The 72,089-nt window shown below is 43.1% G+C and overlaps 1 protein-coding gene across 1 annotated transcript; it reads right to left on the bottom strand.

Annotated features, from left to right (window-relative positions):
- Positions 1–16,266: 16,266 nt before the first annotated feature.
- On the bottom strand, positions 16,267–66,416 carry LOC138261723 (gap junction gamma-1 protein-like). The gene is made up of 2 exons (XM_069211027.1): positions 66,133–66,416; positions 16,267–27,455 (listed from the first exon to the last, which is right to left on the bottom strand). Exon 2 carries the CDS (start codon positions 27,433–27,435, stop codon positions 26,191–26,193), a length of 1,245 nt encoding a protein of 414 aa, XP_069067128.1. The 5' UTR covers positions 27,436–27,455; positions 66,133–66,416; the 3' UTR covers positions 16,267–26,190.
- Positions 66,417–72,089: the final 5,673 nt, after the last annotated feature.

Genomic DNA, 72,089 nt, shown 5'->3' with positions numbered 1-72,089 from the left:
CGTGATTCCATTTTTTTTTTACCACCGGCCTGTTGCCGATTTTACCGCTGCTTTAACACCAACCGCCAGGGTTGTAATGACCCCCTATGTGTTGTGTATGTCTTGCACAGGCACATGCATTCTGCACATGTTTTTGTCATGGTCGCATTTCCTGAACAACCTGCTGTAGTGCAGGGGTGAGTGTAACACACAGCACCAGACCTTTTGAAGAGGTGTTCGATAATGTAGGGTTCACTGCAGTGAACCAGGGTTGAATGCTAATTTTCACTACTACTATCACTACACAACATGCTACTATCCACACATGAGCTGACTACCTCTGTAACATTTGTCTGCAGGCATTATGATATACATTTTAATTTCATTGATATGGGTATTTTTAAGTTACTGTTGTACATTGCTTCCCACATGTGTGTTGTTATGTTTTGGATTACTTTATCATGTTGAAAAGCATGGAAGGGATACAACACATCAACATGAAAGTTCATGTGTTTAGACAGAAGATTGGCCAGATAAGCTAATTTGACTATTTGTATCTGCTAATCGTGTAAGTTGTGGATTAAGTGTGTGACGTGTCTCCAACTTTAGAAGGAAGTCACTTGTAACCATATTGAGATCTATGGGTTGGAATGGTGACAGTAAGTTTGCCAATCACTAATTTATTTGAAATTATTTTAGCTCTGATGTGCTTGGCTGCGTACATGGTATGACAGGCCCTTACATTGTTTGTTAGACATTTCCATGTGCAGTTGCTTTTTGGAAGATACCATCGTTTGTCATCTAAAGTGGATGTTTTAGTTTTAAATGAACATCATTCAGTGATTATATTTACCATGGCAAGTTGTCTACATGTACTTATACTTACACAGTGGAATTGAAAAGTTGGAGTATTTAGTATGAGGCCTAATTGTATTGTGAACACTGACTTGGTCGAACAGACACTGTGGTACACTTCCATCATCACTATGTGACCTAGGTTTGTTCCTACTGTATGACTTCTGTATGGCATATGTGAGCAATGTTTGTCAATACTTTGATTAGGTGAGATGCTGCAAATGTAGGCAACTTGTGGCATGTATGTACTCATCTATTAAATTGAAGAAGAATGTTGATGTGCCTTATTCTGAGTTAGGATGGTGTGACTTTGAATGTTGTAATAGCATACAGCCATTTGCTCTTTTAGTGTGACTCATGTACCTAGATTACACACTGTTCCTTTTTTGATCCAGCACTTTCAGTGCAAGAATGTTATTGATATTTGAGGGTCCGACAGTATGTGGGGAAGGCTTTTGGAAAGCAAGATGGCGGCCGCGTAATTCGGGCGCGAACGTCTGCTCCGGCCAGAACCCTCCAGTGCGGCGGGAGCTTTTCTGTGAGCCAGAGGCTCTCTTGGCGGCGATGGCGTCCTCGCGCGTCCTCGCGCCAGATACAATGTAGCGGCTTCATTTCTGGCGGTCGTACTGGATACTTTACTACGGCGGTTTGTTACTTTTGGAAAAAACTAAATTGTGGATACTGTTGCTAATACTAAGGATTACATACCACCTTCATGGGAAGTGCTCTAGCTCGTTCTGCTCTTGGTCCTGCTCGAGGGCAATAAAACAGCGTGGATATTGCTGTTGGAGTCAAAGGACTATACACTGTCTTCGAGGAATGCGTTCTGGTTCGCTCCTGTTTCTGCCTGAGGGCGACGGCTGGTTTGCGCTCCCGAACGCTAATTGGGGAAAGCTTCAGACGTGGCTCCAGAAAACGGTCGGAATCTTTTTTTATTACAGACGCTTGGCATTGGGTATATACTACAATAACGCATCTGTGCTTCAGAAAGCGAAGAAAGTAAAAATGCCGCCAAAGGGGGCGAAAAATATGACTTTGTCTGGATGGGGTAAACCGTTAAGGGTCAGTTTGTCAACTCGGCAGGGGGCAACTATGGATACAAAGCATGGCTCGGGTGAAAAGATTGTCTCTAAAATTAAGAACACCTCGTTGGACAGGTTTCTTGAGAGAGGGAAGGATATACCGGCGGGGGGTATAGATACCCCCTCCGTTGCGGTGGTGGCTGATCAATTAGCAACCATTGAGATGGTGGATGCGGAAGGACCCCCCACCGGAAGAAGGGGGTAGGCAGAGTGGTGTTTTAGACGTGGCGGCCTTAGAAAAGCAGGTTGCTGGGAGTCAGGTGGAGCAGAGGAAGAACTTTCAAGATGATATGATACTGCCACAGGTAGATGTGGGAGGTCAACAACAACCACAACAAAAATTTCTTGGCAGTAACGGAGAGTCGTCACATCTTGCCGGAATAAGTTTGTTAAAGCAGGGGCCTATGGTGTTACGTGATAATGAGACAATGCAAGGAGATACGTTTTTTTCATTATGGGATCATTCAAGCTGGTCAAGCAATGAGCAGCTGGACTTAGAGGCGGATAAGACTTCTTCAGAGTTTGATTCCGAGGTATCCTCCTTGGCACTGGGGAAGGAAACAAATGAAAGTAGGAAGAATGCCACGGTTAGGAAAAAACAGAGGAAGAGAAGCGAGCAAGTAGGACCTAACAAGCACTCTATTAACTCGCTGGATACTAAGGGTCTTCAGGGTCTTCAGTGGTAGTATTCTAAGGATGACTTAGCTCTATATGACAATGTCGAAAAACAGCCTAATCCTGTGTCGCTGGAAACCATATATCAAAGTATTATGGAACATCGAGAAGAATCTAAATCTGAGAGCCGTAGGACTCAATTAGCTTGCCGAAAGATGCAAATCCAAATTCGTCGGGTGGTGAAGACATGTTCGGAGTTTGCTACACGGATGGAAGAAGTGGAGACTCGTATCTCTCATCTGGAGGATGAGGCCGGATCTCACCAAGTGACTCGAGAATCTATGGAGAAACAACTTGAGGATACTCAGTGGAAATTGACAGATTTGGAGGACAGATTAAGGAGGAATAATTTGCGCGTACTGGGTATACCAGAGGGACTTGAAGGATCAGATACACATAGCTTTATGGTCGCACTTTTTAAGGAGGCCTTTCCGGACTTACATCAGTGGGATTGGGATAGAGAGATTCAAAGAGCCCACCGATTTCCCTTTAGTAGAACAGGGTCAAACTCAGTAGGAGGAAGTGGGAGACCCAGAGCAATGTTAATCTCTCTGCTTAATTTTCAGGCAAGACAGGCCGTATATGACCGTGCCCGACCCAATTCTAGAAGTAAGGCTAAGGGACGCAAGTTTTTTGTGAGGCCAGATTTTTGCCACACTACTGTTGAAAAAAGATGGAGGCTCTGTCAGTTAATTCAACCACTCCAAAATAAGGGGGCACAGGCTTTTTTATTAAACCCAGCTAAATTGAAAGTAGTAATGGATAATAGGACCCAGTACTTCACATCAGAGGTGAAAGCAAGAGCTTTTATGGGTGGACTCAGTGGTCTGGGTTCTTAAGGTAGAGTTCTGTGATTAAGGTAGGGTGTGGGGAAAGCAGAAAGGGTAAGGAGTTGAGAGTTGAGAAGATGAGGTGGTGGTAAATAACCCCTTTGTGCTCCCCCCTCACGATTATAGATAGAGATAGAGATAAAGAAAAGGAAAAAAGAGAGAAAAATTCTAAAAACAGGCACTGGGTGGGACGGTCGGAGCGGATGTTCTACCATCATTAGGGATAGTGGGATCCAATACTTTCCATAAACTGGGTGTAAGGGTAAGGTAATGGGGGGGTGTAGGTGGGCAGGGGGTGCGATTGGTAGTAGGGTTGGGTAGTAAGGGGTGGGTGGGTGGGAGAGGGGTTGTGGGGAGCGGGGGGTGCTAATATAGGTAGGAATGTTCGGAATAAGGTAATGAAGACATGTCAGAAGAGGAGGATTAATATGGCTCAAAGTCAACAAGTAGGTGGGCTCAGAGGAAGAAGTAGTGATGCAAGATTCGTACCACAAATTGAGCGATATGGCAAATAGATTAAGGATATGTACGGTGAATATTTGCGGTCTTAATAGCCCTCAAAAAAGGAAAAGAGTGGCAGCTGGGCTTAAACTTATTAAATCGGATTTATACTGCTTACAAGAAACACACATTCCGTGGAGCAAGCGTGAGCTCTTGCGAGAGCTTGGGCTAACGCCTTTGGTTTGTACCCGGCAGGAGGTGGCGACACGTGGTGTGGCAATATTCGCTAGAATGAGTAATGTTCATGTTTGTTGATCTCGAGCAAGCAGCGATGGGTGCTGGGCTCTCGCAGAGCTCTCTGTGAACACATTTAAATTGACTCTTTGCACTATATATGGATCAGTTTTTGACGAGGTTGAGCCTCTGGACACATTGAATGTAGAATTAGCCAGATGGCCCTTACCAATAATTGTATGTGGTGATTTAAATATTCACTTAGAGGTAGGTAGTAATAGTGTGGGTGCTCAGAGCTTATATCAGGGCCGAAAGCCCAAAGTATGGAAAGCTTTAAGGAGGTTAGTGATGGATCATGGGTTGACGGACGTTTGGGAAAATACTAAAACTCCAAATCCAGGGTATACCTATTACTCTTTCCCACACGCAAAATTAGTAAGGTTGGATTACTTTTTTATCTCACAAAGTTTAATTCGAGGGGTTGGAATAGAATGTAAGCCCAGATTTTTATCAGATCATAATCCGTTAATCTTGTCTATAGTAGTAAGGGGGCCATCTAGTCCACGGCGCGTGTGGACATTTGATAGGAAATTGTTGGTTTACCCAGGATATATATCCTACATGAGAGTGTGGATTCACCAATTTTTTTAAATTAACAGGAATACGGCAGATCCTGGGATGGTATGGGACTCATTTAAAGCTGCTGTAAGGGGTGAAACCCTCAGTTATAGTTTGGGAGTGCAGACAGCTAGGGGGAAGGAAATCGCAGAGCTTCAGCAGAGATTAATAACAAAAGAAAAGGGAATTAGCCCTTAAAATTGTTAGTAAGGAAGATGTTACTTTCACACAGACCCAGACAATGATTCTTAAGGCTAAAATAAATGCTCACCTGAACAAAACAGTTGCAGCTGACTATCAAAGTCATCGATCTGAACATTATGAATATGGCGAAACAACAGGAAAAGTTCTAGCTAGGCGGGTTAGACAAAAGGCTGTTAAACAGAATATTTTGAACATAACTGATAGTAACGGGCAAAAACATGCAGAGTTAGAAGGAATTCTAGAGGTTTTCAAGGGCTATTATCAGGATTTGTATAGAGAGGATATAATTTACTCTGAACAGCTTCATAAAAGAGGTCAGCGGATTTTTGGGGGAATTAAAAAGCACAAGGCTCTCTCCTGAGGAACAAATTATATTAGATGCACCAAATTCAGATTGAAGAGATAATTGGGGCAGTGAGTTCCCTGGCAACAGGGAAAGCCGCTGGGCCGGATGCTATACCACTCGAGTTCTATAAGTTTTTTTTTAGCAGATATAAAAAGGGACATGCATAGTATTTTTTGTATAGCGCAGACAGGTCATGCCCCCCCATCGTGGGAATGCGCAAGTATTATAGTGTTAAAAAAAAGGATAAATCAGCAGAGCTCCCCAGTTCATATAGATCTATCTCCTTGTTGAATGTAGACGGAAAGATTTATGCAAAGGTTTTGGCTAGTAGATTGGCAAATGTAATAGTCAGTTTGGTAAGGAAACAACAACATGGATTTATGCCTGGAAGAGATACAATTGATCATATAAGAAGAAGAATATCCATATTTGATCTTGCAGATTTGCATCAAACAACTCTTGGGCTACTACTTTTAGACGCCGAGAAGGCATTTGACCGTGTATCATGGAAGTTTTTATGGGAAACTATGCGGTGGAAGGGCATTGGGAGTGGGTATATCACAGCCATAAAAGCCTTATATGCAGCTCCAAAAGCTGGAATATGCATTGCAGGTTTGGAATCAGGTATTATTTCAATTTCAAGGGGGACCAGACAGGGATGTCCCTGCTCCCCCTTGCTCTTTGCTTTATACATTGATTCTTTCTTGCTAAGATTAGAAGAATGCAAAAATATAAAACCTTTAATATTTCATGGAGAAGCATATAAGGTGTTCGCATATGATGATGATGTAGCTATAGTGACAAGCAACCCGGAGGAAGCTATTAAGGCAGTAGAAATGGAGGCAAGAGAGTTTGGAAGATACTCTGGATATAAGCTGAATTCTGATAAGACACAGTATTTTCTGAACATGTTTCGTTAATAGACAGGTGGCTGGTATCTGAAGCGGTGTATCTGGGGGTTAAAATCACTCCTGTGGTTATTCGTCTGGTGGAAATTAATTTTGTTCCACTGTTAAGCAGAATAAAGAAGGATTTAGATAGAATGCATAATTTGCACTTATCATTAGAGGGTCGCTGCAATGTATTGAAAATGATGGTTCTTCCGAAAATTCTATACTTATTTCGGGCTATTCCCCTCGAGGTTACCAAAAAGTGGCTTAAGAGATTGGAAAAAATGGGGAATAACTTCTTGTGGGGTTATGCTAAAACGAGAAGGGCAATGAAGTATATGACACTTCCCAAGGACCGAGATGGCTGATCAGTCCCTAACTTCACACTGTACTATTATGCTTGTTGTCTTCAACATATGGATGAACTTATAAGGGGAAGCTCCAGAGGAGATGTAGAAGTAAATCAAACCCCTAGCTATGTTATGATGGCGGGTGGGATGGCAAGAGGATGGTTATCGAAATTTGAGGAACCAAGCTATTTAAAAAAAGTAAGATTTAAGCCTTTCTTAGCCGCCTTCAAGGTTTGGGCTCAGGTAAAACGGAGTATGGGATTGGGAAAGATTACGTCTTACACACCAATGAATTTTTCGGCTATTCCGAATTATATCTTTAGGGAACCCATACTAGTGTTTTGGCGTTCTAGGGGAATAAATAAAGTTGGAGACTTGAATTGTAAATCTGGATGTAAATCTTTTATGGAGTGCAGTCCCAATACGGTTTACCTAGGACCCATTTTTTAAAGTTTTTGCAAATACGAAACTTTCTTCATTCTCAGAAGTACGATAGGTCAGGAATGACGGAGATTACAATAGTTGAGGCTGTTAAACGTGGCGCAAAGATTGGCAAGATATATACTTTACTAACTGAGTTACAATCAGATGATATGGTACATTAGAATGGACTGTACGGTTTGGTTTGGCTGGGGAATGGATGGACCAATCTTTATTTATGGCTGATACAACACTTCTCTCAGCTAATCTGAAAACCCAGCACTACCAGACATTGATGGACCTATATTACACACCTGCATAGTTGAAAAAGTGGGGGAAATCCTCTGGAATTTGTACTCGTTGCGGGGAAGCTGAAGCTGAGATAACGCATATGTTTTATGCATGTCCAATGCTGCAGGGAATTTTGAATGAGATAGAGGTATTCCTCAAGAAGATTACGGGTTGCAATGTTCAGGTAACTGTTATGCTGGTAGTACTTGGGGTTACGGATTCATCTGAAAGAATGGAGCCTGCACTGTATAAAATAAGGCGATTTTTATTTTTAACAATGGCAATATATCGTCTTTGTATTGCTACAGACTGGATTAAAAAATAACCCCCTACGTTTGAGGGATGGCGTTCTAGATTGCTTGCCATCTATAATATTGAATTAAGTCTTTACGAACTAAAGGGTCATAAGAAGAGGCATAGGGGGAACGAATTTGGGCACCTCTGACTAAATGGCTGGAAAATCAAGACACATTGTAGAGGATGTTAACTGCTTTGATATGCAATGTATATAACTGTCCTCTTCCAGGCCCTCTTTCTCTTCCTTGTTTCTTTTTTTTGTGGATATATTATGTCTTTTTTTTTTGTATAGTCCTCCCCCTCTGACATATTAAATAAAAAATAATAATAATAAATACATTAAAAATATATATATATATATATATATATATTTGAGGGTCCATTCATATTTGAGGTCCTAGGAAAAGAATCAGGCAACAGATATACTGTCATGCGTGAAATAGATACCTTGCATGTGAACATTTAGCCAAGACAATTTTCGTATCCAAAGTTTTACATAAAGCCATTGTTAATACACAACCACACACACACATCCCATAAAAATTAGAGGTTGTTCCTTTCATGTTTGTTTCTGAAGAAGTGTGAAGCCCATGTTTATTTTATTGCTGTTACTTCAATTACACTACCTTGGATCCTGGCAGTGCACACAGTCTGACAGGCTACAACACCTAGCACTGTGTATTTTAACATCCTTCTATTTCTGAATCTGTGAAGTAATCACACATTGAGACACTATTGGCTACATGTTGGTGTGACATACTACCGCTAGGTGCACAACACACAGAATCCAAACATGAACACACAGATTGGTGTTCAGTCATTCATTTAAATTTAGGTGAAGTAAGGATTAATCTGCTTTCCTTACCATTTAGCAGTCCATTCCTTAATGGCCATTCTCCAACTACTCATTGATAAGACTGTGGTGGAATATGTAGGCATCATGGGCGACACTTCCAGGGTATTTTTCCAGAATATTTTTGCATAGTCCCTGATGGTCTACTATTGCCTGGACATTGATTGAATCCTGATGTTTGCAGTTCCTGTAGAGGTGTGCTGCGTGCAGTAGGCACACATTGCCCTTGTGTGCAATCTATGGCACCAAACACATGAGGGAATCCTGCTATGTTGTAAATCCCTTGCTTGATCTCCAGTTGCTGTTCATTAGTTTTAAGGAAGAGTAAGTACAGTGAGGTCAGTTTGATTATGGCATACAAGGCAGATGGGAGAAAGGCAGATAATGCTCCCTGTGGTATACCTACTAATCTTGCTGCTGTGATTTGGAATGATCCAGAGGACAAGATGTGTAGCACAGTCATCAATTTGACATATGCAGGAATAGTATGCCTCTTTGTAGCTGCTGTCTGAAGATTGTCCCTATCTTCTGCAGCAAGTCCATGATGGACTCCCTCTTCAAACTGTAAAACTAGATGACCTCCTTCTCCCTGAGGTCAATGAGGGATATGTGCTTCTGGAACACGGGCTCCCTTCTCCTTCACTGCCCATGTGGTGGTGGTCTTTTTGCTACTCCAAGTTGTAGATTGATGACCTACATGGCATAGTTGAGCTTGCCAAGTGTGTTGTGATGTTCAGGTCTATATACCACAGCCACTGCGTCATTTGTACACCTGGTTTGCAGATGCACAGCAATTATGGTGCATTTCATGCTTTGTGTTGTGTTCCCTGGAGATGTGTGACACAGTGGTAAACCCATAAATACGACTGCGTTACAGTTGAGTCGGATTTTGCGGGGAGCAACTACACTGCATATATTAAATGTTGTGTAACGAAGCTGCTTTTGGCACAACTTTTGCCCCATGCAACATCTGAAAAATGAAACATTTTTGTTAAAGTGTTATTTTATAAATTTGACTAAAGACTTTCACATCTGTTGTGTTACAATTCGTGGCAGTGCAAGCCTCTCATAAATATGCTCCATAGTACATGCTAACATTAAGGTATGATATAGATGCCAACTTCCCATCATTGGTGACACCCTCAGGGAGTACTTGTTTTCATGTCTAACAAAGGCAAACCCTTGTTTGTTATACACAGAGAGTAAGCTTTAGATTGGTTGAGCCTCCTTCACCCATTGTTCTGAGACAGTGTGAGTTACATCTATGATCAGCCTAGAGGGGTATGTCTCTTTAACCATCATGCTGTTGACTATTAGATGTTATATTCAACCTCCTGTGGAGTGTTGCCATTGCAAAGCATGAATTGCATTGTATTGAGCGTATGATGGGGACTATTCATTGAGCACAGAAACCATCTTGGAAAAGATTACTTTCTCCTATAAAAAAGCAGCACATTCTACATTGCAAATCATGCCTACCTGAACAATCGTGTGAATAAGTAAATAAATGCTCTGTAATATTTATCAGGTGTTGCGTCTGAAGAAAATCTTTTTGTTTGCAAACAAGCTACACAAAAATAAAGGAAAATAATTTTCCTTCAATGTAACGCTAAACAAATATCCTAAAGCGTTTAGATACTTTTCTTGTTCATGGTTCAAGTGAGCTATTTTTGATGTTAGTGGTTTTCCTGGGATTGCCTGCTTTGTTAACAAAAACCTAAAAGAGGCAGCACTTACTGCCTCAAGGAAAGGAACAGGTCAGTTTCAGTTCCTTCTAATATAAATTTTGGGATGTTAGCATGTTGCTCAAAGGCTTCGTAAGAGTGATAGATATTTGCATACATAGTACCTTCAGATAGAGAAGCAAGGCTCTGAAGTGGTGGCAAATATTTGTTAACATAGCATTTTAGAAGATACTTCACATATATTGTTAAAGGAAAGCAATTAAGTTTAATTTTGTTCGTCAAAACATATTTGGAAAGAGCCATGGGAGAAAGGTTTTGCACAGGAAATACCATTCAGCTGGGGAGTTACCATCATATCCATGTTAGCCTTACATTAGTTGCCGGTTTACAGGCTGTTAAAATTGTTATGCCTGATGACATTTTCGACCCTCCTTGTTTAGCTTAAAAACAAGAAACAATGAAAAGGGAAAAATAGTGCCATATTGGAGCATCTTCGCCTCCCTACCTATAACTATCCTTTGTTCCACGTAAGCCTCCTTCCTAAGACCTTTGACCTTTTAGTATTGTTGCTGGGTCAAAGAACTACAGGCAGTCTTTTTACAATCGTACTTGATCATACCCATTCCACTGTCCCTCTAAAGTTCATGGCCTACCAGACTTCTTTCCAGCCTATGTATCCATGCCTTATCAATCCCTTTTCCTAGTTGCCCATCATAGGCATCCAGTTAAACCGAGGAAAGGTTAAGACATATTGCTGCTGCAGCTTTCCAGTTTATGTCCACCTGGCTTGTCAGGGCTCACTACCGCACCTCATTCTGAGAAACCCTCTCCCAGAGGATGTTCAACTCATCCTCCCAGGTTACACAGTTTTCAAATAATATGCTCCTTAGCGTTTGCTGAGGTTCCTACAGATCATGAACTAACTAGATCCAATGGGTAGCTGTATCTTTCAGTAGATGGCAATTGAGATATTATTAGGTGGACCCAATGGAATTGTAATTAATATGTGGCACTCAGAGCCTGTTTCGCCTTGCCACTGCAAGTTGGCAGTGCTTAATTTGTAAATAAAAGCATGCCTGTGCCCAAAGCTCTCCTCTGAAACAAGTGTCTGCTGCAATTAAATGTGCGAGCACGGAATACTGAGGCAACTTAATTTTGAAGCTATCTCGGGCCTCTTGAATCCATTTAGGGTCACTCCATGCCCCTTTAGCTCACTATTGCTGCTTTCTCTCCCTTTGTGATGCCTTTTCTTTGTTTCTCTTCCTCCGTCTTTCCATATGAATCTTTCATCCGCAGTAAATGCTTGAGGCAGAAAAATAAGTGCCTGGTGGTACGCACCGGAAGCCACCAGCACAAATTAAACACTGTAGATTAAACTCATAACTCACTAGTTAACTATTGGTTTTAGGAAGCTGCACTTTCCGGCAGTTTGCATCGGTGCTTCTCCCAGGAGGACCCCATACATTCTTATTTACAGGTGATAATGGAATGCTGCATCTTCCAGATTTTTCACCTCCACCCCTCCTAAGTGGATCCCATAGACAGTTTGCTGTTCGTTTTGGGAAATGTACAAACTCTATATTGATTGCATTATGCTGAATGATAGATATGTTTCCAGTGCCTAGCACATATATCTTAACACTGTCACTTTGATAGTCTACCATACGGTGGTGCTGTCTGAATATTTTTAGAATGAGCACATCAAGAGAGTACTTAGCAATTTAATACATTAAAAAATAATAATACCAGCACATCCAGGTAATTTTTACAGATTTGGGTAAACCCCCAATTTGAAAGAGTGTGATGGTTAGTGGATTGCACTGATAGCGGCATTGACCAGCACTGGCAGGGGCAGAAGCCTTCTGAGAAATGCCTAGGGCCCTGGCACTTCCTTTCTTTTTATATATTAAGCACTGATATTTGCAGCGTTCGTGAAAATGTGCAAATCGATCTTGAAGTGTGCAGTGTTGAAATTGTATGATGATACCTGAAAGCGTTTTTTGTTAGTGAAATAGTTCAAAGCCATCCCAAAAAGTACACTATTGAAGCAGTATGGAGATACCACAAAACATAAGGTATTGAAATGGCTTGAAACTTCTCAGATGTTAGTGAAATTACCTAATGTTGTCCCGTAGTGTGCAGTACTTTGAAATAATTTTAAAGGAACAGCAAAGCATGTAGTGTAGAAAGTGTATGAAGATACATTAAAGCATGGGGTGTTGGGGAAAAGACGTACAGCTTTCCTAAATCATGCTGTGTTGAAGTTATCCGAAGATACTGTGGACTGTCAAATGTTTTTGAAGAAATATGAAGATACTTCAAGCATGCAGTTTTGGTCAAATTTACATCGCTATCTTAAAGCAAGCAGAATGTTACACTGAATTGTGCTGTTTTAAAATTGTACAAAATTACCCTAAGTGTTTCCTACTACACGCATTATTTGTCCTGGTAATTAATGACTGGTGGTACTGACCCCCGAGTGACCCCTCTTATGCGCTGGAGAGGTGGTCGATGAACGCTATGTCCTTACTCACCTATCTTTACAATGGGGGTGGTGTGGGATCCCTTCCACCTGCTACCTGGGTAGTTCTTGGTCTCCGGAGAAGTTATTTATAGGACATGAAGTGGTGAGGGAAGCTGACATAGCAGACACCACACTGGCAGGGACGGCTGTTGCATCAGGTGTCTCGCTGAAAGGTGTTTGGTCTTTGGACATCATTGGGATCTCCATACTGGATGAATACCAACTGCATCACAGCCAATTCCATCACTATCTTCAGCTTCGGCATGCCCTCCATCCGTACATATGGCACATCACCGCCCTCCCAAACTTTAAACCCCTTGAGGGCAGACTCCTTTTGGGTGACCTTGAGTCTTATAAAATTACCAAATCTACCAAACCCTGGTTATCCACACCACCAATAAACTGCACACCCTCCGGGCAGCCTGGGAGCAGGAATTAGACACATTAGACAATGATGATTGGACAGGGGCCCTGGGAGCACCCAGGGAGGCTGCAGTTTTGGCCCACCTCCGACTCATTCAATTTAAATACCTACACAGGGCTTACTATATGCATAACTGATTGTGGCATTCGGGGTTGGTGGCTTCCCCTCCATTGTCTCCGCTGCCAGGTAGTGTCACGACTTACGCGCTGCTTTAACCTGGAGTCCACAGAATGAGTGGCGAGGATCTTGGTCCTGAATGTTCGGCTTTGGCCCAGGTTGGGGCGATTCTTTCTGGTAGCCACGGTGCTGCAGACAATGGAAACACCAAGAAGTAGTGCCAGAGGGAAAAAACCCGGGTAAGGGGAAAAAACCTCCAGAAAGGAAAAATTCCTGAAACAGGAGCAAAAAAGAAAGGTAAATACAAGAGTAAAAAGAACAGGAAACAACATTGGAACGGACGTGAACCAGTATCGAATACGAGGGAACAGGAGCGAAGACACCATCCAAACAGAGAGTGTTGCAGCGCAAGGAGAGAAAGAAGCACAGTCCTTATATACCAAAAAACAGGAAGCGACCCACAGGAAGTTCAAGGATGCCATCTTAGGGAAAAACACATAGAACATAATGGACTAGGAGCCATATAGAGTAGGGAACTAAAGCATGCTGTGAAGAGAGGGGTAATATGGGAAAAAGCAAAAACATAAAGGAAGGCACAATGAAAAAAGGAAGAAAAGAAGAAGAAGACAAGAACAGGTGAGTCGGGGAGGGTTAGACCTGCCTGTGAGAGCGTTGCGCTATGTAGGAACGAGGCCCCATGCCCAATTTGGGCCTTGTAGAGTGCAGAGCAGGATGGGGGTGCGTCGCATCTCCATGCTGCGCGCCGCGGCACGAGCCGAATATTTGGCTCGCGCCTCGCGCCGTGGCATGACAGGTAGTGGAGGGTACATTCTTCCATTTGGTGTGAGATTGTATGTGCTGGATAGTTTCTGCAAAATGTTCCCTCCTGTCTGAGTGAGATCCTCTCCTGGGTTATACCCAGAGATTCCACAATTATTCTCCTTCATATCACAGTGGGCATTAGGGTAAATTATACCAAGCTAGTCTGAAGTGCACAGTGTTGAAGAAACAATACCAAGATAACCTTAAGTATGTATTGTTGGTGAAGTAGTTTGAGGATTCACTTAAGCGTGCAACTTTCAGTGGTCTAAAGAAAACCTGGAGCGTACAATGTTATTAAATTATACAACGATATCCTTAAGTGTGCCATCTCAGTGAAGTGATACAAAGATACTTTGAAGAGGAAAGTGTCATCAAATGATGCAGTAATACCCCACAGGATGCAATAGTAACAAACGGTACAAAGATTCCAAGAACTCCACTGTGATACTGAAGTGATATGAAGATAAGCCAGGTCATCTAAATGATTTGAAGATACTCTGAAATGCGTACAGAGTTAAAAGATAGGACTATACCACACAGCACGAGTGTTAATGAAACGATACTAAGATAATCCAATCCAATCCAATCCAATCATGGAATGTTAATAAAATGATGCAAATGTATATCAGGCTTACGGTGTTAACAGAAAATACAGAGATGCCCAAAGCAGGCATAGTTAATACAAAGGATATGAAAATACAAGCGTGCAGTGTTAATTAAAAGATACAAAGCTACCCAAAGTGTGCAGTGTTCACAAAAGAATGTGAAGGTACCCCAAGTGTGTAATGTATACGGCGATACCCCAGGTGTGCTGGGGTAATAGGAGCATACAAAGATACCCTGAGCCTGCAATGTTTGCTAATGGGTCACAGATATTGCGATGTGTGTAATGTTATTAAACAGCCGCAGATAAATTGAAACGTGGGCCGTTATTAAATGGCACAAAGCTAACCAACGTGTTATTAAGTGGTAAGGAGATGCCATGAGGCTAGAAACTTTGTTAAATGGTTAGCTGATACCACGAAGAGTGCCAAGTCATTGTATTGACTTAAAGGTGCTCTGAAGTGCACAGTCTCATTGAAGTACAGACAACCTGTCACATACAGAGGATGTGACAAGAAAAGGCTTGACAAGGACTGCAACAATCACAATACTTCAAAAATGTTGGCCAACCCTCATTTTCTGTATAATTTAGGAGAAACTTTTTTAAAGAAAGTAATATTTAAAATACAAAAACTGATTTTTGGAAAATGCATCTTGAGCCAGAGTGGGTCATTTTTGGCCTCCTTTGGGTGAGGGAGGAAATGACAAGTGTTCATGGTATAATGAATTCTCACCACACGACTGGAGAGTGTGAGGTTGGAATCAGTGCTCGTGAAGTGTGCTGAGTTGAAAAATATTCTTGCCTAGTATGTAACATATGACCAAATGTGTTGCTCTCTCTACACACATGCAGAGACGTGCAGTGCTAACCCTGCATGCAGCATACTGATTCCCAGCTCCCTCTGGTAATCAAAACAATCACTGCAAGAGACAAAGTTAGAAGTCAGTGTTGTGTAACAAGCCACGCCCACCAGAGACCATGATGAAGACAGTCAACATGTATCAAGATGAGTAACTGCGATTTACTAATATATGAACATTTTAAATTTAAATTAGCGATTCCTAGTGGGTCTCACATCAACCTACCCAATGCGTTTTAATGAGATCATCAAGAATCAGAGCCATCAGGGGGATGCGGCCCGTTTGGGTTAGCAGAACAACTTGTGTGCGATTGCTGTTTATTAAAGCAATCTTTTCTTTTTAAATGCAGCTCGTTTCCCTTAATGGAACCAGGACTGTGTTTAAGAAGAACATTTTCTTTCTTTGTTTTTCTTTGTTTAAGAAGACGAAGTGATCTGGTGGGGCACTCCCTTCACTTAAAAATTTTTTTGGACATAGATGTATTTTTATTTCTTGGCAGGGTTTAGGCCCGGTGATGATCTTTTAGCTTGTGTATGACTTCAGTTAATAAGGACTGTAGAGAGAAATACCGAGTTACTTACGTGTAATCTTCATTTTAGAGCCTGCTCAGAAAAACACACTTGGCCTGAGCAGATGTTCCTCACACTTATGCACAAAAATTCTCATGTTGGTGTCAGCATCCCTGAAAAAACACACAGGAAGCATGAAGTTATCTGAAGGACTAACTTTTTGTAGATTTTGGCAGTGAAATAAATGTCACCATAAAACGAAAAGTACATCATTCTGATAAAAAAGGGGGTGAAAAACGTTCTTAGCCCTAGGACATAACATCAACTCTTCTGCAAAGTCATTTTAAATCCACTTTATTGTTATCAGCAGAAATGTAAACACAAAGTTTTCTGGCAAACATTAAAAGTTCTCATTCACATGTTGGATTTAGCATATGCATGTAAAAATATTTACGTATTTTCAGATATGTGGCACGTTATCTTTCTTAATACAAAAGTGGGTTAGTATAAATACATTCCACCCCTAAAACATCGCAGGCAGGCTTTCCAGCCTTTAATTAGAAGTTCAAGTCTTTCCAGTCAAGTGGAATGTGGGCGACAACGAAGTGGGCCTTTACACTTAAATAGGAAACGTCCCGTTGTAAGAGGAAAGCGGGCACACCTTGTTAAATTGCTTAGTTTTGATATTTGTTCAGCTTATATTAAGTGTATACACATACTTAAGTCTCAAATTCTGGAATATAACGAGAATCGCAGAGGTATTGTTAGAATGCAAACGACCCATGGCAGAGATCTAAACCATACAAAATCCCACTGGTATTGATCCCTTTCTTTCAAATGAACACATTTCAAGTCATCGGTAATAAATATTAGCCTTATTTAGAAGTGACTGGGCATAAAACATCTTGCGAAAAAACGCAGATTCACCATTACCAGTGAAAGCCATGATTTACGTGGGCTGATTGATGGGACTTCCGATGAGGCGATTCTGCTGTGGAGCAGGTGAGGTGTGTGAAACCTGACAATTTTCCTCTCTCTGCAAGTTCATTTCCTGCGCCTGCATATACTGGTGGGAGCTCTGGTTGCCTCTCCGGACATTGCAGGAATATCTGAGGCGGATTCATAGCCATTGCTTGTTTGGCGCCCTTAAATCTTTTTTTTTTTGGCAACATGTCTGCTAAAAGATTTAGCACACATAGTGGTACTGCTGTACAACTAGGTGAATTATTGCCCTCGCCAGTGGCACAGGCGGCACATCTGCCAGTGGTTTGAAAAGATCCTCTGCCTGCCAAATGCTGTATCAGGCTGTGCCTGTGGGCAAGAGACTGCATACTTGAAGGAGATAGATACGTGCATTAGGTTACGTGATAGTGAACGTCAGGAATGTAGCTTGGTCAATAGGATTGGGGTGGTGTGAGCTTCAGATTTTCTGACAATCAGACTGGTATATAATGTTTAAGTACTTTATACAACAAGCAGGATGTATGAGAGGGGCCTATAAGGATAGTGGAAAGGGAGAGAAACGCCAACTGGTTTGAGTACTAAAAGAAAAAACACAATATTTTGTAAAATAACCAATATGTTTTAGGACTTACAGAACAGAGAGTAAGAGAGTGTGTGTGTGTATGTAAAAATGCCAGCTGAAATCCAATGCCTGGTGAAATCTGACTAACATCTCACAATGCCCGACTCAAAGCACCTGTACCCAACTATTTATCAGAAAATACATTTATTAAGGGGAATGGGGGTGTAACACCCCAAACACCCCCCATGAAGCTACGCCGCAGGGGTACTTACTTATAACTCCCAACATGAGTGCAAAAAAGGAGGGGCACATGACTCAGAAGAAGAGGCTGAATCTACCACCCTACTGGCTTACGTTGAGCAGTATGGATTTGCAGGGATATAGCACAACAATAGTAGGAAACAAATAGTCTTTGTCTTTACGAGTTCTTTTAATGAACACAGTGAGTACAAAGTTATCTAGAACTACCAGATTACGGGCACACTAAAGACTGCAGTATTTTATCATGTACGTTTTGTAGGCAGGCAACAGGATGGAGTGAAACATCTGAGGACTTCCTCTTACTTAAAATCGTATTTTTTAGGACTGACTTTCAAGTGGCATAGCATCTCCCCTGTGTTGCCCAACTTAATACCTTACCATCAAGCTGTCTGCGGGAGCTAAACTAAAATGCCTTCTAGTCAGGCGCAGAAATAAATTAAAAAACAAGGAGAAAATCCAGGTTTCAAATTCAGGGCTATTGTTTTCCTAAGAAGAGAAAGTTTGTGGTATGGTTACCTACATTTCTTTTCTGTGTTTCAAACTTTTACACAATACTTTAAATACTTCATGGATGTTAGGTAGATATATGCATATAAATGGAGAAATTACATTAAACACCTTATGTCGACCACCATGGCGTTTAAGTAAGTGGCATTCTATGACCTTTGACACTTTTAATATCATAAGGCATGACACCAAACAGACTCAAAAGCACAAGAAGTAACTCAAAATTCTAAAACAAATGGACAACTAATAAATAAACTAAACATTATACAGAAGCAAATAAAAACAGATGTGAAAGTAGCAAAGAAGAGTGCAATATCATGTGATCTATAACAACAGCTTTGCTCATTCTCTTTGTCACCCACAGAGTACCTGATGATCAGCTCTGTGGGAGTGGGGGGCACAAAGTGTGTGGCTCTCAGGAGCACAGGCCTCATGAAGGAACCCTACAGATTAAAACTGCTCCTGCTGGCAAGCCCTAACCGACGTTGGTAAGTTAAGTCCATGTGTTCATTGAGAAATATTATCAGTGGAATCCTCCACTCTAGGAATGGGCAGGCCAGATGGGACAGGAGTCTAATGACTGAGATGCAGTCCTTGGAAAAGGGTTCTGAAGCCAGCCTCAGCACCTGACAAAAACAAGCAATTTTTGATATATTGCTTCATCTAAGCACACAAAAAAGTGATGGATGAAATGCTTGAATTACTCTCAGCCACTGGTAATCAATCGGCCCACATGCCAGTCCATCATTGTTTTGCACACTATGCCACCTCGGTTTGGACACAGTCACATGCAAATCAATCTTGACCCTGCTTCAATAGGAGCAATCCATCCCGAACTGTAAGGTCAGGTCCCACCTGAATTGGAATACAAGCAACCCAGGAATGTTTTCACTCTAGTTAGAGCTCATAAGCCAGACATAGGTGGTCATTACATACATGGCAGTCTGGACTGCCATGCTGGCGGTGGTGGTAACTTCCGCCAACGACATGGCGGTCCAGACCGCCATAAAATGAACGTGGCAGAACCGCCACAGATAAAATTTCGCCACTCCCAGGCTCTTGCCACCAGGCAGCTTGGCGATGGTGGAGTTTCTGATCCGACAGGGTGGCGCTGCAAGCCGGATAATGAGTCTGATTCCACCAGCCTTTCACTGGCGGTTTACACCGCCAGGGAAAGACTCGCGGAATGAGTGACTCAGGCCCCCATGCACAGCCCTGTCACGCATTTCACTGCCCAATTTATGGACAGAGAAATGCACGACAGGTGCTGCTGCATCCGCCGCGCTGCCACATTGCCGAAACACTGTTTCTGCCCGCTTGCCCAGCTGAATGTTCGTAATGTGGCCGGCGGGGAGTCCTGTGCACTGGCGGTCTTCTGTCGACCCATCAGCGCCAATCTCAGCAGGGAAACCCACCGAGATCGTAATGAGGGGAATAGCTTGGTTCCATTGACACAGTGTGCATGGGGCCTACTTCTGGGCATACCCATCACACTTAGGGTGACATACGAAAGCACACAAAAAAGTGACGGAATGCTTGAATTTAATCTCAGCCACTGGTAATCACTCGGGCCACATCCTAGTCCATTGATATTTTGCACACCAATGCACCTCAGTTTGAACCCACCCAAAAGTGGGACGGGGATTCCCAGATGTGGGTTCTGTGCACACTGTCATATTTTTACATTTTTATTATCAATTTCTTGGAAGAAAATGAGGCTGGAAAATCAGCTTAAGCTATCTCTTGGCCATCCCTAATAAGCATTGGCAATACATTTAGCCTTTTGGACCTATTAGGTTTGCCAATAGTGTTCAGCCATGCTTTACGGCATCCTCAGTGCTGTACAGCATTGCTAAAGAAAACAAAGGAAAAGGTACTATGATGTGGTGGCTGCATCATTTTGTAAGCATGCACACCACATATGCAAAATGACACAAGCAAGTGTTTCTTTTTATTTATCAAGTTGAATAGATAAGTAAAAAAGTAAGTAGCACAAGAGTGTTTTATTTTTAAGTGTGGTAGGGAAGCAACATGGAGGGCACTGGTGTGAAGGGGCAATAGAGTGGGCCTGGGTGTAGGAAGCAAAATAGAGGATGTGGGTAGGGCCAAGAAACGTGGGTGGGGGAATGCGGGGTGGGCAGAAGTAGCAATGGGCAAGAGAGAAGGTGGACATAGGTGGGGAAACCAACACAGAGGGTGGACAAAGGAGAAGCAATCGTGTGAAAGAAGGAGGGCATGGGTAGGATGAAGCACTACAGATGGAGAGGAGGCAACGCAAAGTTTGAGAGAGGAACATGACATATGTGAGGAAGAAACACATGGGCAAGAAAGCAATGTGGGATGTAGATAAGGGTCAGTGCAACATGGAAGGTGGTGGGAGAAGCGCACTTCTGACAGAGAGCAATATGGAGTGGAAGTGAAGAGACATACACTAAGGAGACAGTTGGAAAACACATACACTCTGATAGAGTGTGTAACCCAAAAAACGTAGTGCTTGAAAGGCAAGGAGTGGAAGCATAGAAGCCAGACAATGGAAAGAGTTGGTAAAGAGGCCATGCTGCATGGAAGGGACAAACACAAGACTGGCAAGCTGGGGCCCAAATAAAAAGCAGGCAAATGAGAGAGACAGGTAATCCAACCAATGGCAAGCAATGGATGGATTCCAAGCCACAATATGTTCTTGGTAAGCCCACATTATGTTTTAGACTGACATCCTTAGGGTGGTCTTCCCCCAACGTTTTGCCTGCCTCCCTCCATTTTTCTGACCTTGTTTTTGCTATTTTTAGGACTCTGTGCACTTTAACACTGCTGACCAGTGCTAATGTACTTGAGCTCTCTCCCCTAAACATGGTACTAGTGGCTTATACTCAATAGGCATATTTAATTAATTTGTAAGTCACTTGTAAAGTGGTACATCATATACTCAGGGCCTGTAAATTAAATGCTGCTAGTGGGCTGCAGCGGTGATTGTGCTCTCCACACAAGTAGCCTCTTAGACCTGTCCCAGACCTGCCATTGCAAGGCCTGTGTGTGCAGTTTACTGCCACTTTGACCTGGCATTTAAAACCCCTTGCCAAGCCTTAAACTCCCCTCCCCTTTTGTTGCATGTACGTAATTCCTAAGGTAGGCCTTAGGTAGCCCATAGGGCAGGGTGCTGTGAAAGTGAAAGGTAGGGCATGTACTTTTAAGTTTTACATGTCCTGGTAGTGAAAAACTCCCAAAGTAAATTTTCACTACTGTAAGGCCTACTCCTCTCATAGGCTAATATTGGGAATTCCTTCCTTAATACACTTTTAAGCTGTAATTCTTGATCAGAAAGGAGTAGTTGAATCATGTTTTATATCTTTGGAATGGTAGTGATAAATCCTCTCTAAAGGCAAAGTCAGATTTAACATTACTATTTTAGAAATTATACTTTTAGAAGTGGGCATTTCTCTGCTCTTACAGCTCTGTGTGCCTGCAGCATGTCTCCAGGACATGTCTGGGGTGGGTGACAGCCACACTTTGTGCATTCCCTCTAGACAACCCCAAACACAGGAAAGTTAAATGTGTCTGAGCGCACATCTGCATTCATCTGCATTCTGATGGCACTTCCTGGGCAGTAAGGGTGGGGGGGGGGAAGCTGACACACCTGAACAGGGTATAAGTACTGGGTCTCTGACCCCACCAAATAAGACACCCCTGGACCTACAACTGGACTCTGTCAGAAGAACTGCTGTGCTGCAACAAGGACTGTTACTCTGCTGGACAGCTGACCTGGAAGGACTGCTTCTCTGCTGTATTGCCCTGCTGCTTCCTGACCCTGATGAGGGAGAGTTGGACTCTTCCTTGCACCACAAGTGTTCTCCAAGATCTTGTTGGCTCGCCTTCTGTTGCTTGAGACTCTGGGACAGCAAAATCTCATTCCCTGCTCCTGTGCCTGACTCCCTGAAAGTGTACCAAGAGACTTGAAACACAGAAATAGATGCACTGCGATGAGAGTCTAATGCATGGGAATTGTGCTTCACTGCCGCAGCAGTCTATGGAGATCGACTTATCCCTAAACCACATTGGGAAAATATGGTGCATCGTACTTTGGAACCAATGCGTCTTGGCTCCAGCGCTTGTCTTTGGAACCGACACATAGCCATCACTGCGAGGGACAGATTGACGCATCGCCATCCCTGCGAGGACCTGATTGACACATCTCACCACTCATCTTGCTGCTGTGACCAGGAAATGTAATTTTTTCCCCAGGGCCTGTGCGGGTCCTGTAGCTGGCCTGTGCTCCATCGCGATCAGCTCAAACATTGACTTTGCCCCTGTCCAGCGCAACCTAAAGTAACACCTAAGAAAACTATTTGATTCTAAGCACTATTTTGGATTTATTCTTTGAAAGTTCATCTCTCGACTTCTACACAGTGGATTTTTGTCAGTCTGGTCTTAATTTATTGATAAAATCATAATCTACATAACCTGATGTGGAGTCTTTTTGTGGTGTTTTCACTGTGTTACTGTATGAGTTATTGTGCAAACACTTTACACATTGCCTTCTAAGTAAAGCCTGATTGCTCTGTGCCATTCTACCAGAGGGTGAGCACAGGATAATTAGACTTACCCTGATTAGAGTTGTGGTCCCTTCTTGGACAAAATGCATACATCAGCCAACTTGAGTCCGAATTTCTAACAATATGTCTTTCATAACCGGACTTCTGTTTTGTCTGGTAGGCTCTACCTAAAATTGACCATGGAAGTTTCAGTAAATGCAGTCACAGTAGTTTGGAAATAACTAGTCACTCAGCAACTGTTTGAGAAAGTTGTACCTGTTGATGTAGTCATTTAATATAATGCCTTCTTGCTATCCAATTTTCAGTGGTGCAGAACAAACAAAATTCAAGGCACATTTAATTATGTTTAGCTAAATGCTGTAAGGAGGCAATTTAAGAAAAATAAAAATATATCTTTTGGAGCTGTGCATAGCATTAACCATGTAACATAAAATTTGTTTAAGCATTTATCAAATATTTCTGACTGTTGCAATTTAAAAGTATACACAAATAACTGGATGTTCCCAGATATACGAGTCATTCACATACTGAGTTCAGCTTAAAACGTGCCATGTTTTGTAAACAGGAAACTGTGCAACAACAGTGATAATTTGTATACTCAGAACTAAAGGATGCAGCCCTGATATATTTGTTAATTTGTCATTTTCTAAAGCAGGCCCATAATCAAAGCAGATAAGGAGGGTCCTTTGTTAAGTGAAGTTGATTGGCAAATTACACTGGTGCATCCAACTATTCAGTCTGAAAACATGGATTACTATTTGGGATATTGAAATGGCAATGGTGTGAATGGTTCAACTATAACCTCAAGACAGTGAACTACAGTTGAGTGCTTCTTAATGGTGGATTGTGGTGATGTAGTCCTAGATCCACATTGTCAACTGTTAGCAGGGAAGACCTGCTTTGCTAAACCTAGCTTCTTCACTCGTACACCATATGTGACTGCATACTCTGAAATGGAAAGCAATGAATGTCAATGTGACTCTACATGGCTAACTCAGTTTTAGTAGCCAATGCCTCTAGATCATTGCAGGCTATATTAAAAGCCATAGAAGCCTATGACATTGAAAATGAGATGAAAGTGAAGAGGCAAAAAGTCATCTTCTGGAACAGAAAGAATAGACAGAGCTGATCACGAAACATCTCAATGAATGGAACAATCTTTGAAGATGTCACAAATGTCTCGTTCATGGTCATGACAATGAACAGCAGGTCAAGGTGGCTAGCCCATGATGCACAATGTCAGAAAACAGATTACACAGCAGGTGTGAGAGATAATCCCACCAAATTTGGGACACAATTCCGGGTGTGTGCTTAGAATCAAAGATGCCAACAAATGTTACGACAATTTCAAGTCGAAATCACAGGGCTCAACATTGCTTGAGAAAAAAGGGCAAATAGGAAATTACGCCTTGAATGTTCCTATTATACATCCCCCAGAGTCTCACTTTGACTAGATGACTATGAAGTATTGCATTCAAAATGGACCTTTTTTACATTCTCCAGAAACAAATTTCAAGGGCACAATGTATTAACCAAGGAATAATGAAAACCTGATGTCCCAACAAAAAGGAAAAATCATATCGGTGAAACAGTGCAAAGTGGCATCAATGCTTGAATTTGTTCCATTTTTAAACTGTTTTTAAAACTCCAGAAGCCAAAGAATCAACTCTGAGAATCGAGGTGATCTGGTTCTCCTAAACAGTGAGGTTTGAAAAACAGAAGTTGTAATCTAAATGGAACAGGGGAGCTATTAATAAATATAATCAAGAAGAAACAGTAAAACGTTAAACTATTTAAGACAGGCAAACCAGTTCCCTTGATATGTACATACAGTTGAAATTGGCCTTTTTGCAACAAGGGACAATCTTTGAGAATGTTTTAGAGAAACGTTAGGACCTGTGTCAGCCAAAGATGATATTGACACACAAAAGACACACAAAAGAGGGAGCTTTACCAGTATGTTGAGGCAATAGTAGTGCAGGCAATTATCCAGATGAGCTCTAGTTCAGAAAAGTACTTCTTTTCCCAAAGGCATGTACATCACTCTTGTGTGAGTCTCCAAAACTGGGAGCAGTATGCCCAACATGGGTCTCAAGCTCACAGTCCCATATGACTCAAGCTGTGCCTCACTGACAGTGTTCATGATATTCAAAATGACCAAAACATGTCTAGTGCGGCTTTTGTTTTCATTCAGAGGGGACCTGCAATTAGAGTATTCATTGTCTTACGAACTGTAATAATTAATGCTGGGATTTGTCAGGATTAGATTTGCTTCTGGATAGTTTTTCATTACAGGGAAGTTTTTCTTAGTGACCAGTAGTCCCACAGATTTCTTATTGAATGGTGACCGAGCCAAGATGGTGGGTTTTAATGTCTAAACTGATCATGATCCTTCAAAATAGTTTGATGTGCCTCCAGACAGAGATACATGATTAGTAAGGCAGAGGTTAAGACACAAATGTAAATTCCAGTGCCATTCTACATGAATTAAAACTAACTGCACAAGTGCTATTTCGACTGGTGATAATATATCAGCTTTGAAAGTGCTCAGTAACAGATCAGTGAGACAATTTAACCCTACTTCTTCACTAGTAGTCACCCATATTGACACTTGTTGGTTATACATGCATTTTTGCTCTAATGATGTGCAATACCTTCGTGTACAATTCAGTGATCCTGGAAGAGGACAGATGGACAGCACCAGCACTCAATTATTATATTAATGTACAGGGCATTTAGAGCGCTTACAACTGCCTATTCCTCTCTTCTATGGAACCTTAAAATTGCTGATGCATCTCTTAAAGGTGATGGAGATCAGTCAGGGTTCAATGCAACACGCCATCTTGGCTCCCTGACCATACTACTAAAGAGGCCCTCTGGTGGAACATTCTGTGATGTGAGTAAAGGCTCTTTTCAAAATGGGACAAGAGCACCCAGTCTTGTGAATTTGTTTCTTTATTCATTTGTTTTATTTCCAGATTTTTGATTACTTTCTGTCTCTGCAATTGTAAGGCAGATCTGAACCCCCGTCCTTCACCTAGAATGGACAAGCTGCCATAAAACCTGTGGCAAACCATTCGAAAACATTATGAATAACATATCATGCATGCCCCTCGAAATATTACCCCCAATAAGCTCTCTTTGTATGTCCACAGTCTTCTTGGATTTTGGTTACAATGAAAATTCGATGCTTTTTTGGGATATGTAACAACCACTTGAACATCTATCTCACATCAAGTAGTCCCAGCAAAAGTTGTAAAGACAATTTGTGACAGGCTCTCTTGTTACAAAAATGGAAAACTGATTTCTAATCATCGTTCCCATGTTGCCTGGCCAGGAATTAATCTCACTGATGATGATATCCCTGTTCTTCCACAAGAGTCAACAGGGCCTTCTACATCAACAAACATTTTCTGAAAAACAGCACCACAATCGCACGATCATATCCAAACAGATATCTTGCCATCTTTACTGTTGGAACTGTCTTTCTCAGAACTGGCTTTTGGCTTAGCACCTTGTTTTTCATGTGCAGTATTCACCCGATTCTGTTCCACCACCGTCCCCCCAGAAGCGGGACTACTTGTTCGGGATGGAAGTGCATTAACATGACTGTTGTAACTCTGGAATGCAATGTCCAACTGCTCTTGAGCCACCCTTAAATGCTTATGGAGTGTGGACAAATCTTGGGGGATGTTATCATCGGGGCTTGTACACTGTTTTTCATGATCATTGCACTTTAAGCTTTGCTCATTGGCCATTAAGCTAATTGGCATCTTGGTGGGTTTCTCTGATTTTACTACTAAGTTATATTCAGGAGGGCAGGCAATGTTCTTTGGATAGGAATAGTTGTAGGGAGGCTGTCTAAGGATATTCATCTTTCTGTTGTGAACAGCATCTCTAATGGTCCCGAAACCCAAGTGGAACATCTCACACAAATTAAGCAAAAGGCACATACAGCTCACTACATACATCACCAGAAGGAATATTGTCTTCTCTGTGGGTCTCGACACAAAGCAGTCCACATTATGGGGACAGGGGTCTCGGTTGCACACATAGAAGGCTTCAACTTCAAAGCCATATAACAAATATTGTCCAACCAAGAAGCCAACTTCAAAGGCCGCACGAGCAATCAGCTGGAAGACATACATCTTCATAAGTCCTTCAGCCTTGATGTGTCTCCTGCCATCGTGCTTTTGATGCTCTTTACCCTTCTCCTGGTTTCCAGCATTGTCTGTGTCTGCTTTGTCATCATAGATCATGGGCTCCCCTTCTTCTTCTTCTCCGGGGTCCTCCGAGTTCCGATGAGCGCGCCACTTCTGCATAAAATGCTTTTTCTTTCGAAACGCTTTGTGTCTCTTCTCTTCCTCCGAAGACCTGGCTATCCTGTGTATTGCATAACCTAGGTACATGATAGCAGGGGTGCAGATCATAATGATCTGGAAGACCCAAAATCTCACGTGGGAGAGAGGGGCGAAGGCATCATAGCAGACGTTGTCGCAGCCAGGCTGCTTAGTGTTACATGTGAACTTGCTCTGTTCATCAGAGTAGATGGACTCCCCTCCAACAGCAGTCAGTACAATCCGAAAAATTATCAGTACAGTGAGCCAGACTTTCCCCACAAAGGTGGAATGATTGTGGATTTCTTCTAGAAGGCGCGTTAAAAAGCTCCAGCTCATGTTGGTCATAAGTGCTATTCATTTATGATCTAGAAAAAATAGAGAAAAAAAACATTGTTTGTAGAATCTGAAGCTTTTAACAAACTCAGTTTTTTTACACTAATATTGTGAACTCATAAAGAAACGGCTAAATTCCTGTAAAAAGGCAGAGAGACAAATAATTTTGTGGCCTCAGATCAGACGATTTTTGCCACTGTTACTGGCGATGTTTTAAGGTGGGTCTCATTTTTAAACAATGGGAAACAATGAATTGCATTTTTGTAAGGAAACTCATGTTTTATAAGATAATGAAGTACCAAGAGTACTGGAATAAAAATGTTCTGTGGACTGAAAACAAACCCCATCTCTCTGGGCAAGCCCCTAGTCTGTCCTCTTACATAGTCTACATGCAAGCATCAGAAGCAGACCCATCTCATCCATTTCTATACATTACTAGGTTCAGGTAAACCAAAACCATATGATATCCTTAGATTTAAAGGCAATCTAGAAAACCGCTTATAATGCATGACTCGAAAAAATACAATATAAAGCTGGTGTCCACCCATCTCTCTCTCTCACACACATGTGGCGCCCACATACACACAATTAATTTAAGATTAACATTTTTATCATGAGCACAACATATCTGAATTAAGATTAGAAGATAATTGAGCACAGATCAGAAATAAAATGTAAAACATGGCACTCTCTGAACGACAGATTTTCTTTTCTACAAGACAAAATCAAGCCATTGAAAAGGTGGAGACCACATCACTGATTGCTGTCACCACAGACAAGTTAAATAGATGGGAACAGACGCTTGCATAGCCACCGGTAGACAGCATTGAAAAGGCAATGTTCTGGGTCAGCCAGGTTTAGACTAACGAGCTGGTCAGTGCTACAATGACCACTGCTCCCAGAAATTTACCCCACATTCAATACTTCATTAGAGACAATTAAAAGATGATTGACCCATTTTGACCCATTTTGTGTTTTAGAAGAATTAAGGGCCATATGTACGAACACATTTTCCCATTGACACAGAAAGGGAAAAACCCTTTGATACATCTGGCCCTTAATTCCGCAATGCTGTATTCAAAGGCAGTGACACCTAACCCCTTTTCAACATAAAATAAGATTAACATTTTTATCACGAGCACAACATATTTGTATTAAGATTAGTATATAGTTAAGCACACACAGATCAGAAGTAAAGTTAATTATCCCACATTCAATGCTTCATTAAATAAGGCAATCAAGAGATGATTGACCTATTTTAAGTCTTACGATGGTTTAATTGTGTGACGCTGTATTCAAAGGCAGTGACATTTAGCCCCTTTTCAACATAACATAACATAACATAACATAACATAACATAACAATTGTTTGCCTGTTGCATGAACTCAAAGGAAACCATTGAAACAAGAAACTTTTTTCTTTCCTTCTGACTTGTTCTCATTAGGATACACAATGTCACATTTACCATTTTTTCATGCAGTGCAGCTCAGCAACCACATTGCAGTATTGCATTGCTCAAGGGCGAAAAGACCATGCCGCACTATATCTACAAAGATAGGCCTGTTGCCGCTGTCATTCCTTATGCTGGCACACAAACAGACCACCTTTTGCAACGCACGGCCTCGCACCATTGTGCAGAGGTAAGTGTGTGCTATCTAACATAGGATGAGTACTAGAAGAATATCCTGCTAAAGGATCCCACACACGGAATGTTTGTGTGCACTTAAGCACACATGCAATATGTGTTTTTCTTTTTAAGAAAACAGGCACAAGCTCAAGGAGTCATTAGTTTATGACGCAAAGCCCAATGGGGCCTCAGTGGCGACTCGCACAAATAGATATACAGGCTACTCAGAAGAAAAGGAGGAACACGAATGACAAGGTCAGACGGGCCCATTGAGCAACAACCCATGACCTAGTCATAATGCTGGACCATCACAATGGGATGGGAGTTCTGCGCACCTTTAGGGAGAGAGGCCTGGAATGTTGTGGGCATACAAGGAACCATGGTCATGGTACAGCAGGGCCACACGACGGTGGCCAAGCAATGTGTCCTGTTTCATGCGAGTATCATCCCCGGTCGGGGGTCCAGAGGAGAACCAAGAAGGAGAAGATGAAGATATCACTCCTGATACAGCTGGACCTAAGCAATACCCGAAGCCACAGAGGAAGAAAAATGCATGCCTACCGAGCCATTCACACCATCAGAAGGGTGCGTAGGAGAATCCCATGGGGTCAGTTCATCAGCGGTGAGGCGAGATGGAGAAAGTCAAAGCCAGTATGGTCTTTGCTCGAATTCTGCACCAAGTCAGAGACTGAAAGATTATGGGGCTCATCTACAAGCCCCTTGTTCCACCATAGCATCATTTTTCTTGATGCTACAGCGGCTCAGAACAGTCCCCCACCCCGCACCATATTTACAAACTGGTACAATGGGATAATTGCGCCAATTTGTAAACCCTTGCACCACATTATATCTGTGTCAGGTATAATGTATGCAAGGGAGGTGTTCCCCCGCTAGGAGGCCCACAGGAATGGCGCAGTAAAATCTACAAGATTTCAATGCATCATTTTAGCATAAATTTAAGACGCTAGGCTATTTTAAATGGGCCTACCCGAGCTTTGATGGACTAGCCTCACATTTTTTGATGTTAGTCCAGCAAAGAGCCACATCTGCATCAGAAATTCTGACACAGCTGTGCTAACGAGTTCCATGGTGCACTGTATTGTAAATACAGCGCTACAATGGTGTTATTAGGGGGGTGCAGGTCGACCCATGCAAACGGACACATCGTGATCGATGCACCAGATTGTTATAAATGAGACCCTTTGTGTTTACCGAATAAATATTGCATGTTTGTTTTAAGATAATAAAAGTTGGAAGGGATGTACAGTGCCAACTGGCCTGTACTCTACACTGTTGTACATAGCTCACCCTGAGGGCTCAGCGCCACTGGAGGGTTTAAAAAAAGGAGGAGCAACTGCTGGGTCGCTCCTCATAACCGCTAACACAGTATGTGTTTCTCCCCATTATTGTTGACTGCAGTCTGCGACAAAGGTGGCCTCCTTAACCTACTTTACAGTAATGGGACAATTGTTTCATCTCTTTCCTCATTTCTAGTTTGTGCGATGCAGGATTTTGCAACAGCAGCTCAGGTAGTGGTCTAGGTTGGACAGGGCCTAACAAAAAACATAGACACTGAACCAGTGGGCTCCAAAGGGGTTATCCATTCTGTCATTCGTGATAAAAACTACATTTCTGCTTGTCACAAGCTAGTCCTGCAGAGGTGTCACCAGAAGTCCATTTTTCGACACATGGAGTAAGTGACAGATGGCTACTGTTGTTTAGCGCTGGTGTTTCATGCCCTAAAACATTATTTTATTCTAAACGAATAACTAATATATTGCCACTTAGTTTTAAACCTTCCTTGTCTATTTTTTATACTTTTTGGCCATGCATAAAGGTGCCATTTAAACTGTTGAATAAAAAAGTCTCTTGATTCTGAAGTGGTTAGTGCAATGAGACCCTATTTATGAATTTGTCAAATACAGATTGCTGTTTCATAGTCATTAATTACACTGGCCTCACCTCATGTAAAGGCTTCTCGAGCAATGGTCATTTTAGGAAATCATCACTTGTGTCCCACCCTAGCGGGAAATAGGCTACAGCATTGTCTCCGGCTCGTAATCGAGCTGGCGGCAATGCTGTAGCCAGCAGGGTGCACAAGCACCCTCACAATATTCCCTATCAGCAAAGCAGACAGTGAACATTGCGAGGGTGCTGGGAAGGGGGGCCCCTGCACTGCCTATGACAAGTGCACAGGCAGTGCAGGAGCCCCCCTGTGGCCCCCTCCACCTGTTCTCTGCCAGCCGAAATAGCTGGTGTGGAACGAGGGTGTAATCTGCAGGGCAGCACTGCATGCAGAGCTGCCCTGGCGGATTAGGATCTCCGCCACCGCCGGGATCCAAGATCCTGGCAGAGCTGGCAGTTCCAAGGTGATCGGAATGCCAGGATTATGTGGCGGTTGACCGCTGCATAGGCGGCGGTCCAGACCACCACTGCGAGCGGCCCATAATGTTGGAAGGTCTGCCTTACTTAAGGTGGCCTTTCAAATACTACGTCAGCTGTTTTTATTATCCTGTCAGCGATTGCCATACCACGTGCTGTGGTTCTGGACATAAACATGCTAATAATGTCCCTGACTGCCCAGCTGGAAATCTTAAACGTCGTCCTTAACAGTGCTTTTTTACCTTCCAAAAACAAGGCCTACTCCTGCCATGACAAAGAGAGCAGTTCTGGCGAACAAAAACCAACCAGGCCAGTGGTTATGTCAAAATATGGTGGTTTACTGCCTCTGGTCCAGCAGAGGTGATACCTGCACTATCCTAGCCTTTTGAAGGCCAGTGCGCCACAGGCTAATTAAAGAGCTAGGACATGAAGAAGAAATGTAAGATAGCACTCCTTTTTATTTTTTATGAGCCTAATGTTGTTAATAGACTTTTTTAATTTAAAACAAAGATACATTTTAATTATATGATTCTTATTTTATCTGACCCTGTCACTGCCCATTCATATATAATGGCATGTATGTAGGAAAAATCTCACTTGAAGGCACTTCAACGTATGATGCAATGGGAAGTTATAACAAAATGCCTAGTTATGTTCACAAATAGGCAATTAGCGTCAGTTCAAGTGAGTTAACAAAAGGCAACATTCTAGACAATTTAAATAAACTTACGGTGGATTATTACTATTCTACATACCCATTAGGCTAAGTGAACCCCAGGGTATCAGCACCTGTTTGAAATAATTATATCTGTAGCTAGCATCCAAATGAAAGTACCCTTTTGTGCTGGATCTAGACCTCACTGGAGACCCATTGTTGTTGTCAGCTAACCTTGAGGCTGGACAACCTTACATCCAGGAGCACGGAAAACATGCTTGCCCTTTAACTTCATACACTACATTAGGCTAGACAGTTAGCACTTCATTAAATACATTAACTGGTAATACCGCCTGGCATGCTTTTCCAATCTGTTGCACCCAATAAAAAATATACAAGTATTAAAAAAATAACAATGTCCTATTGTCGTTAGATTTGTTTTTGTCCCAGGAATGGGCAGCATTGACTTTGCATTGCTTCCTGTTCCAACGGAATATATAATTGCTGTAATGGAGCAACCAACCTTTTTAAGTAGAAAGATAATGAGGTATGTTGTACATCTTGGACTTCTTCCATATCCTGTATTTTAAATTTCATTATGTTTCAGAAAGCTTTTCCAAAAGGAAAGGATTCCTGGCAAGTGCAGACAAGACCTTTGACAAGTGAAAATATTTTTCTAGGAATGGGAGGCATGCAGCCCTTTGGTCGAACAGGTAACAGCTGTAATGTTTTTCTGTCTTTCAAGCTGTAGGATATCCTCTGCACCTTTGCACAGGGGACCTAATTTATTCTCCACAGTTATTATATGCCTTGGTTCCATTCCAGCTGCAGAATCCTATTTGATTGTTTGGAAGATGGAAATTGTGCAAGATTAAGACATGAGGTAAACTAAGCCACCAAGGAACCTCATCTTCCTAAATTGGTAGAAGGACTTCTTTTGGAAATAACCAGGTACTTTAGGGAAGACCTCAAATAATTTATTTGATCAGGAATAAAAATGTACATTTTATATCAATGTGTGGTAAACACTGACTGCAAATTGGGTCCCAATGAGTTGGTGTTAAGTCTTATGTTTTGCTATGAGGGCGGTGTTCTGGGGTACTGTGATATGTATGGGGGCCACCTTTATACATGAAAGTGGGACAGTTAAGAATGTTGGGGGCAGTAGGGGAAAGAGAAACCTATGCTCACAGGGCATGTTCTACCTTACTGTGGGTTGTTAATAACGATTTGTACCTTCAACAACTATCAACTGTCAACTTGAACACCTGCATGATGAGCATCTGTTATTCCAGCAACAACACTTTCATGAGATTGTTTTCTGTGCTGCACAATCATATTATTGATAAAAAAATAATATTCTTAGATGCACAGGGGAATAAAGAGAAAAGTGAGCCACGTAAAAAATTGTTGGACAACTTCCCTTAACACGCAGCCATTGAAGAGCACATAAGAATCACATATTTGAGATTCCCACATTTTTAATTGGAAACAAGCACTAGCAAAAACAGTATGCAAATAGCCTCTGTTCATGCATGCGTTTTGTACATTAACACATTAAGGGCCAGATGTTGCAAGGCTTTTGCGCCTCACAAACAGCGAAAATCGTCTGTTTGCGAGGCGCAAAAGCCACATCGCAATGCCCATTCCCATTTTGCAAGTCTGTAACCTGGTTATCGACTCGCAAAATGGGAATGCGAGTCGCAAATAGGGAGGGGTATACCCATTCCTATTTGCGAGTCGCATCGCAATGCAGAATTGCTTTGTGACCGCGAACACGGTCGCAAAGCAATTTGCAGTTACCACCAGTGTCACACTGGTGGTAAGCCATTTGCAAAAGGGTAGGGGTCCCCATGGGAACCCTTCCCCTTTGTGATTGGCCCTGAAAACATTTTTTCAGAGCAGGCAGTGGTCTATGGACCACTGCCTGCTCTAACAAAATGAAACTGACATGTTTCATTTTTTCGTGTGTAATGCAACTCGTTTTCCTTTAAGGAAAACGGGCTGCATTACAAAAAAAAAAAAAACTGCTTTATTTAAAAGCAGTCACAGACATTGTGGTCTGCTGTCTCCAGCAGGCCACCATCCCTTTGAGTGCTGCAACTCGCAAGGGGGTCGCAAATTGCGACCAACCTCATTAATATTAGTGAGGTGGGCCTTTGCGATGCCTTGCGACTCGCAGATGGTGTCAGGGACACCACCCTGCATCCGGCATTGCGACTCGCAATTTGCGAGTCGCAATGCCGGAATTTGCTGCATCTGGCCCTAAATTCGGATCTATTAACTTTGCCAATGCTTGTTAATACAAGTGTCATTTCTCTTCCACATCGGTTTGTGAACAGTGAACACTATAGCCTTTTCAACTTGTATTTTGCTTTCTGCAAATGTTCATACTACGGAAATTAACTTTGTGATGTAACAGGAAGGAAAGAAAAAAAACAGACTAATAGAGGAAAAATGTGGGCCTGACTCACCTACTGTCATCTATGTAATAAATGATTAAAAAAAAGATATTACACCAGTTCACATATGGCCATAATATAAACCACAGACGCATATTGTAAATTCCTCATTGTAATTTGGTGTAGCAAACTGCAGGTAATTGTTGTAATGTGACCAAGCACTCCTGACCTGCTGAGGCAGTACAAAGTACATGGTTTCATCCATTTCTCCTTGGAAATTTCAGTAAAATTAGCACATGTCCTGTTTTTGAGAAATGAATGACTAAACATAGAGGGAGGCACATTTTCACGTGTTCCAGTGCAGCTCTTATCTGTAAAAAACTTAATTAAAACAGTTAACACTGTCAGTACAAGTTGCATTTAATTACCCCTAGTGCCTAATTGTTTGAGTTTTTATATTGATCAGCACTGCCAATTAGATCATTCAGAGACCCTGGTTGCTGCGTTCCTTGAATGTCCCGGATTTTAGAGGCTTATTTGTAGATGCATGTGTGTCACTGGAAAATCACTTTTTTGACGCTTCTATGGTGCGCACTGCAGCTCCATATCTACAAGGCCACATAAAGGCACCCTGCGTGGCTTTTCATGGCCTTGTAGGTATGGAAAGAGGCAACACAGCGCAAGTCGCTATGCTGCCTCTTATTGCAATAGGGAGGCGTGCCATGGGTGTTACGGTGGGTGTTCCCACATAATGCCCCTGGCATTTGACACATTCCCAGTTTTACAACATGTGTAAACCTGGGAATGCGTCAAAAGCCCATGCTTGCCCAGGGGATGTGTAAGAGAGGCGCAACGAGGAAAAATAACATTATTTCTCCTCATTTTTCACAGATGCATCACACCCAGAAGATGAAAATGTCTCCTTTGATTGTTTTTGTGCAGGAAGGTGTCCCTTCTGGCACAAAATCAATCATCCCTACAGCGCAGACACCCCTGTACCATGGTACAAGAGTGAGACTGTTGGCGCATGGCAGTCCACTGTGAGCCAGCACAGGGGAAAAGGACAGGAAAGCACTGCATCTCATAGATAAGGCACATTTATGCCCGTTTCTTTTGACGCAGGGCAGCACAGCAGGAATCCTTGCGGCGCTGCCCTGTGCCAAAATCTCGTAAATTAGGTGATTAGTCTTCAGACTCTAGTCACTCTAGTCACTCAACTTGGTGCAACTTTCACGATGCAGTCCTATATCAATTAAGACCTGCAGTACAAAATATCGAACATCTCATCATTCTAAATACATTTTGTCTCAAGTGGCATCCACACACCCACTAAAGTGCATGTGGATCTGAGCTCTGGCCTCATTACCATGTTCACTGCCTGTCCCCCGAAGTAACTCTTGGTAAATTTGTGCTGGGCCGCATCGAATCATTAAATTCATGTTCAGCGGCAATTTTCGAATTTGCATCCAGTGTTCGTTCTTGGCGCTATGAGCTAAAACCCAATTGTCTCTTGACACACAGCACAGCGGTATGAATATAATAAAATAAGCCCCGGCTATTTTGCACACCTCGAACATGTTCTGCATTGGGCTGTAGGAACTGCAGAATAGCCCACTGCAAAAATGTTATCCTACTCACAGCTGTATTAATTGCTAATTTATGTACCACAAAGTAGCCAATCGCAGAGCAGCCTTGTACTTTCCTCCGCTAAATGGAAAGCCCCCTCATCTTGAAATGCAAGCCTTTGTAAACTGAAGCTAACTCACATTTCAAACAACCTTATATTTTTGTGTTTTATGTTATGGTTTTTCCAAAATAGTTTTCCTGATTCAAAAAGTGCTTATGTGTTTTTAAGGAGCAAAGTAGCTAGTGTTCGGAATCACGCGACAGCAATCTGTTTTCTATGGCCTTTACATTTTATCGTAAGACAGTTAAGTCTTTAATGTGAACAAAAGTGGTTCATCTTCGGAGACAATGACCCTGTTGGTTTGGAACAGCAGCAGAGGCATTGAGGCTCTGTGGGCATCAGTAGTCGGCAGCATCTCTCCCAGCTTGGTATTAGTAGTGTATTAAGGAAGCCATGGACCCTGGTGCACATGGGAAATGGAAAGTTTGACTGCAGCTGGGGTACTAAAATACAGCAATTGTCAGGGTTCAGTAGGACCCTCAGGACTCTGGGCCCCGGTGCCATTGCTATGTTTCTGAAAGGGTGGAGCATTTGGCCCTTCCCCAAGCAGACTTCGATACAAAACAGGCAAAATGCTATCACTCTCACAACCACACAGCGCAAACAATGATGTAACTGACACTGGAAGCAAACCAATGGCTGAAGGTGGCTGATCCTTTGCCCTCACATATGCTGGTCTGTCTGCTGATCAAAAATATGTATGGAACCCCAACAGAGCAATGGCTGGAAAGGGGTTGACCCAAGAGCCCTCTGAGTATTAGTTTTTGCATTACTAAAATAGTGTTTGAAAAATATCAGAAACGCTCTGGGCATCTGTTTAGAGACAAGTATTTCCTGTATGATGCTATTATGGCTCTGAAGGCAATGCATAAGACAAATGTCTCACGTCTGATGTAATGAATTATGGGTGCCACAATTTACAAAACTCAATACTCCCAGTATGAAAACGATTATGGCTTTGACATTGTCAAATTAACTCTCTCACATCCAGGGTAGTTTCGAGAGGGGAGGTTTGGATATTCAGTCTCCTCATACTATATTCGATATGAGTGGCATGCTTCCAGAGCTTCATAGTCACAAGCAAATCATGTATGAAGTGCTGGGTGCTAAACGAAGGATCATTTCATTTTAAACCTATGTTTAAACCTCCTGGTAAAAAGACACAGTGTGAGAGAACAGGGCTGTTTGCAGAGGCCCCTTAACTTTTTGCCCCCATTTTCCACTTTTTGCTGGTGTTTTCCTGACTCTGATGGTGCCCTGGGTACTGTTAACCAGTCGCAGGGCCTGTGCTCTGTGTAAAACCAGTATGCAAATTAGGCTAATTATAATTGGCTAAGTCAACCTACCTATAAGTCCCTAGTATATGGTAGGGCATGTAGGTTTAGGGACCCCAGCATAGGTAGTGCACCCATAGGTGCACTGCTGAAGTGCCCAGTGCCATTTTAAAGGCAGGCCTGCCTTGCTGGCTGCTTTTAAATGAAAGTTATATGCAAATTCGACTTTGAAATTAAAAGTAGTTCCAAAGTCTTAAACTACCTTATTTGTACATATAAGCCACCCCTAAGGCGTGCCCTATGTGCCCCTAAGGCTGGGTGCCATGTAACTATGAGCAGGGACCTTATAAAAATAGTTTTATAAGCCCTGGTGAGGTAAAACAGCCACATTCGTTTTTCCCTCATTGTAGTGAATGGCCTCCATAGGCTAGAATGGGGAGACTTTATTTTAATTTTTAAAGTCCCCTTAAGTAACAGATACCAGACATTTGGTATCAAATTAATTGTTATAATAAATCCCACAACTTCCAGTTGTGGGATTTAATATAACTTGTTCAGGTAAAGAGTTTTAAACTTTACCTGAAAAGTTGCCATCTTCAGCCCTGCAGTGTTTTTGCTGCTGTGCTCTGATTGGCCAGCCTCTGGAAGCCTGGTCAGGCTGCCTTGATGAGATGTGAAGTGGCCTGGCTTCACACAAAGAGATGTGCCTGTGGGAGGAGATCTCCCCTCCGCAGATGGTGAGGCAGGAAGTGGGAGGGCTGCCAAATTGGTCTTCAAAGGCAGAGAAGGACATTTGGAGCAACCCAGCAACAACCCCACATCCTGAAAACCCAGACAATTAGGTGCCCCCTTGATTAGATTAGGAGAGGGCAGGAGAGGGGTGTGTTTAGGATTTGTAGCCACACCAGTGGGTGGGCTCAGCCAGATGTAACTTCCAAAAATCACTTTCAGCCATGATGGATTTTTGAGGAATGTTGCTCCCTGGGATTGACTTTTGCCACACTTTCCATGAAGTGGTCATCACAGAGGGAAGGACCCTGCACCTGATTGGAGAACCAGAACCCCCCTGTTTTTCACCCAGGAGCAGGGATAAAACTGGCAGACCTGCACACACACCTCAGTTCCCTACCAGTTCCCTACAAGGAAGAACTACAGAAGAAGAAGGACTGCCCTGCTGGACCCCTGGCCTGCACCTGGACCCTGCACTCTGAAGGACTGCACCAGCTGCACTCTTGGGCTTCACTACAAGAAGGACTTTGCCTGGCTTCAACTGGTTCAAGGAGGGACTCCCTGCTTGCTGCAGGTGAAAAATTGCTAACCAGAGTCCCCTGCATCAACTCCTGAAGAAACCAACCATCTGACCACTGGCCAGTGGCCAAAAAGGAGTTTGTGCCAGGTGCATTCTGGGAGTTGTAGTCCACACCCCCAAGGATCATCTCAGAGCTTCTGGAACCTTGGGGTGAGTTGTGGACCCCCAAAGAACCTTAAAGGAACATCTGGAAGAAGATCCAGAAGTTTGGAGAACTTTTGAAAAAAGCTCCATAGAGGAACCAACCCGCCGCGGTAACTCTAGCCAGCTTGCCTCAACCACGACCCGGCCTGACATGCAGGTTCGTCCCGGTGAAGAAAATCTCCAAAAAAGAGACTAAGGGCCTGATTACAACTTTGGGGGAGGTGTTAATCCGTCCTAAATGTGACGGATATACCACCAGCCGTATTACGAGTTCCATAGGATATAATGGACTCGTAATACGGCTGGTGGTATATCCGTCACTTTACCGTCACTTTTGGGACGGATTAACACCTCCTCCAAAGTTGTAATCAGGCCCTAAGTCCGAACGTGGGAAGTTGACCGGGACCTCCCAGCCAGTGTTTCCGTGGATGGCTCCAAGGACATCGGAACAAGATCCAGGTTTGACCCGGTCGAAGGATTTTCACCTTGAAAAAACTACTAAGTCTGAAGGTAAAAATCTCCACCGAGGGCTCCCGCAACACGTATCCGAAGAAGAGTTCCAGGAGGTCGGATTGGACTGGCAGGTTCGTCCCGCTGAAGAAAATCTTCAGGAAAACGACTAAGTCCTAAGGTAAACTTTTGACCGAGGCCTCCCGTGGCCTGTAGCCGAGCTGGGCTCCATCGCTGTAGGCCTTAAACTTTGACTTTGCCCCGGTCGAGGTTCGACCAGATGACCAGATTGGCGCTTTTTGTTTCTAGGCGCTAGAAAACAATAATTCTTTAAAAATTCATATCTCCGGTTCCCCTTATCCGATTTTATTCATTTTTGTGTAATTTTAAAGATAAAAATATAATCTATTGTTATAGATTGATTTTGGATTTTTAAACTGTTTCCTGTGTTTTATTTAATTACTGTTTTGTGATATTTGAATGCTTTATACTCTGTCTCCTAAGTTAAGCCTTGTTGCTCATTGCCAAGCTACCAAGGGTTGAGCTGGGTTTAATTTACTGAGACCTGACTGGACCTAAGTGGAGGTTAGTGGCCTATTGCTAAGTGTAGGTACTCACCTGCCCTTACCAATAGCCCATTTTCCAACATACAGTTTGAAAATAATGCGGGGTACTGTGTAAAGATTAAAAAAGAAAACTGGTGGGTAGACATCTTTGGAACATGCAAATTGTATGCATTTTATTATCTTTTTAATCATGTGTGCATGAAATTGGGTTACTGGTTGAGGGGGTGAAACCCTATTCAAGCAGCAACCATGGTTCTTGTCAGGGTGGAATCACAAGCAACCTCAAATTAACCTGTGATGCTCTCTCTGGTAGCTTGGCACAAAAATAGACAGGCTTACTTAGAAGCAATGTTTAAAGTATTTATGCAGCACTTCAAACAGTAATAAAGTGAAAACACAAGACGAGAAAAATCTTACAGCAATTTAAATTGAGTAAAATGTCATATATTTTTTGACACTAAAACAACAAAATTCAGTAGAACCAGAGATATACAATTTTAAAGATTTAAGTAAAATTAGTGTTTAGAAGCAGAAAGTATCAACTATAGTTATCTAGACATGCCGGACCAGGATTATGTCACAAGTCCAGGCCATCAAAGATGAAGCTCGGGTTGGATCCAGGGAAGAAGTTAGGCATTCTAAACAAGGAACCATAAAGCCTGGTTGCAGAGCGTTGCGAGATCCTACTTTAAGGATGCGTCACACAGCAGCGGTTCCAAAGAAGCTGCGGGCTGCGATGCACTGGAAGTTTGTAACACAATGGTAGTTCAAAAGAAGCCATCGATCAGGCATGCGTTGCGAGGTTTTGTGTTGTCGAGGATGCTATAGATGAAGGCTTGTGATGCGAAGTCCTGCATTGGGGATGCATCGCACAGCTTTCAGGAGAGGCGCCCTGCTGCATCAGTTCTGTCTAAGATATCGCAGGTGAGCTATTAGAGCACCTTCAGGCCCACATCAAAGGGTCCAGGACTGTGGTGGCAGCACTTAGGGGGCAAGCCGCACAATAGGCAGAATCCAGGTGCTGGGTTCAAGGTAGTTCGAGCCTTTTCTGTCCCTGAGGCTAGGCCAGTCTGCCAGTCAACAAGCCCTTGGATGCACTCTAGTCGCATTGGGTTCAAGATGGAGGTCCAGTCATTTTTTCTCAGGCAGCATGGCAGTAGGCAGGAGGGCAGCAGAGTAGCAGTCCTTCTTCCAGCAGAGAAGCACAGCAGTACCTCTGAGTCTTCAATTGCTCCAGAGGTGCACTGAAGAGTTAAGTTGGAAGGTCCAAAAGTTATATGTTTTGCCATCTTTGAAGTCGGAGAAGGTTTTGGAAGTTTCAACCCCAGAGGTGTTTGGAATGTCCTGCCTCCCTGCCCTGGGTCAAGCTTGCCTTTGGACACAAAAGACTAGTGTGAAAACCTTTGTGAGCCAGCTGAGGCAGAACCTTGTGATGTGCAAGTGTGATAGGTGATAGGTGATACCTTCACCCCTACTATCAAGTCAAAGATGAGTTATCTTGCCAGCATATATTCCCCCTTTGTTTCACTGTCTGGGGGTAATACACAAAGGCCACCTGTCAGCTTCACCTAGCCATGTGGCCCATGATACAGGCTCTAAATGATTGGGTCAAGAAAATCTAAACTTTCTAAAAGTGGCATTTTTAGTTTTTGTTTTTGTCCAGCTAAAGCTGTCTGTAGTTGAGACCTAAAAATACTTGCTGTCTTTGTTGCCTTAAGTTAACACCTACCATTGGACAGGAAACAAACCCATTCAAGGTAGGTGTTGCTGCAGGAGACTGAACAGGATGTTATTTTAGGGCACCAGGTTGACTTTTGTGGGAATAAACTGGGCATTATGCCAAAACATGGTTCGACCTGCATATTGTGGAAGTTCTCTGCACAGGACTATATATAAGGCTCCCAGCTCTTTTAAAATGTACCTATGAATATAGATGAAAATAATCTACCTGTTTGCAATTATTTATAAAAATTGAAGCAATGGAGGATGGTACTTTTAATAAGTTCCTCAAGCTGTCACTAAGCACTCAAGGCCAATGGCTATGCAGACTGACATCATGGAAAGTGTGAAAAGAAAGTCAGAAGATACAGCCAGGCTCTGCAGTCATTGCATCCCCTCTTCAGTGATCTTTCAGACCTAATCAAAAACACCCCTCATTTTAACTGACCTCGGAGACTGCCCTATTTTGGAGTTTGTGGCTGAGGCTTGAGTTAAAAATATTTAACAAAAACAACCTTCCTGGTTTTTGTATACTCGTGATTATTTCAATGAGTGGGTGGATCAAACGTTTTGCACATTTATAACTAAACAGGCTTCTCAGGTTTCATAAAAAATGTAAACTATAAAAAAGTATTGTTGTATTCTATTTTGCATATTAGTATAACACAAAAAAACCTACAGGTAGCTTAGCACAAGTTTACATTTTTGTATTATAAATAAATGTGGAAAAATACTAGTTAAGATTTCATTTCCACAAAACAAATATAATTGTGGATAGTTACCATTGAAAAGATGAAACATACTACACAATTGTGAGCCTTAATTATACCAAGCATTGACAATGCAATCGGTCTCGCATTTGCTCCAGTTAAAGCTATTCGTGTTGTAAATTCCTAACTAGACCTTTCTTGCCAGATAAATTGAAAATGAAAAGTAAAGCATTAGTTGACAAAAGTGAGTATGAGCGCGAATGAGAGACACAAAAGGAAAAAGAAGTTCGCTCACAGTCAAACATATTGGCAATTGTGCAATTATCCATGTAACGGGGCAGTCTGCAAGGCGGTAACAAAACCTCCCCAAGGAGGGACAAACATAAAGCATTTACGAATGAAAACAAATGATTTTTGAAAGGCAAGCCCTGGAACTTGTGTAAGTGATATGTAAGTGATGTGAGTGAGGTGGGCGTGGTTAAAAGCCCACAATACTAACAACAGGTCAAAGCACTTGTGTGCTTGACCTAAAAAGGTAGGTCCTTTCTGGATGCTCTGGTAGTGAGTTTGGCAACATACTCTTTCCTCAGGCTATATTTGGCAGTATACTGGACAGTATGTTGTACCCGGAAGGCAGTGTGAGTGTTGTGGCAGTATACTGGAGAGGATGCCCTGCAAGAAGGCAACATGGATGCTGTGGAAGAAAGATGGATAAGATGCTATACCAGTGGGTTCTTCAAGAGAGTATACCTCAACCGACCCTGGGCTGGATATTTTGCCACTTTGATGGGCAGAACACTGTAACAGGAAGGCAATGTAAATATTGTCACATCAGGCTGTGTTAGGTGGTTTGGCACAAAAGTGGGCATGATGCATAAAGAGGAGCCCGGTCTAAGCGTTATGTAATCATGCTGGGAAAAGAGAACAGAGTTGATTTTGTGGCAGTAGGATAGTAGAATGCTGTAGAATGAGGCAGGGTTCTAGCTTCTTGCAGTAGTTTGAGCACGAGACAGCGGCATAGCAAGGGCACTATGGACCCTACTGCTTGGAACAAAAAGGGGTCCCCATTCTAGTGGTTAGTAGAAAAAGCAGCAAGGGTGCCGTGGACCCAGCACACCTGAGGCTCCACTGCCTCTGCTACACCAATGATATCTACGACCCGGGTACATGGTCTGACTGGCTCTTGTGGCAGCAGTTTCTGCGCGATACTGTTCTAGGAACAAGGCTGGATGTTGTGGTACTAGGATAAGCAAGACGCTAAACCAAGTAAATACGTTGGGTGATCTTCTAGCAGGCTAGATAATAAACTAGTTCAGGAGACCAGGCGTTATATTGTGCCACAATAGTTGACAGGATTCTGTACCCAGAGGCCAGAGTGGATGCTTTAACAGTTGCCTAGGGTGTAAGTATGCCTGTATACCAGGTCTGATGCTGTTGTGTGATGCCATGGTACAGTTGCACACTAGTGATGGTATGCTCTGTTACCAGTGTTTGGCAAATGTATTCAATCAATGAACCAGTACTGTTGTAGTGCCCAAGCCTGACTTTTTAACAGATTGCCTTTTTTTGTCTTTGACAGTGCATAATTTGTAAAAAAAAAAAAAAAAAAGTAATGATAATTATTAATAATACAGGAAACCACAGTTTTTTCCTAGAAGGCAGTGTCTGATAATGGCCACTGACAGAGGTATCAAGGTATCAAATACCACGGTGCCTAGTCCTGAGCCAAGCATGTGCTTCTTTCTTCCATCACCCTTCTGTTCCTGTATCTGTGTTTCCCTCTTGCAAACTTTTTCATTCCTGCTTTCTCCCTCCGTCACTGTTTTCTTGTCTTTCTCTTCCTCTTATGCTAACATTGTATGTATGTATGTATGTAGATGAGACTTGTAAAGCGCGTTCCGGCTCAGAAATGAGCATTGAAGTGCTAAAAACAAAGATGAGAAGAGAGAGAGCTGAAACACGGTGCTAGAGGAAGAAGAAAATAAGAAGAAAAGTCAAGATAAGAGAACATAAATTAGCACGGGAAGATATGAGTTTTAATCAATTTGCGAAAGCTCAGGTAGCTGGGTTCCTTTCTGATGTGGATAGGAAGATCATTCCAGTGTCTAGCCGCGACCGCAGTAAATGCCTTATCCCCCCACTTGACTTTCCTAGTACGTGGGCCCTGGATCCTAAAAGCATTGCGAGACCTTAAAATATGTCTGGCAGCGTACCTGCAGAGCTGGGAGACCAAATGGCGGGGTCCAGTACCATGTAGTGCTTTGTGGGTCAAGCACAAAATTTTAAAAATTACTCGTTGAGCCACTGAGAGCCAGTGCAAATGTTTAAGGCTACCAGTGGCTGAGGCAGAACGAGGAAGATTTAAAATGGATTTAGTGGCATTATTCTGGACCAATTGGAGTTTTTTCATCGAAACATAATCCAAATTAGATAGTAAAGCATTACAGTAGTCCATCCTAGAAATAATCAGGGCCAGAGTAACTGTAACTTTCCACTCTAGTTTCAAATATGGAAAAATTTTCCTCAACATTTTCAGAATCCATAAATATGTTGCCATAGTCTGGTTAACTTGAGCTGATCATCGAAGATGACCCCTACATTTCTGCTAGAGGTAATGGTAATGGGGAGGGCTCCGCACTCAGCAGGCCACCAGCAAGCATTCCAGCACTCTATCCCAGATCCAAAGCAAATTATTTCGTTTTTTGTCCCATTCAATTTCAGCCAATTTTTGCCCATCCAATTATTAATAGCTGACATGCAATTATAGCAGCGATCTGCTGCTTCCTCCCAATTCTTTTCCACAGGTATAATAAGCTGAGTGTCATCAGCATAGGACATTGCTATAACGCCAAATGACTGTATAAGGTTGGCCAGGGGAGACATGTACACATTGAATAGGGTAGGGCTCAGAGAAGAGCCCTGAGGAACCCCACACAGAAGTAGATAGGCAGCTGATCTAAAATCACCACCTTTGACTGTCGTCCATCTATCCATCAAAAATGATTTCAGCCGTGCTAAAGCTTGGTCTCTGATGTCTGCCCGGAATAGACGGGTAAGTAGGATTTGGGGTGAGATGGTGTCAAAGGCTGCAGATAGATCAAGTAGTACCAAAATGCCCCCTTTTCCACCATCTACCATCTTACGTATGAGGTCCGAGGATGTAATAAGAGCAGACTCAGTGCTGTGACATTTTCGGAAGCCATGTTGTGAGGGGTCTAATACGCACTTCTTTGTTAAAAAAGACATTATCTCCTTGTTCATATGCTTTTCGCATATTTTAGCTAAAAATGGAAGGAGGGCGATCGGGCGTAAATTGCTAAGGTCAGAGTGGTCACCATTAGCCTTCTTCTTCAGAGGGATCACCATTGTCTCCTTCCAGGCAGTAGGATATCTTCTGGACAATAACACTTCTTGTAAAATGGGAACTATTGCATGAAAAAAGAATTCAGGAGCTAATTGCAAAATGGACCGGGGGCAAGGGTCTAGGGGAGAGCCTGACTTAGTCTCCAAGATTCATTTTTGAATATCATCTTGTGAGGGAGGTGAGGACTCAGATAGGGTCAAGCTGCTGATGTTCACTGCTTCATCAGATAAAATAATCTGATCGTCATCGCACAAAATGGATTGAGTATTAATGTCTCCAGAGGAGGTAAAGTTGGAGTGAATATTTAAAATTTTGTTACGAAAATAAGTGGCCACCTTATTGCAGAAATCTTGGGAGTTTTCCATTTCAGATGATTTGGAGGAGGAGGTCAGAGCCTTGACTACTTTAAAAAGCTCACGGGGCACATTAGCCGCTTCTTTAATCTTCATAGAATAGTAGTCAGATTTAGCTTTAAAGCAAGCGCTTTTGTAAGTTTTAAGTGCCAGCTTCACTTTCACTTTTACAGCTGGAAAGGGATTAAGCTTCCAATACCACTCCTGTTGGCGGTATCTTCTCTGGAGAAGTTTAAGCTCCTTAGTGAACCAAGGTTGGCTCGGTTTATTAGTTTTATGATTCGTTAGTCATTTGGGGGGGCAAGTTACTTCATAGCACTTGTAATCCCAAGACTGAAACTCTCCAATAAGGACACATGCCTCTCATTGGTCCTGTTCCATTCTTTTTCCAGAATAGGGACCAGTTTCGTTGGCTTGACCCGTTTCCATGACCTGACAATCTTACTATCGGGCCCAGGAGCAAAGGATAACAGAGCAGGAGTGACCGCAAAGATCAGTAGGTGATGGTCTGTCCAACTCTGTGGGATATTGATGAGCTCTAATGGAGTTTTTGAACTGGCAAAAACCCCATCTAATAGATGACCCGCTGTGTGAGTGGCGGTGGTGACCTTGAGGGTCCAGCCGAATATCGACATAAGATCCAGGAATTCTTTAGCAATGAGATTGTTAGGTTCGTCAAAATGGATGTCAAAGTCCCCCAATATAATTGCTTTGGGGGACACAACCAGAGGCTTGATCAGTTCAGTCCAGGTTTGGACAAAGCTGAAGCAAGAGCCAGGGGGGTGATAAATTAAAAGGCATTCCAAAAGAATGACATTATTCATAAAAAATTTAAAATTCATGGCTTCACATGATGTGGATGACAAATTCTTCCACGTACATGTAAGTGTGGAGCTACAAATGATAGCCAGTCCTCCACCTCTTTTAGAGGGTCTGTCTGCTCTAACACAGGAGTAACCTGAGGGGGTAGAATCTTAAAAATCAGGCTCAAATTCAGGTTTTCCCCAGGTTTCAGTTAAAAATAGACAGTCTAAATTGAAAGTTTCAATCATCTCTCTTATTTCTATTTTATGTTTGGGGAGAGAGCGGGCGTTGATAAGAGCGAATTGAAGATTATTACTGGTACCGCCCTTCACATTCTTGGTCGGTTTCACAGTGGTGTAAGGACACTCTGACTGAGCTCTGGCTTCTTGCAGGGTTAAAGGAGGGTGTAGTGTCCAGCTACAGAGCCTGCGGGAGCGGCGGAATGAACAATTCGGTGACATGTAGTGACTGCAGCCCCTGCCTTCCAGGGTTCTTAGGAACAGTGGCGATAGGGAGCCCTCTTTGTTGGATGGAGCAGGGGTCCTGGCCCCTGGCCCCGTATGGACGTGGACGGACGCAAAGGAGTGCCGCTTGCTCGCAGGCATAAATACTGCCGGGTCTCCAAACAACACGGAGACACCGGACAACTAGCCCGCTAAAAGATTAAACCGGAAGTGAGGCGAAAAGAAATCCTCACTTCCAAAGATGCAAAACAGAGCAACCCTTCAAAAGGTTTAAAAATCACAAAATGTAAATGAATATCCCTCACAGCCCCCCCAGCAGCTAAATATACAAAACAATTGTCAGCACAGTCTAAAAAATACAGGTTACAAATTCATAAGCGATTTATAAAAGGAATTAAACAACTCGTAGCAGCGCGCTCACTAACGTCAGGTGCTGCCGCTTGCTCGCAGGCATAAATAGTGCCGCGTCTCCAAACAACACGGAGACACCGGACAACTAGCCCGCTAAAAGATTAAACCGGAAGTGAGGCGAAAAGAAATCCGCACTTCCGGGAAAGATGCAAAACAGAGCAACCCTTCAAAAGGTTTAAAAATCACAAAATTTAAATGAATATCCCTCACAGCCCCCCAGCAGCTAAATATACATAAAAATTGTCAGCACAGTCTAAAAAATACAGGTTACAAATTCATAAGCGATTTTTAAAAGGAATTAAACAACTCGTAGCAGCGCGCTCACCAACGTCAGGAGCGGCTGCTTGCTCACAGGCATAAATAGTGCCGGGTCTCCAAACAACACAGAGAAACCGGACAACTAGCCCACTAAAAGATTAAACCAGAAGTGAGGCGAAAAGAAATCCTCACTTCCGGGAAAGATGCAAAACAGAGCAACCCTTCAAAAGGTTTAAAAATCACAAAATGTAAATGAATATCCCTCACAGCCCCCCAGCAGCTAAATATACATAAAAATTGTCAGCACAGTCTAAAAAATACAGGTTACAAATTCATTAATTGTCCTATCTAAAGTCAGGTGTGGCTCTTCTGCTATCGAGGAGGAGCGTACCCCCCACGCCAGCAGCAGCAGCTGCAAACCTTTTAGTACAAAACTATAATAAACTAGGTTTATTATCCTTTTGTAGTGAAGGGGCTTGACATTAGGGATGACCAGAACTGAGGGGGAGGGCACAACATGAATGTTTGGCTGGCTGTTTCCGGCCGGCCAAACATACAAGCGGAGTAGGCTCTCTTGTGTTGCTGGGCTGGAGAGAGCAATCACAGGCTTTCAGTCTGCCTGGGAGCGCCCTAGCTGGGCACTCCCAGCCAATCCGAAAACTGCTTTGAGCAGCGCCAGGATTGGCTGTAGGGCAGGCTAGGAGCCTGTGCCTGCAGTGCAGGAGAGGAGCTACACGGCGGCTGCAGCAGAGAAGCAGGTACGTGATTTTTTTATGAAAAATTAATTGGCCCCCACGCCGTGCGCCCCCCTCAACCGCCCTGCACCGCTCCGCCTCAGTAAAGCCCCGCGAGTCTCTCCTTTCTAAAGTTGATACTGAGGTTGTTAATTGCTGTTCATAAACACGGGTAAAGTATCTATTGGAATTTTTTACAAATTATTGTATAAAGACCTCATACCCGGAACCTATGTTTATCAGACATTCCTCTTCACCTGTTCCTTGTGGAACAATATTACATATGTGGTGCATTGAAGGAGACTCCAGCCACAGAGCTAAAGAAGAAGAAGGCTTCTCTGCAGGCTGCCTGCTGTCTGAAAAACATGTTAATGTGTGCAACTGGTTAATTAGCAAATCTGAAGGCCGCTTGGGAGCTGATGTAGGGAACCTAAAAAAAAGGTTTGCACTAGCTGAAATCTGCGCAATACATGTTCCTATTATCCCAGGGCACCGGCCAGGATTCAAATCAGTGACAGTCTGGGTATACTCACAGATATCTGAAGTGACTGCATCAACCAATCAAACTTTCCTAGCACAAAAATTCATTCCCAAAATGTAATTAAGTTGCTCCTATGTTTAATTTGAGGTGTGTGCATTATATAGGGGCGTAGCTTCCGCGGGGTGTTTGGGTTCTACACCCCTGTAATAAGTGTATTTTCTGATACGTAGTTGGGTGCAGGTACTTTCAGTCGGGTTATGGTGAGATGTCAGTCAGATTTCAGCAGGAATTTTTACATAAACCCAGACAAATCGCACACATACTCTCTTCCGCTTTGTTGTGAAAGTCCTCAAAAATATTGGTTATTTTCCAAAATATTGAGTTTTCTCTCTTATTACTGCTACCAATCCGCATTCCTCTCCCTTTCCATTACCCCTAAGCCCCTCTCATGCACCCTGCTTGTTGTATAATATATTTAAATATTATACACCAGCTTGATTGTCAGAAAATCTGAAGCTTCTCTCCTCCCAATCATCTTGACCAATCTACGCCCCTGGCATTATATTTTAAATGCAGTTACCAATAAGTCAAAGACTAACAAAATATTTACAGAACATTTTGTTCTTTAAGCAACGTCTCTGCCCCCCCCCCACTTGCTAGCCACGACCCCATTGTACTCAGAGTCAGGAGTAAAGATGAAGAGGACAAGTGGGTAGTAACAGTGTCCAGGGGCCTGGAATAAGAAAGGAAAATGGTTCACTGCAATTTCAGTAGACAAATACAGCAGTAATTAGAATTTAGTGAGGTCTATAGGTCTCTGGACCCCGCTGCCACTGCACCAGTTGCTCCATTGATAACTAGGCCTCAGGAGAGAAAGCGCATGGGGCAGAAAAAGAGAAGCGAAAGGAATACAACAGACAAAAGGAAGAAAGAGAAGGGGTCGCAAAGAAATAAAAGAAAGAAGGGAAAGAAAGATCGAGAAAATGAAAACACAACTAAGGGAAAAAATAGAGCAAATGTGTGAGTCAAAAAAGGAAAGAAAGCTGGCGGATGAAAGATAAAGAGAAAAAATAATGAAAGAAGTGTGAAAAGAAAGAGAAAAATGAACATTAGAGAAAAAAAGAGTGATGGTGAAAGAAACAAGCAGCGAAAGAACCAAGGCATGTATGTACTGACACATTTCCCACAGACACAGAATGGGAAAACCACTTTGACACTTCGGGTCCTGACAAGTCACTTGTGGCTTCCGCATACAGATGGGAAAAAGAGGGATTTATAGTAATACGTGAATTGACAGATAAAGATAAGAAAAACACCAAAGAAAGATAAAAAAGTGAAAGGATGCATACCGAGTCAAAGGAAAGGAAAGAGGAAACGAAAAAAGACAAAAAAGAATGAAGGGAAGAGAAAAAATAGTGAAAGAGTGAACGCCTGATAAAGAAAATAGAGAGGAACGAAACAAGGAAAGAAATAACCAAGTTTTTGCAAGTTTGAAAGTGGAGGTAGCAAGAGGAAGGGAGAAATAAAAAAAGGGAGCAGAGTAGAAATAAACAGTTGAAAGAAATAGCAAAACTGTCAACATATGTATTTTAAGCTGGAAAGAGAAAAGTGGGGAAGAAAGAAAACATTGAGAGTAAACAGAGTAAAGGAAAGAACGGAGTGAAATAGGTGAAACACACACTCCCAAACAAAGATGGCACCTAAGAATAGATTTAATTGGCTCCCCACGCCCTCAAACAGAAGTCGGAGTGTGGAACAGCAGGGAGCACTGCAGAACAGCAAGAGGTGCATTAGCAGAGTTGTATGTGAACCCCAATACAGCAATATTGGGACGCTTCAGATCAGGATTGGGGGTATAGACAAAGCTATGTCCTTCCCCAGTGTTGGAATAACAGAAAGGTAGTGGGTGAGAAATGAGAAAGGGAGTGCTGTGTAATTCCTTGTATTGGAATAATGGGGTGCTGCAGGTTGGGGTTGAGGTGCATTACAGAGTTGTATGGGGCTGCAGTACTGGAATAGTTATGGGTACATAAGGTCAGAAGTGAGGTATGTTAATGGAGCTATGTGTGGAACCTAGTATTGGCGTGCCAGTGTTGCAGAGTGTTAATCTGGAGGTGCCCTGATGAAGCTGCGAATAGGGCCCAGGAATGGAATGGCATTGCCTCTGAACTACAGAAGCAAGGTGACCCTTAGGGTTCAGTATTGGCTTGGCAGTGGGACTATATATTAGAATTGAGATGCTCTGATGGAACTGTATGTGAGCAGGGTCCCAGTATTGGAAACGAAGTGACCTCACCTGGGTGGAACTGAGGTGCACTGATGGAGCTGCGTCCGAGGTCCTAGTACTGGAACCGTAGTGTGTACTCACAGTAAGAACTGAGGTGCTCTGGCAGTCATCGTGTATGGAGTTCTGGCAGGGGCACAGCTGAGGGTCTTGGAGTGTGTGAATTGAAGTGCACTGATGGAGCTGCGCCCGAGGTCCCAGTACTGGAGCAGAGAAGTGTAGAGACTGCGAGAACTGAGGTGCTCTGGCAGGCAGTGTGTGTGGGGTTCCTTGCCCTGGCATGGCTGAGGGCTTGGATTGTGTGAACTGTGGTGCGATGATGCGAGAACTGAGGTGCTCTGGCAGGCAGTGTGTGTGGGGTTACTTGCCCTGGCATGGCTGAGGGCTTGGATTGTGTGAACTGCGGTGCACTGATGGAGCTGCGTCTGAGGTCCCAGTACTGGAGCAGCAGAGTGTACTGACTGTAAGAACTGAGGTGCTCTGGAAGACAGCATGTGTGGGGTTCCTGGACTGCAGTGCACTGATGGAGCTCCACCCCAGGTCCCAGTACTGGAGCAGCAGAGTGTACTGACTGTGAGAACTGAGGTGCTCTAGAAGGCAGTGTTTGTGGGGTTCCCTGCACTGGCAGGGCTGATGGCTTAGAGTGTGTGAACTGAGGTGCACTGATGGAGCTGCGAGTGGGATCCCAGTATGGAGCAGATGTGGGCACTGTCTCTAAGGATTGTGGAGCCCTGATAGAGCTGGGTGCCTCGGCTATAAGCAATTACAAGTGATCCTCCCTTTCTATCAGCACACAGGCAGGCACACTTGGTAAAGATAATTCATGCCAAGGAAGGTCGGGAGCCAGGCAGCTGAGAAAAGGTGCACAGTGCCCACAAAGACCAAACGTGACCAAGATAGCCTGATTTATAGCCTTGTTTACAGCTAAGCTCAGAGGAAGAATGCTCTGCAAATGAAAAGGGAAGCGTCCCTGGACAGGAGCGGGAAACGAAATGAAAAAAGTCCGCTACAGACCAGATAAACATGAAAAAGCATAATTATACAGTAGTTGGTCCCTGCTCCCACACAGAAGAAGGCGGGACAAAGAGGCATGACTGGCCACTAGGAATCAAGGATTTTTAAATGACACTGAAACTAACAAGTTAAATAGCTGGAAGCCCACTGAAGAAGCATATTTAAAAGTACACAAGAGGATGTACACTTACGCTTGAACTAAAAAGTTGGCAGTACAAGGACACAAGTAAAGAGGCTATGCTCCATAGGAGAAGCAAGTACAAGATGATCAAGGTTAGCCATTGAATCAGAATCAAGCACATGTGACTGAAAATAAAGCCAATCAATGGTAAGAAAAGGGCTGGCGTTCTGTAAATCTGTACATTTTTGTAAGCTGGCTATAGGTCTTGTGTAGCCACACAGCTCGCACAGTCTGGTAGGCTCGACCTAAAAGGGGAATTTTTTTCCAGTGTCGCTCTGGTGCTCACACCCACTTGGCCAGTAATCCAAACCATCAATTTTCCTCATGCAATCTACAATACAGTACTTATTATTGTCAGAAGCACAAAACTTCTAAATATACATTCTTAAAAAAAAATCCAACTACAATTATTTGTGTCCCAAAAAAACCATTTAGAATATATAAACATGTCTGCATTTTTTTGACATTTACATAACAGTTCTACATTTTAACCATCACACTTCGACACAATTATAATATAGTTCATAAATAAGAGAGTATTGGTGAATGTTCAGCCCACTAGATCATCATTCGTTTTGTGCTCCCCTCCATACGAAGAAACTTAGTGTATATTGCTTGAAAACAGATATTTCACGTTGTCATGTCAAGTTTGAGTTGCCTGTGATGTCCAGTTGCGCTTGCGAGTCTTTGGTATTCACCAGAAAAGCAAAACTACAAGCACCACAACTAAAAGAGGAAAAACAGACTGCTAGCTAATGACACGTTGCTCGGGCCACAATCAATGATGTGTTTAAAATCGCAGAACCGTATTATTGCGCCAAGTATACAACTAAATATATTTGCACAAAATAAATATAATGTTGCTTGATGCGGAGATCCAGTTAGATTCGACCCCTTCTGCTAAAAAAAAACTCAAGGTAGGTCCATCATGTGCTACAGGATTCACACACAGCTAGCATAAGCTATCCATTTTAAAAGCCATTTTGCACACTCGTGCCTGCCAACTCACACGCGGCTGCTGTCGTCTGGCTCACGATTTCACACGAGATCACCGAGGGCAAACCCCGTAAGATGCACTATCACGAGGGGATTTAGTACACTTTTCATTGAGTAGCTTTCCGTGCCAGGTGTGAAAGATGTGCACAGCAGGGCTCTATTTTATAGTCCCCCCCCGATGTTGCTTTTAGGGATGGGGGGGCATTTAGGCGTAGAAGCAGTGCTTTAAATTGTCAAGTACTGATTACCTGCACTTCTTTAATTTGAAAGGCAGGGTACCTTCAAGTTACAGCACTGCTGCGATACATCTCATTATACAGCGCAGGCTCTTCTCAGCAGCAAACGAGTACTGTAGAGTAGGTACTTGTACGTCTATATTTCAATCTAAACCACTGCATAGAAGGAGGTCCAAAGGCCCACTCCTATGTCCCCGCTCGGTTTCTAAACAATCGCACAGTGAAACTTTCTTGAGGTTCGGAGGTCTGCACACAGCTTGTCATGTGAGGATTGGCGCGAAAAAGGTTTCTGCACGCTACCTTCCTCCAACATAAATACCCAGCCGCACATCTGGCTAGTGACTCCATGCCATATCAAGTGAACACTTAACGCTGGTCCCGGCTTTTCAGCTAACAGCACTTTGCATGCAGAAAATTTTAAAGCCCATGGGTGCCCTATTAAAATTGAAAATCAAATTCCCAGAATGCAAAGTGTTTGTTGGCTGGAAAGGAGCGACTGGCTGGTGGTGACTATCACATGACACAAGATCACTTGGCAGCTAGACACCCCCTGTTAGTCGACCCAGAGCAAGCTAACCTGATCAGATATAAAAATGAGTTTGAGCTATTAGGATTTTAAACTCCTGACCGGATTTTTCTTGTCACATAAACTGAAAATGAAAAGTAATACAATTTCACATAAGGGAACCGATTTGAAGGTGACTAATCAGAACAAAAAGATCGGTATGGTTTCGACTTTGCATAGTAATAAAAAAAAAAGGAGCGTGATTGCGCTGTGTAAAACCTTAAATTCGTCAAGGAGTGCATGGATAAATAATAGAAGTAAACTAGTAGTTATGCAAACCGCTTGATTACTGCCCATCGAGATTACACTGCCTACAAAATAAAAAGAAAAGAGTAGTCCAGAAACTATATGGAAAACATGGGGCCTCGTATGTTTTCAGTAGTTTACTAGTGCACTCTAGGAGGCCCAAACACCAAAAAAGGCATGATTTATGCATGCCTTTCACAAATGAAATCAATTGAATTTTAAAAGGCAAGCCCACGAACCAATGAAAGTGATGGGCATGACATCACAGAGAGATTACAACAGGGGCCAGAGCACTTGCGCGCTCGACCCTAAAAACGGGCACACCATCACCCAGTTTGTTATTAAAAGACTGGCAAAACTGAAATGGACCTGGGCCCCAACACCCTTGCACCTGCTGCAACAAAGATGGTTACACTCCTGTGTCAGAAGGGAAGGTGGCCCTTAGCTGTCAAATTCGATTTCTTCCCTAAAGAATTCAACATTTATTAAAAAGTGAGATTTCATCTAAAGCCTTGAGAACATTATTCATTTTCACATCCAGCCTCCCACTACAGCTCACGAGTAAGTTTTCTGCCTGACAAAGGAATGTTGTGGGTCAAGTCCAATAAGGGAGTGTGAGGTAAGCTTCACTGAGCAAGAGGCAATATTTAGATACATTCAAGCAGCATGCAATTTCACGGCGTGATGACATCAGCACTAAAACGCTATGAAAAAGGCACAGACCCGACTAAAACAGTTGTGCTGAGCAAAGGTGGCTTTGGCAAATCTTTGGTTGAGATCCTCCTCACTCTATGCTCAAAAAACTTTGCAAACAATAACTTAACCCTGGTTGACCATATACCAAAAAAACACCAAAATATTGGCTGTAATTTGAACATGTATTCCCTCTCTCCAGCATCTTTCATAATATCTTCTGACATGACCTAATATTCTGTGCAGCTTTAGGAAATTCCAACAAGAATTAGTATATATTAGACCACCGTCTATGCTATGATCCCTTCATTGGTTTTCTATAGCTATAGACAAGAGTGAAACCAAGTCAATGGCTCACTAAATTAAGTTTTGGGCCCACCCAAATGCAGTTCTGCTGCCCCTTTTTCTTCTCTTCATTACCGCAGGCAGAGTGAGTGAAGCAACAACCACATACCATGTTCATGTACTGTGCAGCCTGCCACATTAACTCTGTTTGAAGTGGTTTTCAGCCTGACTTTCTCTTTAGCATGTCAGCCAAAGTGGAGGGCTGGGATGTAGCCTTATGTAATGGCCGAGATTAATTCAAGCATTCCATCCATCACTTTTTTGTATATTTCTGTGAGATGGGTATGCCTACATGTAGGTCCCATGTGCACTGTGCAGTGGAACTAAGCTATACCCAACTGATGAGCGTTTGCAAAACATGTCTTGGGTGCAGTTCAGGGAGTACTTGGCCTGACTGTTTACGATGGACTGTTCCCATGAGAGCAGGATCAAGACTGATTTACATATGGCTAGGTCCAACCTGAGTTTGCATGGTGTGCAAAATAATGATGAACTGGAATGCAGCGTATTTAATTACCAGTGAAGGATCAGCCAGTCAATCCATCACATTTGTTTATGTATACTTTTTAAAAATATTTCCGTATGTAGCCTAGTACTGTTGTCTGACAAGCTGGGAGCGTTTCCATCGGTCTGTCTTAGCTGCAAAATTCACTTGAGGGAAGGTGGATTCGAAAAAGAACCTTCTACTTACCCTGTCCATTTCTGTACAGGAGCCAGGCCCTGCCTGCCTAGCCTGGAACCAACACCTAGCTGTTACACAACTTCAGCCAGATCTACAGTTATAGCAGTGGTGCTTATGCACACTCTACACTCTGATTGGCATGGCAGTCACGAACACCAATGTGCATGGAGATGAGATGCCTTGCAAAGTCATCAAGATGGCATGTACCACAGTTCTGTTTTCTATTAAAGGATCCGAGAATTTGCACTCTTCTGCAGTCCCTGACTCATGCATAAACCAATAATGTATTAATATTGTGCGGCACCAACCACTGACGTTGGACACCCACGCTGTCCCACATTGATCCTGGACAGCAAGGAACTAGTCCTAAAAATAGAAAGGGACTAATTAAACTAATTATGCTAGACAATGTGCAATTATATTGCTTTGGCACAGGAAGAAATGTTACAACCCTCACTTGAATGGGACTGGATCTCTTTTTCAGTCAAAGATGAGGCACACCTTTTGCTATATATTAATTGTGTATCCAGGTAAATATATGTTTATGGCACAACATCAGTGCTTAATTTGTACTTGTTGTTTCCGGTGCTTAGCACCGCTACTTATTTTTGAGGGCCGGGGCGTATTCTTCTGCCTCAAGCATTTGCTGCGAGCAAAAGACACATATGGGAAAGGCGGAGGAAGGGAAATGCGAAAACGCGTCACAAAGGGAGAAAGTAGAAAGCTGCAAGAGTGGTCTGAAGGGGCAGGGAGTGGCTTTATATGGATTGAAGAGGCCCGAGATGGTTTCAGGATTACACCTCCTCAGTATTCCGTGTTCACCCATTTAATTGCAGCAGCCACGTGTTTAAGAGGAGGGCTTTGGGCACTGGCACCTTTTTATTTACAAATTAAACACTGCACAACATACTTTTTCCCTAAATAAACCATATATTTTCTCCACTATGTTTTTGTATGTCGCCACAAAGCAGCAATGAGTGGTAGAGGTGGTGGATGAGCTTAAACTTAAACACTATGCACACATTTATTAACATTCAGCCACACCAGTCGTGCAGGATTTTTCAACGGCTTCTGTTTTAATCAGGTCACAGTTGGGTCCTCTTCACGGGTAGAAGTATGAAAAACACGTTTAAAAGTAAGTGCATCTATTTTAAAGTTACTTGTACATTTTTCTCATATGGAAGGGTAATTCACCTTTAATTGACCCTCAAGTGTTGAATGTTAAAACAAAGGAAAAATATATTTGCCTGGTACATTTAAAATTGTATGTTTTCAAGGAGTAAGCCAAATATATTGAGCATATTTTAAAGGGATAATGCTGATGCTTTCATATGTGCAGGGGTTGGCCTCAAGTTGCAGCCATGCTGTATAGGTAGGTAGGTGTCTCCACTGGAGCTTTTTGGCAGGTTAATCCACCTAACTCTTTCTAAGCACTTTAAAAAACACAGCTGGTGGCAGTAGTGAGCAAAGCCTAGTACTGAAAAGTTCTCCTTTTGTTTGCCTGAGGTGTCCCGTCTCGTCTCTTTGGAGGGGGGCACTTACCCAAAGACACGATCGTCTTCGCTCTCAGCCTTTGGCAGTTTAGGCCAGGCCAGATTAAACAAGGCCGATTCATGATTTATTGGCACTAACCAGGCTCTTATGGTAGCAACACTAAACTGTATTCTAACTTGCATTATGTCAGAGAGATCACACTTTAGATCACGTTGTACATTTAGTGCCACACTGCTCGCATCAGTAAATGAAGTAGAGTACATGAGGTTATTTCACCTCCATATATGACAGTAATTGATACTTATGAGCTTATAATGCTAACACATACACTCACCACAGTCAGGGCACTAAATCCTGTTCAGACAGAAAACTTTGTTATACATGCTTTTAAAACCTGTCCCATAGCCCCAACCTTTTAGATGTGAAGGTCCTTGATTATAAAAGTATCCCATCTCTAATCAGAAAATGAGAATCGTTAGTGCGAGATGCATATGTGAAAAAAAACCTTGCACAGGTCCCAATGACTGCTGGTTTGTTGGACCTAACGCAATAAAAATATTTAATGTGGTGATTTGAGTATTCCCCTTTTACGGATCTAATGCCTTTTAAGCATATGTGTAGAGAAAAGCTACCATGTAAAACCTTTATCAGTAGGAACCACCAAATATTCTATGGCCCTCATTACGAGCCGCCCATCTCTAGACGGAGACCTGTCTTATGGAAATCAGTCTTGGTTTTACTCCAATGGAACATTCCAACATGAACGGCCAGGCCAAGTCCCCTCCGGGCAGGAACACATGCAACAACATAGCCATGTGCAACACAGCCTTCCTATGGGTACTGACTGGCGGCTAGGATGTGACTTCCTCAGGTGGCAAGATAAAGAGTTGGGCTCCTGCCACAAATGCTTCATTGGGGTGGGAGTGGACTCCTCCAAATTAGTGGCACCAGGGTGAATGTGACTGCACCCCACATCCTGGAATGGGGGCATATGTTGAAGAGGTCTGGGCGAATGGTGGGGCTTCTTACAAAAAGGTAGCTTGGTGAGATGTTGAGGGGCAGCACATCTTTCAGGAAGGAAGTGGTATACCCACCCGTCACTTTTGAGTTGATCAGTGATATGGGTTAAACCTTGTACTGTCTACCTTGTTGCTCTTTTAAAACTGAAGTATCAGGTAAGAGAGAGTGCCTTCCAGTGCTCCTAGTGTAAAGTTTGCCTTTTGGACTGGCACTCCAAACCCTTTGTAAACAGGCTTTGAAATCGTGTTCTTATCTTATGACATTTTTTGCTGTGCATTCAAAGGCAGAGGTCAAATGTCAGGCTCTGTCTTTCTCCAAGAGAGCTTGGTGTTTTCTTTCTCTGACTTTAAAGTGAAAGGATTTACGTGGCAATCCTGCTGGATACCCATGTAAGAGGAAAGGCTGTAGGATGTTATTTTTAATACCACACAACAACAATGGAATGCCTGTAAATGAACTGTGCAAGTATTTCAGAATATATCATAATTAGGAAAGCACAAATGAAGCACTTTTTTTGTATTTCTGAACCGTAGTGGAAATAAATATTTTATTACACTAAAAAAAAATCAGTACACATGGTAATTCTATTATCTGTGTGCTGTATAGTTTCATCAGCAATACTGTGTCTGTACAAAAGTAATGGTCATTTCAAATGAAACTGTGTTGTCTGTAATGGCAGTGGGCCTACCACACCATGCAGCCACCACATTACGACACTCTACTCCACTCTATACCAGTCCACTCTACAACACTCTACTCCACGACACACTATGACACTCTATGCCACTCCACTCTGCACCACTCCGCTCTACTCTACTCCATACCACTCTACTCCACTCTAAGCCACTCAGCGCCACTCCACTCTGTGCCACCCCACCCTATGCCACTGTAGGCCATGCCACTCTACAACACTCCACTCTATGACAGTCTATGCCTCACCACTCTATGACACTCCACAACACTTTACTCCACTCTATGCCCCACCACTCTAGGACACTCCTCTCTATGACACTCTACTCCACACTACACCACTCAATGGCACTCTATGACATGCCACTCCTCTTCCCTCTGCACCCCTCCACTCTATGCCCCTCTGCTCTATGAAACTATACTCCAAGCCACACTACACCACTACACTTTAGGTCACTTCACTCTACACCACTCCATGCCACTCTATGACACTCTGCTGCACTCCACACTACTGTACTCTCTGCCACTCTTCTTTACACCATGCTACTCCCCTCTACTCTGCACCATTCCAGTACACTCTATGCCCCTCCACTTCACACCACTCTATGCCACTCAACTCTAGGCCACCCTACTCCACTCTATGCCGCTTCACTTTGGGTCACTCTAGTCCACTCTATGCTACTTCACTCTATAACACTCCACTCTGCGACACTTCACTCCACTCTATGAAATTCTACTCCATTTCACTGTACTCCACTTTATGACACTCTACTCCACTCTATGCCATGCCACTCTAGACCATCCTTTCTGTGACACTCCACTGAAAGACACTCTATGCCACTCTACAACACTGCACCTTATGCCACTTTACTCCACTCTATGCCAATCCACTCTGACACTTTACTCCACTCTACAGCTCTCCACTCCACGGCACTCCACTTTACTCCTCTCTATGCTATGCCACTCTATGTCTCTCCTCTCTATATCACTCCACTTTATGCCACTCCACTATATGACACTCTACTCCATCCTAGGATGCTTCTATAGAGTTGTAAATAGTCATACCCACATCAGACAAGAATTCCTCCAAATTTGGGCAGATAGCAAACATATGGACATTATCGGCGTCCCTGCAGCCACATCTCTTGCACATTGATTCCTCACTCCCCCTTATCTTCACCAATTTTTCGGGGACCAATATATTCTATGGAGAGTGAAGAAGTGATTTTTCCTTAGTGCAGAAGATTTAACCACCGAGTAAAGTGTAGACAGAGATACTTGCCATATATTTTCCATATCTTTTCCAGCTCCATGGCCGACAAGTCTCCGTCCCATACGCTATGTGGAGGTTTCATCTTTTCCTCTGCTGCCACCAACAGATATTGTTACCAGCATGCCACTTCCTTCTTTGCAGCGCAAGGATCTTGGAGTTCTATTTCCATCAGTATCAGACCAACCCTAGCCCTTAGGCCATTCATTTACTTGATGCATTTTATGTCTGGAGAGGGAACCGTTTGTCTTACTATTCCAGTAGTCCCAGGACAATCTTGACCCTTCATTCACCAGCTGACCCCAACTTTTAATGCCAGTCCGTATCATAGGCTTCATGAGACTGTTGAGCAGACACTGCAGTGTCCCCGGAAATTCCCATGGGGGGACAGTTTATGGTAGTAGCCAATATCTAAGAGTGAGATTACTTCGTACCAAGTTTTAGCTGCTGCCTTTGGGCATTTCAGGCTAATCTGTTTAAAAAATGTAGGTGCCTCAATTGTGTATGAGAAACCCTCTTCTGGCAATCCTAATAGCATGGAACATTACCCCGCTGCCATCTCATCTGGACAAAGGAGAAGGATTCTGTTGTTTTTTTATTGGAAAGCCCCGCAGTAAAGTTGTAAATATGGAAGCCCAATCCTCCTGCCCCAATTCTCCATCTCAGTTTTTTCCAGGAGAGTCGAATTCCCCTACTAGCCCAAATAAAAGATGTTATTTTCCCTTGTTTTTTCAGGAGAGTCTTCTTATCACTCTGCTTACCTCCAGTCTGTGCCCCTCCACTCTACACCCCTCTCCTGTTCGACACACTACTCCACTATATGCCACTCCACTCTACAATACTTTACTCTGCTCTCTGCGACTCACTGCTACTTCACTCTATGCCACTCTATGCAACTTCACTGTTGGCCACTCTTCTCCACTCTACAACACTCCACTCTATGACACCCCACTCTATTATACTGTACTCCACTCTATGTCACTTCACTGTAGGCCACTCTACCCCACTCTATACTACTCAACTGTACAACCCTTCACTCTGCAACTCTCTGTGACCCTCTACAATGGCCTGCTCTGTGCTACTGTACTCTATGACACTCCACTACACTCTACACCACTCCACGCCCTCTATGACACTCTATGCCAGTCTGCCAATCCACTCTATGACAATACATAAGACTTTACTCCATTCAACGCCACTCCACTCTACCCTAAGCCACTCCACTCTATGGTATTCCACTCTGTACCACTCTATACAATTGTAATCCACTCTATTCTATGTTACTATATGCCCCTTCACTCTACATCACTCCACTTTGGCACTTTACTCCACTCTACTCAGCTCTACACCACTCTCCTCTATATGCCACTCCACTCCACCTTATGACACTCCACTATGACACTCCACTCCACCCTGTGCCCCTCCACTCTATGCCCCTCCACTCTACACCACTCCACTCTACAACACTATACTTCATTCCACTCTATGACTCTGTTCCACTCCAATACTCTACTCCACTCTAACTCACTTCACCCTACTCCTGTCTGCACCACTCCACTACACAATACTCGAAGGCCCTCCACTCTATGACTCTCTACAGTACTCTACACTATGGGTACTCACAAACATTTTCCTAGGGGCCAAAAGATGTGGTGTGTGATATGTCTGAGGCTGCATTAATGCCAGCGGGGTGTGGTCATGCCAGGTGGGGGGTGTGTGGGGAGGCATTGGTAGTAAGGTGGGTGTAGGTGAAGCAAAGCATAAACATATGTTTGCTGAATTTCACAATGTGAAACCAGAAAACCTGGGATTAATCCCAGCTTCTCCACTTTACCAAATTGCGGGATCCTAGGCCTGAGGTCTTCGATCTGTGGGGTGCGATCCCCATGGTGGGGGCATGAAGTCCTGGGTAGGGGGCACACATTCACCCAACCTGACTTCTTCCCATCGTTAAAATGCTTCAGCTGAACTTTGATTCAATGACTCTCCTGTGCTATGAAACGGATAAAGATGCCTTTGTGCCAGGGCACCTGCTTCCTGAATTAAATGTGCACTACGAGTTAATTTGCACATTTAAAGGATGCTTTGGAGCTTTGGTACTGGCTTTAATTGACGTAATCACTTGAAGCTTTGTTATGATAAACATTTATTATTTTTGCATGGTAGCGCAAAGAGTTAACAACTGCGTTATGAAGTGTGTGCTTTTAATTGTAATTGTATTTACATAGCAGTAACTACTCCTGGAGCTGCTGAAGGGACAGCTATTTAAAAATTATATTGCATGTGCTCTGGTATTACTTAAATCTACATTTTGGAAGCACTGTTTTATCCTATAAATTTTTTGTAGTGGCCTGTCTTATACTGTGTATAATGCAAGTATAAAATAATGCCTTTAAGATTCACAGTGCTTTCTGTCACAGGCTGTGACTTTGTGGCACTTAAAATACACAAGTCACTATTCTCCACTGCACCAACCAAGATTTAATTCTGTTACCCTCCAGTTACACACAGACCTCTGCAGTGAATTAACTAATAGAGGTTCCATAATACACTACAGTGCATTTCCCAATGAGTAACCACTTTCTTTTATTTATTTTTCATTTAAACTGTCTTTTATTTTATATGTAGCTACCTGACGGTGTAAGACCTAAAAAACATACAGAATATTTTGGGGCTTATTTATGAGAGGCTTGGGCCACCGAAGCATCGCTTTTTTGATGCTCCAGCGGTACAAGACTCTCAATCATACCTATGAGGGGACGCAAAGCCAATCTGCGTGGCTTTGCATGGCCTCATACATATGAGTAAGGCAAAGCAGTGCAAGCCGCTGTGTTACCTTACCATGCGTCAAGGAGGCGTTCCATGGGCGTTGTTGTGGGTGTTCCCACTCCACACCCATGGATTTTGACACTGCCCAAGATTTATAAAATCACGTAAACTGGAGCAGTGCTAAAATCGTTCATTCCTCTTTCTGTGTGTTGCATTTTGCAGCACATATAGAAAGAGGAAAATGCTTCTCAGGATTGTTTTTGTGCAGGAAAGTGCCCCCTCCTGCACAAACACAATCCAGCCTGTGTTGGTGCTAGGCAGCAATTTGTGCAACAGGGCAGGGAGAAAGGACAGGAATGCACTGTATTCTTGCCCTTTTATACTGGCATAGGACAGTGTAGCAAGAAGACTTGCATCACTACCCTACGCCAATTCCTCAAAAATCAGGACCTTTGTTTTTTAGCCACACCTTTGACCACGCCCCCCACACTCACTGACCTTTGGTTTGCTAAACACTGTTTAATATTATTTCCTTACCTTAAAAATGATGAGGAATTAGGGAACTTTTATGATTGTTGATGATGAGGAGTACCAGGTTGGAGAAATTTTTGTCAGGAGTGGGTCTCGGTATCAAAAAGTTTGAAGACCTCTGTCCTAGTCAATAGTTTTATTTCACTTCCCTTCATTGTCACACAGACAGGATCTAAAGAATACATGCCTTCAGGAAGTCCGCTGTACAAAACCTTCTCCCATGTTTGAGTTAAAAAACAATGTTTTACTTGTATAATAGGAACCCAGGTCGCCCAACGGGTGCACATGACAACCTATTTGCCACATTTCAATATTGGCATTGTTGTCAGGGTAGGGGGAAGAATGATGTTTCTAAATTCATGTCTGAAAACTATCACTTTTGAAATAATACTTCTCAATACGCTGGTATAATCTGATGCTCTAAAGTGAAAAGGTTTGCATGTGAATTAAATACACTTTTAGAATTTTGAAAAGACTTTATTATATGTTTACACATTGCTGCAAGATGGCTTTAAAAATGAAGGTGCTCCTAAAGTTAAGAGATGCAGAACTCAACAGTTACTTCCTTTATTTAACACTAATTATCCTTTTAATAAAGGTGTGTCTGTTTCTTTAATGTCTTTATTATTGCCAGCATCTCTCTGAGTAAACAGCAGCAGAGTGGTACTGTACACCAGGGGGCCACATGTAAAGGTCAGGAAGGCCTCATTCGGTCCTCGGGCCATACTTTGAGTATCAGGGGTCTACACCATGCCACTCTGTGCCACTCCACTCTATGCCACATAGGGGCACTCCATGCTGCTCCACTCCACGCATCGCCACTCTACGCACTCCACAACACTTTATACCACTCCACTCTATGATATTCTATTCCAGTCTACTCCACTTTACTCCATTCTGTGCCGAAACACTCTATGCTCCTCTGCTCCACTCTATGCCCCTTCACTTTATGTTCCCATGGCTATATGCCCCTTCACTCCATGCCACTCCACTCAACTCTACGACACTCGACTCTGACACTCTGACACCTCACCCCACTCCAATATGCCTCTCCACTCTACGCCACTTCACCCCACACTCCTTTACGCCAAAAACATTTAGCTATGCTGAACAGCAGCCACGCTGCTACACAGCATGTCTAAAACACATTGGCAAAGCAATAGCTTGGGTAGAGGCAAGACCTACTGTCTTTGTCAATGCTTGTTAACCCCGCTATAATTGCAGCTTATTTCCAGGAGGATTCATCAGTTACTATTTATTTGAAGACCTGAACACAGTTTCCGCTGTACAGTTACTGTATCTCGGGGACAGACGCCTGCACCCTCTAACCGCCATTGTTGTTTTAACAATAGGCAGACACTTTAAGATGCCAGGCCGCTGTCTGTCCAGACCCACAGAACATCCCCCTGGGTGGGGTGCCCTGGGGATAGGAGCATAAGATGGCAAGCTGCAGCTCTTTTCGCTGCTTAAACTCTCCCCGGCAATGGTATGACGAAAGAATGCCATCCGGAATGCGCCCCTGGTAGATGTTTCTGCCATGTACAAGCAGGACTACTGATCGAAGAACGATAAAATGCATTCCTTTCCCGCCACCATACTGCTAAGTTCCAAACACATTTTGCATGCGCACGTTCTTACACATAATGCTAGGGGGTGATTCAGCTCTCAGCATATTATAACGGTTCACGATCCCTCTATTCTACATCCAAAGTCTGTCCGTCCGCCCGTCTGTCCATCCAGTCATTCATCATTCCCTTCACCCGTGCATGCATGCTTTCATCCGTCAACCGACCGCTCTGACATAGACAAGCCCTTTCTCGCTCAAACTTTCTGTCTCTCTCTCTCTCACTATATTTCATTGTGATTAATGTTTAAGAAAAATAAAAATAAAGTACTCACAGGAACATGTTGCATCTAGGCCGAACACCGCAGAGCTAGAGCTAGATAGAACACCGATTCACATTTTGAGCAGGAAAGCAATGTATCTCCGGTCTGGTCTGCAGGGAGACTTTCCACAGTGAGGATTTAAACATCCTGTCTAGCTCCACCCCTGGGCCCAGTGATAGCTCTCCACGCATCCTCTGAAAGCTGCCCGAACAAGTTTACTTGTCTTCTTCGCCCCTCTTTCAACCAAAAAACATTTTTCCAATTTTAAATAACCAAATCTACATGAACGAAGCAGGCTTTCCCTCTGCCCACTATGCCGCATGTGACACACGGAAGGAATAAGGGTTCCCATTCCCTTCAGCGTGGGATTATCCTACAATAACAAAGAAGCTGGTTGCCCAGAGCACAGGCCTGGAATCCAGCAGACTTCTTCTCCAGGACGGGCAATGATTAAACAGCCTCATGCAGGGGCACCCAGTGCTAGGGTACTTACTGAGGCTAACTGAAGCATGCAAGAATAAAAACTGTGCACGTGGCAAACACACGCACACACACACATATTAGCACATACAAATGTGCACACGTGTGCACACACACATTCCTTGTTGACGCTACAGGTAGCATTTAGGCAGGTCTGTTCGCAAAAGATATGCATGTTACAGAGAACAACGGCAGAGCATGCTTCCCGTACAAGCACACCGAGCACCCCACCCCACATACAGCATGGCAAGCATCACCCAAAGCGTCCTTAAAACCCACATGGTAGGTTCAACACAGGTAGTATTCCAAGCTTCCCTACTGCCCTTGTGCAGGTTTTGCTGTGGCTTACTTATTCAAACTACTGAAGTTTGGCAACAACATGCTTGTGTAACCCTATTATGCTGTCAAACTAAGCCAGGATCTGGCAAACACAGCATATCTCTAATATTATGTACAATAGGTCACCAATACAAAACCACTGGTATGGTACAACTAAAACGCTTCTTTATGCACTACGTGTTCCAGTGTTACAATGTCACACTTGTAACCATGTTGTCTGCCTGGTGTCTCTCTTGTGCCTCATTTAAGGTTTCCACTTTCTCTACCTAGGCCAGGATGAATGTTGTAATTAGTGTAGGCATTTAGGAACAACCAATACATAGAATATGGTCACTCTTCTCAAAGGAATGTTGAAGCAATCTGTAAAAAATGTTGCATTTTATAATGCCTATTGTGATTGCAGGATTAAAAAAAAAACACCATTGATTTTGTGTGGATTTGACAATTTTTGTGCTGTGGGCTTCAGAACATAACTGAAAGGATCATAGTTGTTATTATAACTCATCCTATTAACAGGCACTATTTCTGTTTCTACTGCAGTGACCTCTTTGCAGGACGTTTCTCATCAGCCACACACTGTATATGTTTTGGCGCTTGAAGAAGTACTTGGATCTTGGGCATTTGAGATTACAATTTGTTGCAAAGTTATTTCAAGGCAACTACTTTTTTTAGCAGTCCTTTAGACTTGGTGACTTACTGCATGGAAATAGCGAAGTCATGCTGTCATGGCATAATTGAACTTGATGGGGGTGCTAAAAAGACTATTATATTTTGATTTAGATTAGCGCAGATTCCTGGCAGAGTAGTAATTAACACGTAGGAATATTGCCAACGGATTAGCACTGATTTATTCAACTGTTCAATCTCAGGGGTTTTAGAAGATGCAAGAGGAATCAAATCTGAGGCTTGCCAATCACACATCCCGAAATCTAGTGCATTAAGACAGTAAACTCAATATTCTGAGCCTGGTACATATGTGTGGCCTCAAACAAGCCTGTTGCAATGTTTCATTGAGCAGAGTGAAAACATACCTTTGGTCAACAGTCAGTCAGAAGCATCTTTTGGAAGATGGAATTACAAATATTTCATGAGATCACTGTCATTTCATAGAAGTAATTTTCAGAGCATTGCCAAAGAAGGTCATTTTCTTGAACTAACCTTGCAATAACTGGTTCTAAAGTGCTTTGTATTGAAATCTGTAGAAAATGCTTTTTAAAGATCTCTGTCAGTTTATAAAGATTGTCAAATTCACTAACAACTGTTTGCCGTAATCTGACTGGTTTTGATCTATATATTTAAAATACACAATTTATTAATCTATGTTCTTGTATTGGCTCGGACCGCTTCACCCCATTATATGAAGTAGTGGCCCACCTCCTTTGGTTGACCTGTTAGCCCTCCACACTCAGCATTGCGGTATGGGTGTACCCCTCACCCCCCCACATTAAACAAGTACAGCAGGGCAGCAGCAATGAAATCTTTCCTCACACAGAACAGTTGTGAAAAAGACTGCACAGACCCCAGAAGTACAAGTGATCCTCATACAGAAAATAGGTCCATCACATGGAACAGCTGTGCACACTTCACTCTCAGACAGAAGAGGTAAACCATGAGCAGCAGCATTGCACACAGAGTAACAGTCATTCCAACTTACCTCATACACAGAGGTTATTACCAAAATATACTCAATGGTAGAAACACGTCAGGTCTACATGCAGATTTTTTTTTTTTTTTAAATAATGTTAGTTTCAAGTTTATTATATATTTCAGTTACTGTATAGTACAATATAACAAGTGCAATTAAAAGTAACCGGCCTTGATTAAATCAAAACCATCCACAAATTGTTTGCACAGCTAATTTGCCAATATTCAAGTGATAGTGAATGTGACTCTTCAGACATAATTACTATGACATATAACTACACTATCCACATAATTTAATTTTATCTGCAAACCACAAGATAAAAATGATTTATTTCATTTTTAGGTGCACAACAGACAACCATTGTTTTGTCCTTTCCCTAGTACTTTCAAGGTTATTCAGGATGCTTCTAATATCTTTCTGGAGTTCCCTGTTACCTCCTCAAATTAGGGCATCGGGGCAAGTGGTTTTGATTAGGCAGCTCAGCAATATTTGCATTTTCTAAAACGCTCACTTTCTTCTTCATCTTTTCTAATCTTATGCACAGGTTCTGCTGTTCACAGGATGTGGCCTACTGGCCAGAGCTGTTGACTTTGAAACAGTGGAACTAGGCTCCAGACCTGAAGTTGGCTCAACATCCTGTGATTCTGGACAAATCACTTAATCTCCTTGTGCCTAAACAACGTGACTTTATGTAATCTGGTGCACATTTAAAGTGCTGCAGTGTGCTTGGGCTAAGTTTGTGCTATATAAAACTGCACAAAATACTCTCAACTTGTTCTTCCTTACTTTATATTGCTCCCTTTTCTAGAGTTTAGACTCTAGGACCCATCCTGCCCCTTTGTTCAGAGGATGCAGCCAGACATTCTACATTTGCGGTGTGGTGATGTCAGTCAGTAAGTCAAGTAACATATGCAAGGCATCCATGTAGGAAAGTACCATCTTGCCTGGCATGTTACCCCCATTTTTCACTGTATATATGTTGTTTTAGTTGTATGTGTCACTGGGACCCTGTTCACCAGGGCCCCAGTGCTCATAAGTGTGCCTGAATGTGTTACCTGTGTAGTGACTAACTGTCTCACTGAGGCTCTGCTAATCAGAACCTCAGTGGTTATGCTCTCTCATTTCTTTCTAAATTGTCACTAACAGGCTAGTGACCAATTTTACCAATTTACATTGGCTTACTGGAACACCCTTATAATTCCCTAGTATATGGTACTGAGGTACCCAGGGTATTGGGGTTCCAGGAGATCCCTATGGGCTGCAGCATTTCTTTTGCCACCCATAGGGAGCTCTGACAATTCTTACACAGGCCTGCCACTGCAGCCTGAGTGAAATAACGTCCACGTTATTTCACAGCCATTTTACACTGCACTTAAGTAACTTATAAGTCACCTATATGTCTAACCTTTACCTGGTAAAGGTTAGGTGCAAAGTTACTTAGTGTGAGGGCACCCTGGCACTAGCCAAGGTGCCCCCACATTGTTCAGAGCCAATTCCCTGAACTTTGTGAGTGCGGGGACACCATTACACGCGTGCACTACATATAGGTCAATACCTATATGTAGCTTCACAATGGTAACTCCGAATATGGCCATGTAACATGTCTAAGATCATGGAATTGCCCCCTCTATGCCATCCTGGCATTGTTGGCACAATTCGATGATCCCAGTGGTCTGTAGCACAGACCCTGGCACTGCCAAACTGCCTTTCCTGGGGTTTCACTGCAGCTGCTGCTGCTGCCAACCCCTCAGACAGGTTTCTGCCCTCCTGGGGTCAAGCCAGGCTTGTCCCAGGATGGCAGAACAAAGGACTTCCTCTGAGAGAGGGTGTTACACCCTCTCCCTTTGGAAAATGGTGTGAAGGCAGGGGAGGGGTAGCCTCCCCCAGCCTCTGGAAATGCTTTCTTGGGCACAGATGTGCCCAATTCTGCATAAGCCAGTCTACACCGGTTCAGGGACCCCTTAGCCCCTGCTCTGGCGCGAAACTGGACAAAGGAAAGGGGAGTGACCACTCCCCTGACCTGCACCTCCCCTGGGAGGTGGCCAGAGCTCCTCCAGTGTGCTCCAGACCTCTGCCATCTTGGAAACAGAGGTGCTGCTGGCACACTGGACTGCTCTGAGTGGCCAGTGCCACCAGGTGACGTCAGAGACTCCTTGTGATAGGCTCCTTCAGGTGTTGCTAGCCTATCCTCTCTCCTAGGTAGCCAAACCCTCTTTTCTGGCTATTTAGGGTCTCTGTCTCTGGGGAAACTTTAGATAACGAATGCAAGAGCTCAGCCGAGTTCCTCTGCATCTCTCTCTTCACCTTCTGATAAGGAATCGACTGCTGACCGCGCTGGAAGCCTGCAAACCTGCAACAAAGTAGCTAAGACGACTACTGCAACTCTGTAACGCTGATCCTGCCGCCTTCTCGACTGTTTTCCTGTCTGTGCATGCTGTGGGGGTAGTCTGCCTCCTCTCTGCACCAGAAGTTCCGAAGAAATCTCCCGTGGGTCGACGGAATCTTCCCCCTGCAACCGCAGGCACCAAAAAGCTGCATTACCGGTCCCTTGGGTCTCCTCTCAGCACGACGAGCGAGGTCCCTCGAATCCAGCAACTCTGTCCAAGTGGTCCACACAGTCCAGTGACTCTTCAGTCCAAGTTTGGTGGAGGTAAGTCCTTGCCTCACCTCGCTGGGCTGCATTGCTGGGAACCGCGACTTTTGCAGCTACTCCGGCCTCTGTGCACTTCCGGTGGAAATCCTTTGTGCACAGCCAAGCCTGGGTCCACGTCACTCTAACCTGCATTGCACGACTTTCTAAGTTGGTCTCCGGCGACGTGGGACTCCTTTGTGTAACTTCGGGTGACCACTGTTTCACGCATCCTCGTAGTGCCTGTTTCTGGCACTTCTCCGGGTGCTACCTGCTGCTGAGAGGGCTTGTTGTCTTGCTAGACGTCCCCTCTCTCTCCTGGTCCAATTTGCGACCTCCTGGTCCCTCCAGGGCCACAGCAGCGTCCAAAAACGCTAACCGCACGATTTGCAGCTAGCAAGGCTTGTTGGCGTTCTTTCGGCGGGAAAACACTTCTGCACGACTCTCCACGGCGAGAGGGATCCGTCCACCAAAGGGAAAGTCTCTAGCCCTTTTCGTTCCTGCAGAAACCTCAGCTTCTTCTGTCCAGTAGAAGCTTCTTTGCACCCACAGCTGGCATTTCCTGGGCATATGCCCATCTCCGACTTACTTGTGACTTTTGGACTTGGTCCCCTTGTTCCACAGGTACCCTAGATTGGAAATCCACAGTTGTTGCATTGTTGGTTTGTGTCTTTCCTGCATTATTCCTCTATCACGACTTCTTTGTTCTTAGGGGAACTTTAGTGCACTTTGCACTCACTTTTCAGGGTCTTGGGGAGGGCTAATTTTCTAACTCTCACTATTTTCTAATAGTCCCAGCGACCCTCTACAAGGTCACATAGGTTTGGGGTCCATTCGTGGTTCGCATTCCACTTTTGGAGTATATGGTTTGTGTTG

The sequence above is a fragment of the Pleurodeles waltl genome, chromosome 10, assembly GCF_031143425.1.
Source record: "Pleurodeles waltl isolate 20211129_DDA chromosome 10, aPleWal1.hap1.20221129, whole genome shotgun sequence".
Taxonomy (NCBI): Eukaryota; Metazoa; Chordata; class Amphibia; order Caudata; family Salamandridae; genus Pleurodeles; species Pleurodeles waltl.
This window is presented reverse-complemented; position numbering and strand designations above follow the sequence as displayed.

Coding starts and splice junctions, on each gene's coding strand:
- LOC138261723 (XM_069211027.1), bottom strand. CDS start 27,435: ATGACCAACATGAGCTGGAGCTTTTTAACGCGCCTTCTAGAAGAAATC.